This window comes from Triticum aestivum, chromosome 3A (genome assembly GCF_018294505.1).
Source record: "Triticum aestivum cultivar Chinese Spring chromosome 3A, IWGSC CS RefSeq v2.1, whole genome shotgun sequence".
Classification (NCBI taxonomy): Eukaryota; Viridiplantae; Streptophyta; class Magnoliopsida; order Poales; family Poaceae; genus Triticum; species Triticum aestivum.
Window position 1 is genome coordinate 136,738,117 of NC_057800.1, and position 72,089 is coordinate 136,810,205.

General features: G+C 46.9%; 1 protein-coding gene and 1 pseudogene across 3 annotated transcripts; one reads left to right on the forward strand and one right to left on the reverse strand.

Annotated features, from left to right (window-relative positions):
* Nucleotides 1–21,036: 21,036 nt before the first annotated feature.
* On the reverse strand, nt 21,037–38,377 carry LOC123060696 (uncharacterized). 3 transcript variants are annotated; one of them, XR_006428106.1, is made up of 5 exons: nt 37,874–38,377; nt 37,672–37,743; nt 37,455–37,591; nt 36,152–36,401; nt 21,037–21,465 (listed from the first exon to the last, which is right to left on the reverse strand). XR_006428106.1 is itself a non-coding variant. In XM_044483516.1 (4 exons), the coding sequence occupies exons 1-4, from the start codon at nt 37,877–37,879 to the stop codon at nt 36,236–36,238; spliced, it is 381 nt and encodes a 126-aa protein (XP_044339451.1). In that variant the 5' UTR covers nt 37,880–38,377; the 3' UTR covers nt 35,726–36,235. The 3 variants fall into 3 exon arrangements, 1 of the variants encoding a protein (XP_044339451.1); XR_006428107.1 differs by lacking the exon at nt 21,037–21,465 and adding an exon at nt 35,726–36,041; XM_044483516.1 differs by lacking the exon at nt 21,037–21,465 and having other exon boundaries at nt 35,726–36,401.
* Nucleotides 38,378–58,516: 20,139 nt separating this feature from the next.
* Nucleotides 58,517–59,506, forward strand: LOC123060698 (non-structural maintenance of chromosomes element 4 homolog A-like; annotated as a pseudogene).
* The last annotated feature ends 12,583 nt before the right edge of the window (nt 59,507–72,089 follow it).

Below are 72,089 nucleotides of genomic sequence, written 5' to 3' on the forward strand. Positions count from 1 at the left end.
CTGCCTCCCCGAGGGCAGGCCGTTCCCACCCCTGAACCCAACGAGAACGTCGTGTTCGTCTCCCACTTCCTCCGAGGTCTAGGTCTTGCTCTGGATCCTTTCGTCTGGGGTCTGATGTTTTATTACGGGCTAGACTTCCATGATCTAGCTCCGGACTCTTTTCGTCATATCACGACATTTATTGTCGTGTGCGAGGCCTTCCTCCGGGTTACCCCTCACTTTGGCCTTTGGCTCAAGACCTTTGAAGTGAAGCCGAAGATGATCGAAGGGAAACATGCAGCGTATGGAGGTGCCTCAATACGCAAGATGACGGGAGCTCCGTGGCCCAAAGGTTCCATCCAGAGGTGTCTGAATTGTGGCAACAGGAGTGGTTCTACATCATGGCTCCTAGAAGTGCCAAGTGGGCGGCCGCCCCTGTTTTCCGCTCGGGCCCTCCACCACAACTGATGTCATGGATCAACAGCGGTCTGAGCCGGGGGCCAGCCAAGGACGTGCCTATACTGCAAAGCCGCATTCGAGATCTCTTCAATGGAGATTTTAGTTTGGTTGCGGTAATACAAGTTATGCTGGTTCGTCAAGTCCAGCCTTGCAAACGCCGGCCTCTTCGCCTATGGGAGTTCAATCCCGAGGGACCGCGTGTCATTCAAAATTTTCTCGGCTTGACGCACGAGGAGATTTACAAGTCATTCTTCGGACCTCAGGTGGAGTGTCCGGAAATCTCCGAGGATGTGGGCCTGAGTAGTAATCATGCCGCCGAACAGGTAAGGCATCTTCCGGTCGAACATACTATCTCTCCTTTGTTATGAAGTTATTTCTAAGAGTTCGCTCTTTGACCAGGACTGGCTAACAAAGGCGAAGTTGATTCGGTGTTCGGCCCCCCTCCCTGAGGGTTTGGAAAATCCGATATTGGAAAAGATGCTCCAGATCACACCTTGCCCGGAGCCCTTGAAGGAAGATATTGTGGAGGATAATGCGAGCGGACGCGGGCCCCCAACGCTGCCCATTCTAGCTGAGGGAGCAAGCGTCTTCATGAAGGAAGACGAACAGAAGAGGAAAAGGACTGCGCCCGGGGATTTGGAAGCCGAAGCTTCCAAACGGGAGAAGAAGTCTCCCACAGAGGGTCCTACCTTGGGAGGCGTCGTTGCCGCACAAAGTCCGCGGGGGGGTCAATTCTCCTGCGAGTCGTAAGTGACCCGAAATAATTTAATAGTACAGATATGCCATCTTTTTCTTCTGAGAAGATAACCACCGCATATATTTTTGCAGTTCGGGCTTTAGCCCCTCTCAAATGAGCTCATCTTCGGGGGATCTTCTTCCAGAGATGATGGAGAGCGAAACGCCTCCTCCGAACTCCTCCGCTCCGGAAGCGGGCCACCCTGAAGTGTCGTCGCGGAGGGCCTCTCTGAGTCCGGTGAGGCCAGAAGATAATCCCATTGACCCCCGAAGCTCCCAGTGTCCGGCTCCCGAAGAGAGCAGATAAAAGAGTCCGGCACCATCTAGTGTGCGATCGGATGTTCTGAGGGAGTTGGTGGGGCGAGCGGCCACCTCAGATGAACACCGTGTGCTGATGAATACGGTGATGGAGAGAATATCGTCCGCCGAAAGCGGATTGCATGAAGCTTTTATGAGTCTACTGACAGGCTTTGAGGTACGTAAAAGAATGTATGATAGTCCTGCACATGCTAGGTGTGCCCTGTGTAGATAGTAGCCCCTGCGACTCTGGTTGTTGTCGGAAACAACGACGAACAGAGGATCATATTCCCAGGTAATAACCATATTGCCTCTATGTGCAGGTGATGGAAGCTCCGGTGGCTAGCCGGACTAGCGAGTTTGCCCATTTAGAACGGCAGTTGGATGCGGCAGACACCGACATCGAGCTTGTTAACAAAAGGCTTGACAAGGCACAGGGTAAGTGTCATTATCTGGTAAACACCACAATAGGAAGAGCAGCATGATGCCAGTATCTTTAATATGTTGTGACTGTAGATGGAGCTGCCACTGTTGAAGCCTTGCGGGGAGAACTTGCCCGAGCCAAGGAACAAGCGAGGTTGGGTAATGCGGCTGCTGTGAAGGCGGCCGAAGAGTTGCAAGCCGAGAAGGCCGCGCATGGCGAGACCCGAGACAAGATGGCCAAGATGGCTATAGAACTAAAAGCCGCCGCCGACCATTGCCGGGTTCTTGAAAAAGAAAACCAAGCGAAGGCATCGGACCTTGAAAAGGCTGATGCGACAAAAAAGGATCTCCGCTCTACTATGAGGGCAAAGAAGGAGGAGCTGCGGGAAGCCAAGGATATTGTAGCTGGGAAATCCTTTATGTTGCAGAGGAAATTCGGAGTTCCACGGTATGCCCCTCTGGATCGGCTGTGGAGTTCGGAGGATGTGTATATGGATTTGGCGGCGAGCGCTGCCGATGCGGCCAAGTACTTCCAGGTTCAGATAGACCGTGGAGTAGACCAGCTGTTTTGGAGACAATTCCATTCTCCCGAGCGTCCACTTTCATTGACTAACCAATTAGCCGAATGGGCCGAACTAAACAGGTTGTCTGGACTCTCCATGAGGTCTGTTGTGGATCAGCTATGGCCGGAAAGGTCAAAACCAAACAACTATTTCAGCTTGGTGCAGCAGTTTCTTGACGTGGTGCCGCGCATTAATGCGATGAAGAGGTCGGCGTGCATAGAGGGCGCACGGATGGCCTTTGCCCGTGTTAAGGCATGTTGGGCGGAGATGGATGCTACCAATGTCGCGGCGCGTGATTCGGCTATAGGTCGAAAGGCTGCCGAGCACTACTTTGAAGAAGTTCTTGAGGGTGCCCGTTTGATAGAGACCCAGTGCTCAAAAAATATTATGTTTGAGTGATATGTAATCTCACTGTAAGCGAAATGCTTTTATAAATTTTTATAAGGCTATTTTTATACTTTTGCCTGAAAGTAATATGGTGCCTCCTGGGCGGCCGTTTATGTATACATGTGTATAACCTGAAAGATTGCAGCCGTCGGCTTCAACCCTCACACATATAATGCGGAGGTGCTCGCAAAAACACGCATTCACACGTAACCCAACGTCTTGGTCCTATTAAGGAGGTGATAGCGGAGCGAGCGAGGCAACCGGACTATAATGCTTTAGCACTTTCACTTAGCCATAGGAGTTTGACAGTGGGGCTACTAGATAGCCCCTGGTGGCTCCGCACTCTCCCGATCTCGGGGTGCATACATGCCTGGTCGGGAAACGGCCCTTCGTTAAGGCAGAGGAATTCTAACATTCCCACAGGTCATCGAGTGGTTGACCAGTCTCACGCTATATCATGACAGTCAGTTTTCGGCTTTCTCTACTGAGGTGCTCGTCCGGATGAACCAGGGCACAATCGCAGTAGTTCTCCTGGTGCTACCTTAGCCTGCAAGGCGGAACGTAAGGCACCAAAACACAGGAGCTGGGCAAACCCAACATTTGACCAAAGACAATGATTCAGAGCTGATGCATATAGGGCCAAACTTGCGACCCCGAACACTCCCTAAGGTATTCGGTCTTTGTGGTATAAACCGGGCCTAAATAGTGGCCTTTGTAAGAAGCCCCGTGTGTCCAGGTACGTGCATTGTTTTGGCATGGCCACATGCCAAGACGTCAGCATCCTTCTCAACGGTGGATATGTATCAACAAGAGACAGTAAAAAAGGTTTACGCAGGGTCTTAATCTAAAAAAAATCCTTGGAGCGGGTCCCTACTGCACGTCTGCGCCGGTGTCTCCGTTGTGCCGTATCCTGGACGGGTGTAGCACGATGATCGTCTGTAAAAGAGAGGAAGTTAAGTGAAAAAGTTGTCATGCAAAAGGATAGTTTTTAAAGAAACCATGTATAATTCAAGATGATAAGAAATTGCCACTTGTCTGCGCGCGCTGAGCCCCTTGTATTGACAAATAGGGGTGTGACCACTTATTTCCGTATAAATAGCGGCGCCGGACTTGATTAGTAGTATCTGAGGTCTTGACGACCTATTGGATGCTTTTTTTTGTCCGGGCGCCTTTTAGTGTGTGGCGGCCAAGGCAGCCTCACTCTCTTCGGCGCGCAGAGATCGCTTGATATTTCCGTGCACTGTAATGATGCCACGTGGACTGGGCATCTTGAGTGTGAGGGAGGCTTAGTGTGGTATTGCATTAAAGCGAGCGAAAGCTTCACGTCCGAGCAGTGCTTGATAGCCACTTTGAAACGGAGCGATGTGGAAAGTTAAATGCTCGCGACGGAAGTTATCGGGGGAGCCGAATGTAACTTGTAGTAGAAGGGAGCCCGTACAACGAGCCCCTGGGCCTGGCGTTACTCCTTTAAAGGTAGTATTGCTATGGCGAATTTGTGTTGAGTCTAGCCCCATCCCGTGGATTGTATCCTGATATATTAGGTTTAGGCTACTGCCGCCGTCCATCAAGACCCTTGTGAAGTGATATCCGCCAATTACTGGGTCTAATACCAGGGCAGCCCATCCTGCGCGTCGGATACTTGCTGAGTAATCGCGATGGTCGAAAGTGATCGGTTGAGATGACCAGTGGCAGGACTTCGTAGTGATAGGCACTTGGGTATACTTTCCTGGGAGTGCCACATTGTTTTTCCCTTGATTACGTGTAACACGTTTACTGTTTTGACTTCTGGTGGAAATTGCTTTTGTTCCCCCGTGTCTTGCTTGGGGGGCTCGTCCTCGTCTTCACTTGGTGTATCCTCCCCCTTGTGTACGGCGTTCAGCTTGCCGGAATGCTTGAAGACCCAACATTCTCTGTGGGTATGATTAGCAGGTTTACCAGGGGTAATATGGATCTGACATACTTGGTCCATAATTTTGTTGAGGCTGGACAGTTCACCCCTGGTGCCTTTAGGGGGGCGGCTTTTAACCTGGCCGAGAGCTTTTGAATCCGGCATTTACTACCGTGCCCTTCATGTTGTCTTCTTTATTCCGGCGTTTGTTATTGCTGTTGCGCCGTGATTTCCTGTTTCCATCTCTAACTTCATATGTACTGGGGTCGCTGGTGCTGCATCTGGCTAGCCAGCTGTCCTCACCCGCGCAAAAGCGGGTCATGAGGTTCGTTAATGCGGCCATCGTTCTCGGCTTATTTGGCCCGAGGTGTCTGGCGAGCCATTCGTCACGGATGCTATGCTTGAAAGCTGCCAAGGCTTCGGCGTCCGGACAGTCGACAATCAGGTTCTTTTTAGTAAGAAACATGTTCCAAAGCTTTCGGGCTGACTCTCCGGGCTGTTGAGTTATATGACTCAAATCATCCGCATCCGGAGGTCGGATATAAGTCCCTTGAAAATTTGCCTGAAAGGCGTCTTCGAGCTCTTCCCAACTTCCAATGGAGCTTTCGGGGAGGCCTTTGAGCCAGTGACGAGCTGGCCCTTTGAGCTTGAGGGGTAGGTACTTGATGGCGTGGAGATCATCTCCTCGAGCCATATGGATGTGAAGGATGTAGTCCTCAATCCAGACCCCAGGGTCTATTGTTCCGTCGTATGCCTCTATGTTTACGGGCTTGAATCCCTCTGTAAATTCGTGGTCCAGCACCTCATCGGTGAAACATAGGGGGTGTGCGGCACCCCTGTAGTTGGGTGTACCGCGTTGTTCGGATGTTTGTTGTGTTGCATTGTATGCTGGGGCGCGCTTGTGTGGTCCATAGATGGATCTTGTTGCACCGTCCTTTGGGTGCGAGCCCTGGTATGGGTCGCGTATTGTATTGTGAGCGGCGTTGTATGCCGCTCTGTGTGGGTAGAGGGGTCGTCTATCCGACCAGGTGGCTGCTTTGGTATTTGGTTGTGGGGGTTCTGAGGCCTCCTCATCGAATTCGGGTAGCAGCTTCCGCTTTGGGTAGCTCTTGGAGGGGCGATTGTCGCCGTACCTTGCTGCAGTGCTAAGAATTTTACTCCATCTGAATTGGAGTGTGTCTTGCGCGGCCTTGAGCCTTTGTTTCTGCTTTTTCAGGCTCCTCATGGTGGCAACAAGCCTTTTACGGGCAGTCTGCTGCTCCGGGTGTTTGTCCAGCGTTATGTCATCCGGACCATTATCCTTGATAGGATTTGTTTGTTCGGTTTGATTATCCGGATTGCCGTTGTCCGGCAGCGGTTCGCCCTGCTCCAGCACTGGGTCCGTGTGATCGCTATTTCTGTCGAGGTGGGATTTGGGGCGGCACTTGCGTCGCCGCTTTGACTGCTTTTCGAGGGAACAAGCCTTCGGTGCGTCCTTCCGCTCTTCGTCGTCATCTTTTGGTGCGTCCACCATGTATACGTCATATGACGAGGTGGCGTTCTAGGGCCCAATAGGCGTTGGTTCTTCATCGTCTCCTTCATCGGCGTCCATACCGTCGATGTCTTCGGAGTCGAAGTCGAGCATGTCGGTTAAATCGTCGACAGTGGCTACAAAGAGGGTGGTGGGTGGGCTTTGAATTTCTTCATCGTCTGCATGCCAATCTCGCTGACCGTAGTCCGGCCAGGGCTCTCCTGATAAAGAGAGAGACTTTAGTGATTTTATAATATCGCCAAAGGGCGAGTGCTGAAAGATGTCCGCGGCAGTAAACTCCATGATCGGCGCCCAATCGGATTCGATTGGCAGAGGTGCGAATGGTTCAGAGTCCGGAGAGGAGCCCAACTCCTTGGAATCATGAGTCTTGCGGGGTGCGGGGCTAGTGTTCGGCTCGATCGCCGTTAGGATTGCAGCTTCCGAGGCGGCGTCCAACCACCCATCCTCGATCGGCGCGGTTGGCTCCGAAGTAAGGGTCGAAGCCGATGCGGGTGCGGCCTTCAGGGCACTGTTAGGCGACAGAGCTAGATCATGCTCGTCGTGGCAGTGCGGCGCGCTCGGCAGTGGCTCGAATCCGTCGAAGATCAAGTCCCCGCGGATGTCAGTCGTGTAGTTTAAACTTCCAAATCTGACCTGACGGCCAGGGGCATAGCTTTCGATCTGCTCCAGATGGCCAAGCGAATTGGCCCGCAGTGCAAAGCCGCCACAGACAGAGATCTATCCAGGGAAACAAGTTTCACGCTGGACCGCATCACTATCGATGATTGTGGGAGCCATCAAGCCTGACGGCGACGACACAGAGGAACTCTCAATGAAAGCACCAATGTCGGTGTCAAAACCGGCGGATCTCGGGTAGGGGGTCTCGAACTGTGCGTCTAGGCCGGATGGTAACAGGAGACAAGGGACACGAAGTTTTACCCAGGTTCGGGCCCTCTCGATGGAGGTAAAACCCTACGTCCTGCTTGATTAATATTGATGATATGGGTAGTACAAGAGTAGATCTACCACGAGATCGAGGAGGCTAAACCCTAGAAGCTAGCCTTGATGTGTACGTTGTCCTACGGACTAAAACCCTCTGGTTTATATAGACACTGGATAGGGTTAGGGTTACACAAAGTCGGTTACAATGGTAGGAGATGTTCATATCTGTATCGCCAAGCTTGCCTTCCACGCCAAGGGAAGTCCCTTCCGGACACGGGACGGAGTCTTCAATCTTGTATCTTCATAGTCCAGGAGTCCGGCTGAAGGTATAGTCCGGCTATCCGAACACCCCCTAATCCAGGACTCCCTCAGTTAGGGTTACACAAGGTCGGTTACAAAGGAGGAGATATCCATATACGTATTTCCTACCTTCCACGCCAAGTAGAGTCCCATCCAGACACGAGACGAAGTCTTCAATCTTGTATCTTCATAGTCTAACAGTCCGGCCAATGGAGATAGTCCGGCTGTCCGGAGACCCTCTAATCCAGGACTCCCTCAGTATCTTCGATGGAATTCTCGCCCTCAAGATTATGTTCATTATGCTCTTCAACAACTTCTTTACTTGAAAGCTTGATCCCATCACCTGTAGTTTTTACCTTCTGTTTAAATGGATCGGCTTGAAGCAGCCGATGCAAAAACCTTTTACCATCGGGACCAATTGGAATAGACTCGTCATCTTTTGGTGTCTCAACAAATTTCAATCATCCTTTATCAATGGCCGATTTAACTATTTGACGAAACATGTTGCAATCCTCAATACTATGCTTGAACGAATCATGCAACTTACAGTAAATTTGTCCTTGGATAGATGGCTTGACATGGTGATCAAGAATTCTAATGTAATTATTTTTCAACAATAAATCAAAGATTTGATCACACATGTTTGAATTGAAGGTATACGGTTTTTTTTCTAGCCGATCTTGGTGTGCGAACGGCTTTGGAGGTAAGCAAACGAATGGTTCAGATTTGGCATCTTCCCATTCGGCTATGAATTCTCTTTTGCATTCTTTTTCCGGTGTCCTTAAATAAGAAACTATACTAGCATCAGTTTTCCCAAAAGATTTTAACCTTGGCTTTAAATTTCTGAAATCAAAGTGGTTAGAACATACATGTCTCAATTGAGACCAAGAGTAAGCCAAGTATGAAACAAGCAAAGCTACCCATGTAGATACGAACTTTAAATAAAGCAACATGGAAAGCTTTGGCTGCAACAATAAGTCATTATCGGTCTTTATAAATGGCGCAATGGGTTGACCGATATATTCTATAATGGTTTTATTGCTAACAAGTAAATTACCCTTCTTCATTGGTCTTTCAACATTACTTAAGAGGATTTTTCTAATAGATGCATCAACAATAAAGTTTTGACCAAATCTGAAAATAGGTAAATTACTTGCTAAACATACCTCTTCAAATATGTTGGGAGAGCATGATGGTGGTGTGACTTGAACAATATCTTGATCCGCCTTAGGATGGCTCCCCAATGCCTCTTCATCATCTTTTTCTTGATTCCGTGCATCATTAGTTTGAAGATCTTTTTCAACCGAACTTTGTTCGGCTACTTGTTCTTGTCCTTGAAGCTCGTCAATTTCTATGGCACAAAACTAATAGGGCAGGAAGTAGGTTCCATTAATTTCAAAAAAATCAAGCATGGTTGTTTTGCTAGGCTTTCCATGCCCTTTCTCAATAATCCTTGCCTCTTTAGATTTGATGGACTCAGAATATATACTACTTGATTCGGCTTTTCCAATAACCGAATTTTCTTTGTTACCTGAATCAATAACTTTATCTTTTTTAATTTCCAAGGCTTCTCGCTCTTGTCTAATTTTAACCCACATCTCAGCTTGGCGAGCTTTAAACTTTTTCATCTCAATTTCCATCCACTCCTCATGAGATTGCCCCCCAATACTTTCAGAATTTTCCGGCAATGAGGTGCCAAAACTTTGCAATTGTTTAGGAGGTGCACTGGATGGTACAACACTGGGCGACTGCATCATTTGCACAACTCTAGCTTTTACTGCAGCAAAATCATGAGGCTTCCTGCCTTCTATTAGTTCCTTTCGAATGGAGTTGCACAAATCCCAAGAGAATGTAAGCTTGTTCTCAACTACCCAGTCTAGATATGATTGCCCCCCGATGCTCTTAGACTCTTTCGGCAATGAGATGTTGCCGAAATTCTGTAATTGTGTAGGGGGAACATGATATGTTACAGTAGTAGGTGAACACACATGTGATCCTATAGAATTTTCACTTATTCGTTCATTAGCAAGAAGGTGCGAAGCCGAATTATGAATACCTTCAGTTGCATATGGTGCCCAAAAATTAGAAGCATGAGGTGTAGCATATGATTGTTGATGGCAATTGGCTGAATAACTAGTAGTACCATGGCCAATTCCCCTATCCACCAGCATGTTCAGATTAACATGTTGCAAATTAGTTGCCGATGAATAAAAAGGTGAAACACTTTGTTGCATGCTATTGAAAGTTCCTACATGAGGTGTTTCAACTTGATTAACCGAACTCATCATGTTGTTCATCGGCATATAAATTTCTGGGGTTGCCGATGCATGGGAGTTGGAATACATATGTTGCATGTTGCTAAAATTATATGAAGTTGAAGCATGAAGATTATTCTGAATCGGCTGTTGCGCATAACTAGATGCTTGATTGATAAAACTAGGGCTAGCCAACACATTATGTTGATTAAACGATCTAGCAACAACATATGCATTATTTGCATCTACATAAGTGAATTGGGTATTCATATTACCTTTGTAGATTGCAAACCCTAGATGACGCTCTCTTCGTAGCAAGAACGGGCTGGAGACCGTTCAAAGCTTCGTCCCCAGCGGAGTCGCCTAAAAGTGTGTTCGCACACGAACATGTCACCGTGTACCTCCAACGCCGAGGGTGATGCACCGCAGCTCACGTCGAAGGAGACCCGTCCGGAAGCGCGGTACGCAAGACAATCCAGCGGGTGCTTTTGAGGACCCGAAACCCCACACGCCCGGGAGGGACCCCGTCAGGGCGCGTGGCGGCTATGGGCTGCCCTAGGTCGACCTGATCGCCCCTAGGGCCTTGAGGTTCGCCGCCCTGCAACAAGAAGAACAGACGAATAACGAGGAACAAGAAGAACTAGGGTTAGGGAGAAAAGATAAAAGATAAAAAGTGGTAGATGATTTGATCGATTGTGTGTTCTTCAATCGGCCATGACCCCTTGAGTATATAAGAGGCGGCTGGATTTCCCGTGCAAGGAAAAGGCTTTAATTCACGTCCAAACCCCTAGTCCAATTCGGATTTGTTTGGTCCGAACTTTCCAAAACTGTTCGGTAAAATCTGGCTGCACATTGTGGGCCATGTTCGGAAGAGTAAACGATCTCGGATGGAAATGAGCCCAAAAGCAATCTTGACCGTTTCGATGAGACGAACAACTTTCATGCTGAATGTTTTTTGATCTGAGGCCATCTTGAGGGGGTTTTCAGCTGTTTTCCGAAGTCTGCAGCAGCCAAATTCAAAACCCGGACTAACATACCCGGAGTGTCCGGTCATCCAGAGAGAAAATCAAAACCTGGATGGTTGTCCCCGGAGTGTCCGGCCATCCAGTGCAACAGCGCCTTGTACTGACTGTAACTTTTGCATACAACCTCGGATTAAGACGATTTTTATATCAAAATCATCCGTTTCGACGAGACGCACAACTTTCATGTTGAAACTTTTTCCATTTGGAGTCATCTTAATTGGGTTTCAAGCCCTTCTTTAATCTGATGTCACCATGAGCATCTCTGAACTTGTCATAACTTTTGCATCCGGACTCCGTTTTAGACCACTTTCATACCCATCTTGATCTTCTCAAAAAAAGCCATATCATGATGACTTCCAATCATAAGTTTGAATTAATCTTGACATAGATTAAAGCAACTTTTATGATTGTGCCACTTTTAAGTGTCAACAGCTTTCTACTACATCTTGGCTTTCTACTGGCTTCTCTCCATATGGGGTGCCTCTCCTTATATAGAGGCTTGTAGGTCTGTGCTACGGTAACAGACCTTGCTAACAGCTCATGCCTAGCTAGTAGTACAACTCATTTATCAGCTATCCTTTACAGCTCACAGCCCTTTCACCGGCCAACACTTAGCTAAACACAATTTGCTTCTACTCTGGCTAGCCCCACTACACAATTTTGACTTTCCTAGAAGCTGCTGCTCTTGCTGTCATGCATGGAAGTGCTGTCATGCACTTGCTGCATCTTCTCACATGCTTCCATGCATGCACTCTTTGGTACGTACTAGAGGTTGGGGCGCGCCTCCTGGCCGTACCTGTGCGTGCAAGTCTAGCTTTCATAGTTCCGAACGTGCTTATTTGATCCAGAGAAGCAGAACCGACGTAGATAAGCTACAGATGTTGAAGAGAAAAGTGTAAATCTGTGCGTTTCCAGATAGGTAACCACAGTTTCCACTGATTTTTAGCTCTTATTGTACAACACATGCATGTACAGTGGACACATATTTGAATTAATGATAGTAATACAGGCAAAATCCATTAGAGGTGGAAGTATATTAATCTTAGGGGGTGGCACCAGGTTATATACCTGGTTAGAAGATGCATTACATGCGATGGTTGTCCAAAAGTGAATCAAACTCAGCAAATAAACAAGCAATCTAAAGACGATGTATCTACCAGATGCTCCACTCTATGTCATTGTATTTCAGCCACGAGACTTGCCGTTGCAGCTTCATCTGCACGCTCCGCCAACCCCATCGTGCTGATGCTCGCCTTCATCATCGCCTGCTCGAGCAGCTCCTCATCTGCTTCATCATTAGTTCGCCATCGCAGTAGAGCCCTCGACGCAGCCCACAACCTCTCACGGTAGCCGCGGAAGATGTACCGGTCATCACCATTCCCGCTTGTCGTAGTGCAGCCACCCGTTGGGACTGCCTTCGGCCACACGACTTTGCCAGTGTCTTGAGCAGGCAGAGGAAGCATCGGCGTTCAAGCTCAGTTCTACATCAAATGACATCGTTGCCCACCAAATCCAGCAAGAAGTTAAAGTGCGGATGCCGCAAACCCCGTGAATCCAAACTTGCCATTCGTGTGCTATAGATCCATGTGTTTGATAAAGGAAAATAACAGACTGAGCACAAACATGATATAAACTTCGTCACTGCAAATTGGAGTCCATGGCCCTGTAATTTCAAACGACAGATTCACCATAGTTATAGCAGAATTTTTTGAAGCCCATCACAGTAAAGATATAACAGAAAGATATCACGGTTTCAAAGTGTGCATTACCAGACTGAGCACAAACATGATATAAACTATGATATCTTTCTGTTATTTTTAGAATTTTTTGAAGCCCATCACCTCGACCACAGTTTCTAAGAGGTAGTGAAACTAAAATCTCAGCTTGGTAATGCACACTTGTTGACAATCTTGGCTGAGAATGACAAATTTGCTTTAATACAATCGCAAGTAATAACAAACAACATAGAAGACATCACAAGGAGATGATCGAGCTATTTTAGATCTTACGGGCATGAATACTACAAAATGGGTGAATCTTGTAACAGATAACTTCAACAGTTTGTTGAATATTTGAGAATGCAGTTTCTAGTCGCACCAGGCAAGATTCATACGCAAAAGGGACTTCAAACACCTAACTTGGCCAAAAAGGCAGGAAAGGCAAGTAAGTAAAATGAACAAGGGACCAAACAGTTCGAGATAACTGCTTTCCACTCATAGACCTAGTAAAAAATAACACCAGCGCGTGATCATCCAACAGAGCAGCACAATCACCAAATAACTCCAAGGTGCTTCAAATGAGGATAGAAGATTATGCCAAATAAACATATCCATAAGATTGCACATATCAGCAAAAAAATAAACTTGACATCTGTTTAACAGCCTTGCATGTAAAGAGGGAAAACAGTTATTAGACTGATTAAAGAAGAGAAGTAGGTCATTTCTAGGGGGGAGAAAGAGAGAGAGAGAGCACCAACTGGTTTCATCGTTGAAAAATATTTCCTAATATGTTCGTTGGCTTCATCACAAACTGAGCTATGTCAGACAATATGAATCTCATCCAGATCCCAGAACACCTGGAGAAATTAAATATTTGTTGCATCAAATTTTTACGGTTTTGAGAATGTGACAATTCATGGGTTCATCGGAAAGAACATAAATAATACTTAGATGTATGCACGGTGCATTAGTACTAATATAAAAGAATTAGGCTTTGATTCCCATTTCTCTTATCCTACATTAGCAAATTTTGGGTTAGGATAAAATCATGGGGTTTCCCAAAATAAAATAAACAAGCCCAGCAAGAAAGAAAGCATTAGAATTCAAGCTTATCAAACAATTAGGCACTTCCATTGGCATGTCAACAATCAGACTGAACAAACCTACAGTCCCCAATTTTCCGTTTAAAAATGTGTAATGTTAGGAAAGGGAGTAAAATAAAATGTTGTGCAAATCAGCATCCAGAAAATTCATAGAAGCAATGCAATGCAGCAAAGAGGAACAATAAACTTATTGTGTAAAATTCATCTTGAGACCGCTATACTTTCCCCAGGAGCCAGAAAAGCTAGTCATATCACACACACACACATTTAGGCAAGCAAATTACTTTGACCGAATCAATTTCTTTGCATATATGGCATAAAGGCATCTAGAGAAAAAAACTTGATGGTGTTAGTTTACCTTGCCAAGCTCATGAAATCCATCTAACTGATTAAGAAGCTCCAGCACCGTGCGCTGGATCTCACGGTCGTTACTGGTTCCTCACTAAATCATGTCCTACCAATTTCATCGATTTAATCCATGAAGATAATGCATGGCTAGAAGTAATAATTTGAAGAAGATGAAACAAAATTTGTGGGCAGCATAAATAAACTAAATGGTGATATAAGTTTAAAGATCTAAGAAATGCACTTGTACTTATATTCAGATCAGTTTGATTTCTTCTTGTTGGGCAAAACTGATACTGAGATCTGAAGTTTAAAATTTGATAGTGTTGGACCGGAGTATATTTAGATGGCACAACATCTCAGTCAAGGGAACTATCAAGTCACAGCTTGCATCTCAGCAACAGTAGATGCATAACCATCTGCCACCATGTGTGTCTTACAGATAATAAGGGAATTAAGCTTAAGACCAATTAGCTTTGCAAAAAGAAAGCCGGAGCAAAACTTATGTGGTGATCGTGTGCATAGCTGAACATTTATCTGATTAAACAAGCACTTTCTCCAATATATTTGTCAATTATAGCACTTGACAGAATCTGATTTTAGACAATACGTCAGTGTAATGTAATACCCGCATAATGAAAATACCAAGTACCATCAATCAAGTGAAAACAACACCTCCAAAAGTTAGCATCGATGTTACTGGCGAGAGCCCTTGCTAATACAGTCTTCCCGGTTCCTGGTGGGCCATAGAGTAGAACACCTTGGAAAAGGTTAAACAAACATACACTGGCAACCAAAATCACAGCATGCATATCTTTACCTCTTCAACTTGCAGAAATAAAGTGGATCTGTCAGGAGCCTCTCCTAACTGGGTTGTGGGTTTGCCCCTGGACCGGTACGTGGGCCTGGCCCATCAGGAAACCACTAAAGCTACAGAGTACAAGTACGAGGGAGTAGGCATTGTTCTGGTCATCCAGTGGATCACGGCTTTGGCACGGCGGCTCTCTTCCCCTACCTCTCGTCCTCCTCCTTCTGTTCTTCCTAATCCCCAAACTTTGTATCTCCATTGGTGTTGCTTGTAATCAAAGCTTGTATCCAATAGATATTGAGAGAGACATCTGGTTTCTTACATCTGGTATTCAGAGCTAGGCCACCACCCTTCCACCCCTCAATTGTTTCTCAATTTTTTTTCTTCCACACTTGATTCCTCTGTTCCACCGGCGACGACGCCATGGCCGCCGACTTACCACCGGAGTGGGATGCCATGTCCGCCAAGGAGCAGACGATATGGTATCTCGCATCCTTCATCTCCAGGATTGAGGGCATGACTGCTGAGCTCGTTGCTGCTAACGCACGACTTGACTCGGCTGCTTCCTCGTCTAAAAAACCATCGGCCCTGGTCGTGCCCAGCACCGACCTCACAATCCCCACCAGTGTCTCCTCCTCCACCGCCAAGGCCCCGGAGGTCCTCGAGCTCGTCCATGATTCGTCCCCGGTGTGCAGCGCGATGGTGCCCGTCACCTGTTCGACGGAGTGCTCGACCCAGGTCGACACCATCGACGGCATCGATGAGGTCGATGATGCCGCCACCGCCGTCCACCTCGAGCCCACGGTCGACAGCATCGACAAGGTCCATGACGCCGCCACCGCCATCCACCTCGATCCCACGGTCGACCCCATCCACCAAGCAGTCGAGCTTGCAGTCGACCGCACCATCGACGCCACGGTCACTGCAGTCTCCTCTAATGTCTCCTTCTCCACCTTCAAGGCCCCGGAGGTCCTCCAGATCGTCCATGATGCGTCCCCTGATTGCATGGAGATGGTGTACATCACATGTTCGACGGAATGCTCGCACCAGGTCGCCACCATTGACATCGTCAACGAGGTCCGTGACGCCACTGCTGCCACCTTCCTTGAGCCTATGGTCGACATCAACGACACCACGGCCACCCCTCCAATGGTCGAACCAATTGACCAGGAGGAGTACCAGGTTGTGGCAACGACGCCCTGGCAGTCAGACATCACCATTGATGTCAAACTTGCCACTCATGTATCTCGTGTGCTCTCGAGGCACGGCCCTGACATCACAAACCACTGCACTGATGTTGCCGATACCTCCCAGATTTCGTTGGTCACGCGCGCGCAGAATCGGTGCATTCGGTTGCCCTCTTGACCTCCTCGCTGCTGCCTGCTGTTGCTCATCAGTCAAATGCACTGAAGCATGTAAGGCGTTCGACAGAATACCACATCCACGAAGTCGATCAGGGCATCAAGCAGCAACCATGGCAGCCTCCAATTCGAGTGCATATCACAACTGACTATGATATGCAGGTCCTTGGCAAGGCTGCAGATGATGATATTGGCTCTGTGTGGTGGCCACCTGACCACCAGCCAAGGATGAAAATCAAGTTGCTAGAATGGCATCTTCCTATTCAGTTACAGACTTTGTTTGTCACTTATGTGGAGTTGCAACCATGGCTTTTTGGGCAGCTCACTTTCTTGGTTTCCACTTGTTGTAGTGAGATGATTCATGCTTCTGCTTATGCTGGAACAAATAGCAGGGAGTGCACCATCCAATCTGCTCTACACAACACTTTTGAGCAATTTCAAAGGAGAGTTGCATGGACTCTCAGTTTTGTGAAGAAAACATCCGATCGTAGGCCCAGCCTTATGCACAGGTTTCAGTTTCTGTTACCATCCAACACTCCTCAAGGAGTACACCTTTGGTCTGAACTACAAATTGTGGAATTTAGTGAGCATCAGTTTATTATTCATATGCACATCAGTAAGTTAGCTAGTCGCTTTTGTCTTGAAAAATTGTGGAGCACTAGAGATTGGTCGCATCTCGTACTGGTTTGTGCTGCTGTTTGGGGGATTCCTATTCCTGGAAAAAGGCTGGGAACAGTACGGATTATGAGTATCTTGGTGCTTTGGCAATTTTGTCATCAAGAGGAATTTAAGGGGAGTGGACGATGCAGGCCTGAACATTTATTTGGTTTGCCAAGAGCTGGAATTCAACTTGCTGTACTAATCAGTTTGGAGTACTACTGCTTCAAGTTTCGACCAGATTGGAAACTATTGGTCAGGCAATCTGTGCGAGAGAAAACATCAGAAGGAACTATTATGCCTATGTCAGTGCACTGGAAATTTTTGAGCCAAGAAGAATTTAAAGGCAGTGGTCGTGCTTCAATCAACTTTCACACTAACAATGCATGGGAACGGTATTCCAATCTCGTTGAAAATTGCATAAGGATACTACCAGTGCGGCTCTCATGCTTTTGGTTTTTGAAACGGGGCAAAACTGATTCAGATTTCAGTTATCATGACAAGATCCTTCATAGCAAGCAGCAATTGGGTGCTCTGAGTACATCACTTCCGAGTAGTGTCTGTCTTCAGTTCGTGCAGTTTTGGCCATTACTGTCTTTCGGTCCAGCTAGTATCATAGTGCAAAGGCAGTGGAACAAGGATCCCTTCCAGGAAATAAATTCAGAACATATTTTCATGTTGACTTGTTTCCTTTCTAAACAAATATCATTTGAGGTTAATCATGGCTGGTCTTTGGGAAGTTTTAGACTGTTTGTGGTTCAGACTGTACAATTGGCAACAAAGCTCCATTATTCAGATGCCAGTTTATTTGCTATGGCTGCTCTCCTTTTTGTGCAAGTCCCATTTCCAGAAGGAAGCATGACATGCATGCACTCAGAACTGCTTCCACCAAAGAAGACTGCCATTGGTATAGAATATGATGGAGATGACATTGGTGTGGAACAATTCCAAGGAGAGAGCGACATCATAGCTATCGCCGCCGCCTTCGAGCAAGGTCCCGTCGACCACAAGCACTACCTCATCCATGCCAGCGACATTTCACTTCATCGGCCGCTAGGACTCCAATCAACTCGAGTGTCCAATACCTGCTACAACCAAGGGCACTTTCAAGAAGGGAGGGGTGTCATCATCGTTGCCGTCACCTCCGCACAAGGCTCCGTCGACCATGAGTACTACCTCGACTTCGATCATGGCTGTGTTGAAAAAGGCTACTTCCTCGACGCCTTCTTCGGTGGGGCTCCAATTGACCACAACAACTCCTCCTACATCGTTGAAGTCCACCCCGGCTTCGGTGACCATCATGACTATGATCAAATCAAGCAACATCGACTGCAATGGGATCCGGGGTGGGCCTGGGTGGAGTCGGCTTGGGGTCACACTACAAGAAATATGTCAACTTGTGACCACCACTATTGGTCACTGAATGGTCACAAATTTCCACTTGTGACCTTTTTGTGACCAAAAACATAAGGTCAAAAGCTGGCCGTCATAAACTGACTATAGCGACCTTTCTTCTGGAATGGTCGTAGACGTTTATGACCAAAATACGTCTACTGTGGCGTTTTGGTCACTAGCAACCTCCCCATGCCACGTAGGCATCCAGCGTGGCAATCTGATGTGGCACAAGATTCAGCCCGGTCCAATTCAGTGTTTATATGGGCCGAGCCCATTAATTCGGCCTTTTTAATATTTACTTTTCCTATTAATTTTTGCTAGCTACATGGGCTGGCCCAGCAATTCGGCCTTTTTATTTCTAGATGTAGCCTTTTACAGCGTATGATATTTTATTGTTTGCCATTTTATTTTCCACTATTTTACATTTGTCCCAAGAGTTTTAGTTTTTTTTTTCTCAGAAGATTGGTCCCAATTGTCAGTTTCTAGTAATAGGACCCGGTTGTCAGGGCCAAGGTCTTTAGATTTCATTTCATAGTAAATAAGTAATAAATATCTAAATCAGCACTGGAAAAATACACTGCTTGAAACAGTAGCCAGAATGGCAATCACAGTATTACAACGTGAATACATTTTTTGTGGGTAAACGCGGATATATCATACAACACAAATACAATGGCAATGACAGTATTACAAGCTCTACTGCTTCTGTCGACCTTCCTCAACATGGACCTCCTTCAGTCCTTCTCCTCCTTTCAACCTTCTTTTGCATGGAGCTACTGTGAGAGGAAATCTACAGTTAAGAACAAAATACGTATATAAGCAGTTGGGTACATATCACTTTGGAAAGCACAAGATATCATTTGGCTGGACATGAATATCACTTGTGCATGGGACAGTAAAAGGAATTACAACTAAACAACAATTCAGCATGAATTGGTAAAATGAACTGGCAAAGAATGCATTGTCCAACTGATTCAGCATGAGAGTCCGACGGCGACAGCACCAAGCAAAATTCAGTAAAGCGTATAAATAGATTCAGACCAATTGGTAAAATGAAATCTACTCCATGAGATTTAGTCAACTTTAGGGAGCATCGCAGATTCAGACCAATATTTGCAAGCATGTAAATACTGATTCAACACTAGGGAGTACTGACTTTTTCTGGCAGCGAGAAAGCAACTCAATTTGGCAAGCAGTGCAATACCAAGTGAATTTAGTCAAACATGCAAGTGAATTTAGAGCAGTAGCACTAGGGACTAGTAGCACTAGGGACTAGGGACTGACAGCAGTAGCACTAGATTCAGTCAAGTGAAAGTGAATTTAGAGCAGCAGCAAAATCAGGGAACGTGAGAGAGGTAGAGGGAGGCTCAACCATGAATTGCTGCTGCCCCATGGTTGGGTATGTAATTGTCGCCGCTCCTCCTTGTGGATGCCAAGGTCGGAGACGCCGGATCCTGTGCGGGCATCCGCCTCCTATCCGCACGAGCTGAAGCAAACCGTAGCAGGTAGTCCACCAGAACCTTCTTCCTCTTTGGTTGCACCAGCAGCGTCTGCAGATCCGCCATGGCCGGAGGCTGACTTCTGAAATGAAAAAGAGCACAATGAGATGTTAGCTTTGCCATGATGATATAGTAGTAACAGGGAAGCATACCAGGGATAAACTGTACACAGGGAAGGCGATAAATAACAAAAGCAGCAGTAACATATTCTCATGACAACCAGAACATAACCATCCCAATTCCATTTTACCATGTACTGTACAGTTTAAAACTGAAGCATATCAAGAAGAAATTGTACACAGGCAAGGCTGAAAAGAAGAACATAACATTGTATCTTGCGGGCATGCAACAAGCTGTGCGGGCATATATAGTAAATCAACATTGTATCTTGCAAGTCAACAGTTATCACAGAGAACAAGATACCATAAGATGAATGATGGCACTCAAATTCTAATCTCACATAGATAAAATTCACTGCCATAGTAACAGTACATCTTCACTTGGATATATCTGAAGTCCAGTTGGTTCTCATAAGCAAGTGTTCTCAGGTTCTCATAGATAGATTTATAGCTGAATCTAGGAATTAACACCACCATGCACCCACACCACATGGCCTACAGAAGGCCCAATTTGGCCTTGAGGGGCTCTCGGCCATTAGTTTTGGACAGTACTCACCCGTGCAAGAGCACGCTTGTACTAAAATCGCCACTCATTACAAGTCCAAACCTACATATTTCCTCAAGCACATGTCTCACAGGACAGTGATGGTTAACTTAGATTCTCTAACCAAATATCTCAATAATCTGGTTGACTACTCACGGATTAACAAAGCCCCTCGTGATTAAACTATCCATCGCTCACAGATTAACAGACTAGTAGACGGTACTCCGCCCAGGAAAAAACCTCTGAAACAAGACAGGAAGGTTACCATGACGGCGATGGAGGCGGCGGTGAGCGCGGCCTGGCCGAGCCGCAGCCAGAGCCCGCCCCATGTCCCGGGCCTCCCTGCCAGCTCCCTTCTCTTGAGGCCAACACCGCCGCCGCCCATGCGCATGCTCTGCTCCAGGTACGTAGGCACGAAGGGATGCCCCAGCTTCTCCGTTGTGGTACAACAACAAAAGGGATCAGAAATAGCGGTCAAACAGCAAGGTAGTGTAAAGAAATTAAGTAAGCTATTGTGCTGGATCAAATTCCTACTGAACACAGAACGACATTCCTACTGAACACAGAACGACAAGAAACATAGTGTAAAATACATATCTAATGCTAGTATATTTGTATAAAAAGATGAACAGACCATACTATTAATTAGTATATATGCTCAGCAGCTTTGCGTTCCAGTTTGGTTATTCATTTCAAACCAAATTGACATCATTCACTTGCAATAGAAAACAAGTAGTATATTTAGTTATTTATAGTGATGCTAATATGCTACCACCAATAGATACAAATCATACAACTATCATATTGGCTTGACAAAGATAATAAAGAAAGAAAAGGCCTAGTCAACACAGGATCTGTAAATATTATTTCACTATGCAGAAGTAAATGGCTATTTGACCTGCACTGGTCCCAATACATTAGACCTATTTAATACATACTACGATATGCCATCATTTGGGTACTACTGTCCACCGAGGTGGTAGACACTGGCTCAGAGACGCACACGCATGTGTAGGAAGGACTACAGATGTGCTTGGCAAACAAACACATGCACAAAAGGAAGGAAGCAAGGAAGAAACACGTGGAAGCTAGCTGGTTTTTGAGTTCTGCATGATGAGATCCCTCACCAAATCCTTGTGCACTCACTCAACTCCTGCAAAAATCACCACAGTACCGAGGTTAAGATGCTAGAACTCAAACATGAAACTTGGTACAGAAAGTAAACAACTGGTTGCAAATTAGCTTGAGATAACTACAGTGAAAGATCATCAAAAATCATAGTGTGAAATAATTAGCTTCAAAGTGGTGATATGTCATTCATCTTTATGTCCACATTAAAATTGTGCAGCCTCACACGCCCTATAGCCTCAGGCAGAGGCAACAGTGCACCAAAGTTGCACTGCACACAAGGACTAGGGCTGGCCCAATCCAAGGAGTCGTCAGGTTGAAGGAATCTAGCAAACAGCAGCCAACCTGCTCCCACTACAAAACCTAAAATGTTGCAGACATGGCAAACCACCCTTGATTCATGCAGCCAGCACATATGTATAGAGTAAGTGGTGCAATGTGCAGAATGAAAGAGGGGAATCAGGGAGCATGGGCGGGATCTTACCCTCAGCCTTAGGGAGCCTCGGCGGGATCCATCGGCGACACCGCTGCGGCAGGGGAGGAATGCTAGGGTTTGATTAGGAGAAGGCGGCCTCCATGGCGTCGGAGCAGGGGGAAATGGCCATCCCGTCCATGGCATCCCGGTGCTCGAGCAACGACGGATCTGAGAGGGAGAGGGAACATGGTGAGGCAGATAGGGAGATATGCGATGTGGAGGAGTGGAGGGACTCACCTGAGTCACCGGATCACCGGAACAACGCCGGAGCCACGCCGGCGACGCGGTGGCTCAAACCCTAGAGGACGGGTAGGTTCGCGAGTGGCCGCAGGAGGACGCTCCTGTCGGATCCCGTCGACGCCATCGCCGTCCTGGTTACCGGAGTGCCGTGGCCAGCATGGGGCAAAGCCACCACTAACCCTAGATCTGCTGCAGGACAGGAGCGGGTGGCGTACGGGAGGGTGGCAGGGGCTAGGGAGGGGGAGGGGGCGACGGCAGGGGCTAGTGGAGGAGGGGGTCGACGAGGTGTGAGAGGCGGCGGCGTCGTTCTTGGGAGGGAAGGGGATCAAGGGGAGCCGACGGCGTTCTCGGGAGGGAAGGGGATCGAGGGAGGAGACAGGGTGTACGGGAGGGAAGGGGATCGAGGGAGGTAGGATAGCTGGAGAGGTGAGGAGAGGTTGGATCAGGACGGTGTGGACGGCTCAGATCGCCTACAGGAGGGTGATCCGGGAGAGACGTCCTGATTGGTTGGAGACATGTATAGTTTAAAATAGTCTCTAAGTGCTAAAAACAAAGGGGTTTATGAAGCAATTACCAATAATATTTTGCAAAGTCGCACCACAAAAATTTTCACTCAAGTTATACCACATTTTATGGATGATAACCAACTTGTATGCATTTTCGACCTTTCTAGCTTTTTTAGCCATTTAAACCAACTTGTACCAAATTAGGACGAATCGGGTCAAATTCGAACTACATCTACTTCATAATTTGCTAATTATTTTTTCCAAAAATAATTTTTAGGTACACATGTATATATTTCATTAGAGAAATACTATGAGTTTAGTAAGATTCCACCCGTAGGTACGAACGATGATGCCCGCGGTTTTGACCGTGTTTTGAAATTGGCATAAAGAATTCAAAAAAATCAAAAAAATGGAAAGCCTTTGCATTGTGTCACTATATGTGACCTAGTGTCCAAGAAAAATAACTAACTCGCAATACTGTAAATACCTTAAAAAGTCTTTTAGAAATAAGATACCATATGTGAAGTTGCATGGCTTTCAAGCCAAATGACCAATAAATTGGCCACATTCATGGCATAGTTTGTTCAAATGATCTCATATTGTGCACAATGGTGCATCTTGGAATTCCAAACAATGTTGCCTAAGGGAGTTTTCACTTTCATTACACAAAAGAGCTATTTTCCAAAAAAAATCAAGTGCCCAAAATGAGTTTTTTTTTGAAGGACCTACCAAATAATTATTGCAAAATTGGAACAAATCATTTTTATAAAATACTAGGCCATATTTAATGCACAATTGACCAAATACTTGGGTGTAAAAAGTTTTTATCCACCTCTGATGAAAAAGACAAATTTCCGCTGATTCAGTTGGAAGCGGGTCAAATTTGAACTACAACTGCCTCATAGTTTGCTCTTTATTTTTTCCAAAAATCATTTCTAGCTACATAAGTATCTATTTAATCAGAGAAACATCAAAAGTTTTCCAAGATTCAACCACTAGCTAGGAACGGTCAAGCCCACCGTTTTGACCGCATTTTGAAACGGGCATAAAAAATTCAAAAAAATTCAAAAAATTGGAAAACCTTCGCATTGTGTCATTATATGTGACCAAGTTTCCAGGAAAAATAATAAACTTGTAATAAGACAATTCTTTTAAAAAAGTGTTCTCAGAAATGAGCTATCATGCGTGAAGAATCAAGGCTATCAAGCCAAATGATCAATCTTATGGCCACATTCATGGCATAGTTTGTGTAAATGACCCCATATCATGCACAATGGTGCATCTTGGAATTCCAAACAATGTTGCCTAAGGAAGTTTTCATTTTCTTTGAATGAAAAATTCATTTTCCATTTTTTCGAGTGCCCAAAATGAGTTTTTTTTGTGAAGGACCTCCCAAATAATTATTGCAAAATTGGACCAAATCATTTTTATAAAATACTAGGCCATATTTAATGCACAATTGACAAAATGGTTGGGGTGTAAAAAGTTTTGATCCACCTCTCGTGAAAAAGATAAATTTCCGCCGATTCAGTTGGAAGCGGGTCAAATTTGAACTGCAGCTGCCTCATAGTTTGCTATTTATTTTTTCCAAAAAACATTTCTAGGTACATAAGTATCTATTTAATCATAGAAACACCAAAAAAATTCCAAGATTCAACCACTAGCTAGGAACGGTCATTCCCGCCGTTTTGACCGCATTTTGAAACGGGCATAAAAAATTCAAAAAATTCAAAAAATTGGAAAACCTTCGCATTGTGTCATTATATATGACCAAGTTTCCGGGAAAAATAATAAACTTGTAATACGATAATTATTTTAAAAAAGTGTTCTCAGAAATGAGCTATCATGTGTGAAGATTCATGACTTTCAAGCCAAATGATCAATCTTATGGCCACTTTCATGGCATAGTTTGTTCAAATGATCTCATATTGTGCACAAGGGTGCATATTAGAATGGCAAACAATGTTGCCTAAGGAAGTTTTCATTTTCGTTGGACGAAAAAACCATTTTCCATTTTTCGAGTGTCCGGAAGGAGGTTTTTTTGTGAAGGAACTACCAAATAATTGTTGCAAAATTGGACCAAATCATTTTTATAAAATACTAGGCCATATTTAATGAACAATTGACAAAATGGTTGGGGTGTAAAAAGTTTTGATCCACCTCTCGTGAAAAAGACAAATTTCCGCGGATTTAGTTGGAAGCGGGTCAAATTTGAACTGCTGCTGCCTCATAGTTTGCTATTTATTTTTTCCAAAAAACATTTCTAGGTACATAAGTATCTATTTAATCATAGAAACACCAAAAAATTTCCAAGATTCAACCACTAGCTAGGAACGGTCATTCCCGCCGTTTTGACCGCATTTTGAAACGGGCATAAGAAATTCAAAAAAATTCAAAAAATTGGAAAACCTTCGCATTGTGTCATTATATATGACCAAGTTTCCGTAAAAAATAATAAACTTGTAATACGATAATTATTTTAAAAAAATGTTCTCAGAAATGAGCTATCATGTGTGAAGATTCATGGCTTTCAAGCCAAATGATCAATCTTATGGCCACTTTCATGGCATAGTTTGTTCAAATGATCTCATATTGTGCACAAGGGTGCATATTGGAATGGCAAACAATGTTGCCTAAGGAAGTTTTCATTTTCGTTGGACGAAAAAACCATTTTCCATTTTTCGAGTGCCCGAAAGGAGGTTTTTTTGTGAAGGAACTACCAAATAATTGTTGCAAAATTGGACCAAATCATTTTTATAAAATACTAGGCCATATTTAATGAACAATTGACAAAATGGTTGGGTGTAAAAAAATTTAATCCACCTCTCATGAAAAAGACAAATTTCTGCGGATTTAGTTGGAAGCGGGTCAAATTTGAACTGCAGCTGCCTCATAGTTTGCTATTTATTTTTTCCAAAAATCATTTATAGTTACATAAGGACCTATTTAATCATAAATACATGGTTTGGTGGCGATACGTCGAGGTTTGGGCGGTGGCCGAGGGCCCCAACTCTAGAGCGCGTAAACTCGCATGCCCGTCGCGTGGTCACCGCGTGACCGTAATGTTGCCATGTGTTCTGGGCGGCCTGGGCATGTCTAGTGGATTGGGCACTCCCCAGGTTGGTGCTAGGAAGAAAATTACAACATAAGATTCTCACGAGGAGACCGATCGATGCTCAAACATGAATTAGCAGCCAAGTGTTTGATTAGCGGTACGGGAAATGCACATGGCCAATGGGCGTGAGTTTTGGCTGAGGATGATCATCTACTAAGGAGAATGTCTTCACAAATTTTTAGCTCAAAAGGAGGATCCTAGGTGGTACTTGTTTTGCAAAGTACCACGCTGGACAAAAATATGAATGTTGAAGCTGGGCTCAAAATAATGAATGGATTGAGCTGAAATTTTGTGGAGGATGGTTATTTGGGCATAGGAAAGCATTGTAGAAAATTGATACCATTTGGACATTTGGGTAAGCCTAGCTAGTACTTACTTCACAAAGCTTCTCTCGAGGTAGAAACTTTGAAAATTTCCCGAGAAAGATTTACTAGGAAAATTGAGCTGAATATTATCATGTGGCAATGATTTGGGTATGGAAGAGTGCCCGAAAAGTTTGAGGGTAATAGGAGGGGTCTATATAACACTTGCTTTGCAACGTGCCAATTTGGCCATAAAATATAAATTGAACCTAGGCTCACATAGATGATTTGACTGACCTGCAATTTGGAGGAGGGTGATAATTTTGGCATATGAAGGAACTGTATAAATTTCATGTCATTTAGAGATAGAAAAAAGGTACTTCCTTCACAATGCTTCTAGGTGGATAAAAACTTTGGAAATTTGCCGAGGAAGATTTGCTAGGCAAATGGAGCTGAATTTTGTCATGCGGTAATGATTTGGATAGGAAAGAGTGCCCAAAAATTCCTAGGGAAATCAAGAATATATAAATAGCACTTCCTTCATAAAGTGTTGTTGTGAACATAATAGGAAAATGAATATTGTTGAATTAGTTTTGAAGTAGGCAAGGAAGGATTTTTACATATTTGATGAAGATATGACCCAAAGAATTTATGAGATTTTTGGGGAATTTTGGGAATGATAGAAATATAGGTTGCTTCACAACCTAGGGCAAAAACTGCCACATGGACATGACACATAGGCAAAACTGATGAGATGGCGCCTAGTCATCACAACCCACCACAATCTACAAGCCTATGACCATCTATATTGGTCATGATCAGCTAGAAATAAGGCAGCGGACTAGTACTGTTTGCTTTGTGACCATTTCGTGTAACGAAATTACGACCTTTCTGACCAAAATGGTCGCAATGGTTTAGGGTTTGGAGCCCCCTGAACAGCTTTTGACCAATTGGTCTAAAATGACCATAGATTTATGACCAATTCTTCGAGGGTCACTGACAGAAGGTCATAAGTTGACATATTTCTTATAGTGTCAAGCCGCATTTCAAGAAGGGAGGGATGTCAGGAGCCTCTCCTGACTGGGTTGTGATGAAAGGAAATATTCCCTAGAGGCAATAATAAAGTTATTATATATTTCCTTATATCATGATAAATGTTTATTATTCATGCTAGAATTGTATTAACCGAAAACATAATACATGTGTGAACACATAGACAAACAGAGTGTCACTAGTATGCCTCTACTTGACTAGCTCGTTGATTAAAGATGGTTATGTTTCCTAACCATAGACATGAGTTGTCATTTGATTAACGGGATCACATCATTAGGAGAATGATGTGATTGACTTGACCCATTCCGTTAGCATAGCATTTGATCGTTTAATTTGTTGCTATTGCTTTCTTCATGACTTATACATGTTCCTATGACTATGAGATTATGCAACTTCCGTTTACCAGAGGAACACTGTGTGTGCCACCAAACGTCACAATGTAACTGGGTGATTATAAAGGTTCTCTACAGGTGTCTCCGAAGGTACTTGTTGGGTTGGCGTATTTCGAGATTAGGATTTGTCACTCCGATTGTCGGAGAGGTATCTCTGGGCCCTCTCGGTAATGCACATCACCTAAAGCCTTGCAAGCATTGCAACTAATGAGTTAGTTGTGAGATGATGTATTACGGAACGAGTAAAGAGACTTGCCGGTAACAAGATTGAACTAGGTATTGAGATACCGACGATCGAATCTCGGGCAAGTAACATACCGATGACAAAGGGAACAACGTATGTTGTTATGCGGTCTGGCCGATAAAGATCTTCGTAGAATATGTGGGAGCCAATATGAGCATCCAGGTTCCGCTATTGGTTATTGACCGGATACGTGTCTCGGTCATGTCTACATTGTTCTCGAACCCATAGAGTCCGCACGCTTAAAGTTTCGATGACAGTTATATTATGAGTTTATGAGTTTTGATGTACCGAAGGAGTTCGGAGTCCCGGATAAGATTGGGGACATGACGAGAAGTCTCGAAATGGTCGAGACATAAAGATCGATATATTGAATGACTATATTCGGACATCGGAAAGGTTCCGAGTGATTCGGGTATTTTTCGGAGTACCGAAGAGTTACGGGAATACGTATTGGGCCTTATTGGGCCATACGGGAAAGGAGGAAAAGGGCCTCAAGGTTGGCCGCACCCCTCCCCTTGGTCTGGTCCGAATTGGACTAGGGAAGGGGGGCGCCCCCTTCCTTCCTTATCCTTTTTCCCTTCCCTTTCCTTCCCTCCTACTCCTACTACTTGGAAGGGCTCCTAGTTCTACTAGGAAAGGGAGAATCCTACTCCCGATGGGAGTAGGACTCCTCTAGGGCGCGCCATAGAGAGGGCCGGCCCTCCCCTCCTCCACTCCTTTATATACGCGGCCAGGGGGCACCCCATAGAGACACAAGTTGATCTTCGTGATCGTTCTCTTAGCCGTGTGCGGTGCCCCCCTCCACCATAATCCTCGATAATATTGTAGCGGTGCTTAGACGAAACCCTGCGACGGTAGAACATCAAGATCGTCACCACGCCGTCATGCTGACGGAACTCTTCCCCGACACTTTGCTGGATCGAAGTCCGGGGATCGTCATCGAGCTGAAGGTGTGCTAGAACTCGGAGGTGTCGTAGTTTCGGTGCTTGATCGGTCGGGCCGTGAAGACGTACGACTACATCAAACGCGTTGTGCTAACGCTTCCGCTTCCAGTCTACGAGGGTACGTAGACAACACTCTCCCCTCTCGTTGCTATGCATCACCATGATCTTGCGTGTGCGTAGGAAATTTTTTGTAATCACTACGTTACCCAACAGTGGCATCCGAGCCTAGGTTTTATGCGTTGATGTAATATGCACGAGTAGAACACAAGTGAGTTGTGGGCGATATAAGTCATACTGCTTACCAGCATGTCACACTTTGGTTCGGCGGTATTGTTGGATGAAGCGGCCCGGACCGACATTACGCGTACGCTTATGCGAGACTGGTTTTACCGCCGTGCTATGCACACAGGTGACTAGCGGGTGTCAGTTTCTCCAACTTTAGTTGAACCGAGTGTGGCTACGCCCGGTCCTTGCGAAGGTTAAAACAACACCAACTTGACAAACTATCGTTGTGGTTTTGATGCGTAGGTAAGAACGGTTCTTGCTAAGCTCGTAGCAGCCACGTAAAACTTGCAACAACAAAGTAGAGGACGTCTAACTTGTTTTTGCAGGGCATGTTGTGATGTGATATGGTCAAGACATGATGAGATTAAAGTTGTTGTATAAGATGATCATGTTTTGTTGAAGTTATCGGCAACTGACAGAAGCCTTATGGTTGTCTCTTTATTGCATAAGATGCAAGCGCCAAATAATTGCTTTACTTTATCGCTATGCGATAGCAATAGTTGCAAGAGCAATAGTTGGCGAGACGACCATGTGACGATACATTGATATAGATCAAGATGATGGAGATCATGGTGTCATGCTGGTGACGATGGAAATCATGACGATGTTTTGGAGATGGAGATCAAAGGCACAAGATGATGATGGCCATATCATGTCACATATTTTGATTGCATGTGATGTTTATCTTTTATGCATCTTATTTTGCTTAGTTCGGCGGTAGCTTTATAAGATGATCTCTCATTAAATTTCAAGATAAAAATCGTTCTCCCTGAGTATGCACCGTTGCCAAAGTTCGTCGTGCCCAGACACCACGTGATGATCGGGTGTGATAAGCTTTACGTCCATCTACAACGGGCGCAAGCCAGTTTTGCACACGCAGAATACTCAGGTTAAACTTGACAAGCCTAGCATATGCAGATATGGCCTCGGAACACTGAGACCGAAAGGTCGAGCGTGAATCATATAGTAGATATGATCAACATAATAATGTTCACCATTGAAAGCTACTCCATTTCACGTGATGATCGGTTATGGTTTAGTTGATTTGGATCACATGATCACTTAGATGATTAGAGGGATGTCTATCTAAGTGGGAGTTCTTAAGTAATATGATTAATTGAACTTTAATTTATCATGAACTTAGTCCTGGTAGTATTAGCATATCTATGTTGTAGATCAATAGCTCATGTTTAGATCCCCTGTTTTATTTTTGATATGTTCCTAGAGAAAAGTAAGTTGAAAGATGTTAGTAGCAATGATGCGGATTGGATCCGTGATCTGAGGTTTATCCTCATTGCTGCACAGAAGAATTATGTCCTTGATGCACCGCTAGATGACTGACCTATTGAGGAGCAGATGCACACGTTATGAACGTTTGGCTAGCTCAATATGATGACTACTTGATAGTTTAGTGCACCATGCTTAACAGCTTAGAATCGGGATTTCAAAGATGTTTTGAACGTCATGGACCATAGGAGATGTTCCAGGAGTTGAAGTTAATATTTCAAGTAAATACCCGAGTTGAGAGATATGAAGTCTCCAACAAGTTCTATAGCTAAAAAATGGAGAAGAATATTTCAAGCAGTGAGCATGTGCTCAGATTGTCTGGGTACTACAATCGCTTGAATCAAGTGGGAGTTAATCTTCCAGATAAAATAGTGATTGATAGAATTCTCTAGTCACCATCACCAAGTTAGTAGAACTTCGTGATGAACTATGATATGCAAGGGATAACGGAAACGATTCACAAGCTCTTCGTAATGCTGAAATCGACGAAGGTAGAAATCAAGAAAAATATCAAGTTTTGATGGTAGACAAGGCCACTAGTTTCAAGAAAAGGGCAAAGGGAAGAAGGGGAACTTCAAGAAGAACGGCAAGTAAGTTGCTGCTCAAGTGAAGAAGCCCAAGTCTGATCCTAAGCCTGAGACTAAGTGCTTCTACTGCAAAGGGACTAGTCACTGGAAGCAGAACTGCCCCAAGTATTTGGCGGATAAGAAGGATGGCAAAGTGAACAAGGTATATTTGATATACAGATTATTGATGTGTATTTTACTAGTGTTCGTAGCAACCCCTTAGTATTTGATACTGGTTCAGTTGCTAAGAGCAGTAACTCGAAACGGGAGTTGCAGAATGAATGGAGACTAGTTAAGGGTGAAGTGACAATGTGTGTTGAAAGTGGTTCCAAAATTGATATGATCATCATCGCACACTCCCTATACTTTCGGGATTAGTGTTAAACCTAAATAAGTGTTATTTGGTGTTTGCATTGAGCATGAATATGATTTGATCATGTTTATTGCAATAGATTATTCATTTAAGTAAGAGAATAAATTGTTGTTATGTTTACATATATGGTTACACACCCAATGAAAATGGTTCGTTGGATCTCGATCGTAGTGATACACATATTCATAATATTGAAACCAAAAGATGCAAAGTTAATAATGATAGTGCAACTTATTTGTGGCACTGCCCTTTAGATCATATTGGTGTAAAGCGCATGAAGAAACTCCATGCCGGTGGACTTTTGGAATCACTTGATTATGAATCAGTTGATGCTTGCGAACCATGCCTCATGGGCAAGATGACTAAGACTCCGTTCTCCGAAACAATGCAGCAAGCAACAAATTTGTTGGAAATCATGCGTACTGATGTATGTGGTCCGGTGAATATTGAAGCTCGCGGCAGGTATCATTATTTTCTGATCTTCACAGATGATTTGAGCAGATGTGAGTATATCTACTTGATGAAACACAAGTCTGAAACATTTAAAAAGTTCAAAGAATTTCAGAGTGAAGTGAAGAATCATCCTAACAAAAATAAAAGTTTCTACGATATGATCGCAGAAGTAAAATATTTGAGTTACGAGTTTGGCCTTCAGTTAAAAACAATGTGAAATAGTTTCACTACTCACGCCACCTGGAACACCACAGCATAATGGTGTGTCCGAACGTCATAACCGTACTTTATTAGATATGGTGCGATCTATGATGTCTCTTACCAATCTACCACTATCGTTTTGGGGTTATGCATTAGAGACAGTTGCATTCACGTTAAATAGGGCACCATCTAAATCCGTTGAGACAGCACCATATGAACTATGGTTTGGCAAGAAACCTAAGGTGCTGTTTCTTAAAGTTTGAGGTTGCAATGCTTATGTGAAAAGTTTCAACCTGATAAGCTCTAACCCAAATTGGAGAAGTGCGTCTTCATAGGATACCCAAAAGAAAATGTTGGGTATACCTTCTATCACAGATCCAAAGGCAATATATTCGTTGCTTTGAATGGATCCTTTCTAAAAAAGGAGTTTCTCTCGAAAGAAGTGAGTGGGAGGAAAGTAGAACTTGATGAGGTAACTGTACCTGCTCCCTTATTGGAAAGTAGTTCATCACAGAAATCTGTTCCTATGATTACTACACCAATTAGTGAGGAAGCTAATGATGATGATCATGTAACTTCAGATCAAGTTACTACCGAACCTCGTAGGTAAACCAGAGTGAGATCCGCACCAGAGTGATACGGTAATCCTGTTCTGGGGGTCATGTTACTTGACCATGATGAGCCTACGAACTATGAGTAAGCGATGATGAGCCCAGATTCCGCGAAATGGCTTGAGGCCATGAAATCTGAGATGAGATCCATGTATGAGAATAAAATATGGACTTTGATTGACTTGCCCAATGATCGGTGAGCCATTGAGATTAAATGAATCTTCAAGAGGAAGACGGACGCTGATACTAGTGTTACTATCTACAAAGCTAGAATTGTCGCAAAAAGGTTTTCAACAAGTTCAAGGTGTTGACTACGATTAGAGTTTCTCACTCGTATCTATGCTTAAGTCTGTCCGAATCATGTTAGCAATTGCCGCATTTTATGAAATCTGGCAAATGAATAAACAAAACTGCATTACTTAATGGATTTACTAAAGAAGAGTTGTATATGATGCAACCAGAAGGTTTTGACAATCCTAAAGGTACTAACAAAATATGCAAGCTCCAGCGATCCATCTATGGACTGGTGCAAGCATCTCAGAGTTGGAATATACGCTTTGATAAGTTGATCAAGCATATAGTTTTATACAGAATTGCGGTGAAGCCTGTATTTACAAGAAAGTGAGTGGGAGCACTACAGCATTTCTGATAAGTATATGTGAAAGACATATTGTTGATCGGAGATAATGTAGAATTATTCTGCAAAGCATAAAGGAATATTTGAAAGGAGTTTTTCAAAGAAAGACCTCGGTGAAGCTGCTTACATATTGAGCATCAAGATCTATAGAGATAGATCAAGATGCCTGGTAAGTTTTTTCAATGAGTACATACCTTGACAAGATTTTGAAGTAGTTCAAAATAGAACAGTCAAAGAAGAAGTTCATGCCTGTGTTACAAGGTGTGAAGTTGAGTAAGACTCAAAACCCAACCACGGCAGAAGATAGAGAGAGAATGGAAGTCATTCCCTATGTCTCAGCCGTAGGTTCTATAAAGTATGACATGCTGTGTACCAGACCTATTGTATACCCTGTCCTGAGTTTGGGAAAGGAGTACAATAGTGATCTAGGAGTAGATCACTGGACATTGGTCAAAATTATCCTTAGTGGAATAAGGATATGTTTCTCGATTATGGAAGTGACAAAAGGTTCGTCGTAAAGGGTTACGTCGATGCAAATTTTACACTGATCTAGATGATTCTAAATCTCAATCTAGATACATATTGGAAGTGGGAGAATTAGCTAGAGTAGCTCTGTGCAGAGCATTGTTGACATAGAAATTTGCAAAATACTTACGGATCTGAATGTGGCAGACCCGTTGACTAAAATTCTCTCACAATCAAAACATGATCACACCTCAGTACTCTTTGGGTGTTAATCACATGGCGATGTGAATTAGATTATTGGCTCTAGTAAACCCTTTGAGTGTTGGTCACATGTCGATGTGAACTATGGGTGTTAATCACATGGCGATGTAAACTATTGATGTTAAATCACATGGCGATGTGAACTAGATTATTGACTCTAGTGCAAGTGGGAGACTGAAAGGAAATATGCCCTAGAAGCAATAATAAAGTTATTATATATTTCCTTATATCATGATAAATATTTATTATTCATGCTAGAATTGTATTAACCAGAAACATAATACATGTGTGAATACATAGACAAACAGAGTGTCACTAGTATGCCTCTACTTGACTAGCTCATTGATTAAAGATAGTTATGTTTCCTAACCATAAACATGAGTTGTCATTTGGTTAACGAGATCACATCATTAGGAGAATGATGTGATTGACTTGACCCATTCCGTTAGCATAGCACTTGATCGTTTAATTTGTTGCTATTGCTTTCTTCATGACTTATACATGTTCCTATGACTATGAGATTATGCAACTCCCGTTTACCAGAGGAACACTTTGTGTGCCACCAAACGTCACAATGTAACTGGGTGATTATAAAGGTTCTCTACAGGTGTCTCCGAAGGTACTTGTTGGGTTGGCGTATTTCGAGATTAGGATTTGTCACTCCGATTGTCGGAGAGGTATCTCTGGGCCCTCTCGGTAATGCACATCACCTAAAGCCTTGCAAGCATTGCAACTAATGAGTTAGTTGCGAGATGATGTATTACGGAACGAGTAAAGAGACTTGCCGGTAACGAGATTGAACTAGGTATTGAGATACCGACGATCGAATCTCGGGCAAGTAACATACCGATGACAAAGGGAACAACGTATGTTGTTATGCGGTCTGACCGATAAAGATCTTCGTAGAATATGTGGGAGCCAATATGAGCATGCAGGTTCCGCTATTGGTTATTGACCAGAGACGTGTCTCGGTCATGTCTACATTGTTCTCGAACCCGTAGAGTCCGCACGCTTAAAGTTTCGATGACAGTTATATTATGAGTTTATGAGTTTTGATGTACCGAAGGAGTTCGGAGTCCCGGATAAGATTGGGGACATGACGAGGAGTCTCGAAATGGTCGAGACATAAAGATCGATATATTGGACGACTATATTCGGACATCGGAAAGGTTTCGAGTGATTCGGGTATTTTTCAAAGTACCGGAGAGTTACGGGAATACGTATTGGGCCTTATTGGGCCATACGGGAAAGGAGGAAAAGGGCCTCAAGGTTGGCCGCACCCCTCCCCTTGGTCTGGTCCGAATTGGACTAGGGAAGGGGGGCGCCCCCTTCCTTCCTTCTCCTTTTTCCCTTCCCTTTCCTTCCCTCCTACTCCTACTACTTGGAAGGGCTCCTAGTTCTACTAGGAAAGGGAGAATCCTACTCCCGGTGGGAGTAGGACTCCTCTAGGGCGCGCCATAGAGAGGGCCGGCCCTCCCCTCGTCCACTCCTTTATATACGCGGCCAGGGGGCACCCCATAGAGACACAAGTTGATCTTCGTGATCGTTCTCTTAGCCGTGTGCGGTGCCCCCCTCCACCATAATCCTCGATAATATTCTAGCGGTGCTTAGGCGAAACCCTGCGACGGTAGAACATCAAGATCGTCACCACGCCGTCATGCTGACGGAACTCTTCCCCGACACTTTGCTGGATCGGAGTCCGGGGATCGTCATCGAGCTGAACATGTGCTAGAACTCGGAGGTGTCGTAGTTTCGGTGCTTGATCGGTCGGGCTGTGAAGACGTACGACTACATCAACCGCGTTGTGCTAACGCTTCCGCTTCCAGTCTACGAGGGTACGTAGAAAACACTCTCCCCTCTCGTTGCTATGCATCACCATGATCTTGCGTGTGCGTAGGATTTTTTTTGAAATTACTACGTTACCCAACATGTGGGTTTGCCCCTGGACCGGTACGTGGGCCTAGCCCATCAGGAAACCACTAAAGCTACAGAGTACAAGTACGAGGGAGTAGGCATTGTTCTGGTCATCCAGTGGATCACGGCTTTGGCACGGCGGCTCTCTTCCCCTACCTCTCATCCTCCTCCTTATGTTCTTCCTGATCCCCAAACTTTGTATCTCCATTGGTGTTGCTTGTAATCAAAGCTTGTATTCAATAGATATTGAGAGAGGCATCTGGTTCCTTACAGGATCCTAAACACATTTGTTGTTGAATTTACCTTTGGGAGTCAGGCAATAAATATCACGTTGCAGGCCCTGTCAGGCGTGCAATTAAGAGACGAGCATGTGAAGCAACGGTTTACCTGCTTAAATTGGTTGAGGGGCTCGTCGCTACGACCGTGTAGAGCAGACTAAATCCGCTCAGCATCGAGAAAATTCAAGGACCATTAGTGCATGTAGACTACGAATGCTGCATCGTGGGCGGCGGCGGCGACTGTGCCAGCGGCCATGAGTGCCCAGTCGAGGCCATCGACGAAGTTGAATAGCCTCCAAAAGGAGATCGCGCCGGGAAGGGGCTCGACCTCGTCCTCATCCACATCCTCGTCGGCGGACCTGTACAGTTTGAGCCTACTGATAAGTGATAAATCTTTTCGCCAACACATTTTAAATCTTACTATCTTACACCTGTCAGCGTATTCGTAAAATGCATAGTTCAAATAGAGTAACGCAGTCTTGGCTTGCATGCTGACTCTTTCATTCATGTCCTAAACCATTGGACTGGAACAGAGGGTCAATTCGACAGACACAGCTCTGAGACTTGTTCGCCACACAAGATTGGACCATCGAGAGAAATGCCAGGCGTGCCGAGCCTAACTCTGGCCAGCATGGCGTGCACCGGTGGTGCAGAGCAGAAAGCCAGCGCATCCTGGGCCTGGAGAGATCACATCGACTGTCGACTTGCTGCTAGCAAACGTCTGCTCATCCGGTCTGCAAAACTACAAGGAGGCCTTCCCCCTGAGGACGTGAGAGTCTCTGCTCGGCACCCTGACCACGAGAAGCTTCCATCAACAACATTACAACAACAGCAGACCCAAGGCCGGGGCTGCTGGCTCTTTTTTTGCACTGGAAATAGCCAAGTCTGGTTGCATGGTTTGGTACTCTGGTTGAAGTGGTGTCCGTGTCGGATGCAGCTTGGACAGAAGAGGCATTTTTTGTTGGTAGCATTGGTGCTGCTGGGCCTTGCCCATGCCTCGGGCGGACGATTCGGCTGGTCGCGAACTCGCCATGACAGGAGTGTGCAGCCCCAGGAGATGCAAAGCCAAAATGGCCAATTGGAGCGAGGAACGAGGCCCCGGGTGATGCAGGGTGGCGCAGTGACAGGCGGCCTTGGTTCTATTCATGCTGCCAGACTGCCATTTCTTGCACTATCCTAAAGCATTATCCTAGAGACGGGGCGAATGGCTGTTACTACATAGAATTAATAGTGTTTTGCTATAGTAAACTGACTATTAATTGCGCTGCTAACCAAAAGGGGCATCCATGCTCCGTACTGACTTTATTAAGCATCACACCTATACATATGCAATGCTCCTCTGTATCCAGATATATTGTAGAGGCGAATTTCCAAAAGAATCGAGTAGAAGAAGAAAACAGAAAACGACTCGCCTGTTAATTCGACATGGAACAATCTGGTGCCTCGGTCTTGATAACTCTGGTGTTGTACGAGCCACAGGCGGCGCATTTGTGATACAGCCAGTGGAACCGAGAAATCCCTTTTTTCCGCAGTCGTTACAGAGTATATCCTGGAGCAATCAGGCACAGCGGCAGCGTAAATCCTTCAGTCAATGGAAAGAACGAAATCAGAATGAGAGAAATAGTGTACCTGGCATCGGTTCCGGTATTCCTCAGGAAGCTCTTCTGCAGCCAGCAAGCCGTCGAGCATTCCAAAATACACCTACAGAGAAACAGAGGATATGGACTTCACATTAAATAGCTTCTGAAATTTCTAAATTTCATGAGATAGAAGAACACAATCATCAGAGGGAAATGCAGAAACAGTTTTGGCATCAAGTGGCACAACTTACCGTCATATCTCCCAAGGATTTGCTGCAGATTGGACCCTCCCGAATCCCAACACCAGCATCTCCCCGCCGACTCGTCTTCGTATGGCGACGGCGACTCTGGCAACTCCGAGACGTCGGACTCGGACAGCGGTGGGAACGGCCAGTGGCACCAAATCTTCTCTACCTGACGGCCTTGTGGCGGCTCAGGCGCAGCTGCCAGCCCCGTGCTCCTTCAGACGAGGGGAGAGGCGGTCAAGGAGGAGGGGATGGTGGAGGGCTGGAGCTCGGCTATGAGAGAGGGACGGGGACGACAAGGCGAGGAGAAGTGGCGGACGCGGCGGCGCCAGGGCGCGGAAGAGTGATGCGGACGCGGACGCGGCGAAGGTAGGAGACTCGCACTCTCTTTCTCCCCAGATCCGACGAGGCGACGACGACGATGGAAGAGAAGAGGCGGCGGCTGCGTTGGCGTGCGGTGCAAGAGGTTGCGTGTGCGGAGAGAACGAGAGAGGTGGGTTGCATGCGCTGCGCTCGATACCGGAGGAAGTTGCCTCGAAATTTCCTGCGCTGATTAAATCTTTTTTTCCTTTCACCAGCGACAGTAAATCTTTGGACGTGGCATAGGTGAGAAGTCGCCCTTACCGCCACTGTTAAAGGGTTTTATATGAAAAGATTAAGAGCCTGTTCTGATTCTCTCCAGCTTCACAGAACTCCACATATTCAACTTCTTCTCCTCGCTTCTAACTTCACATAGGGTGTGTTTGGTTGCGTTCTTATCTCAGCATAGTTGTTCCCTCTTCATGCATGCTCACCTCAACACCCCTCCTCATGCATGCTCTCCTCATGCATGCTCCTAGTGTATTTGTGCTAAACTAGTGTGGACTCATGCACCCTTCATACACTCTACCAAACACCCAAAAGTGGGTCGAGAAGGGAACTTTTGCTCTCATGCACCCTTCATACACCCTACCAAACACACCCATAGCGATCCCAGGAGTGTTCGGCTCCATCCACAGCTTCTCCCACAGCTGCAGCCCGGTTGGGAGGGCTCTGGCCTGTTAGGCATAGGTTGGGCCGGGTGGATCTAGCCCAATTAGGAGGGGTACTCGTTCGAGCGAGGCTGAGCGTAACGATTCGAGCTGCTCGTTTTCTTTTCGAGTGGAGAGGCAGTGAAGCGGTATCTTTGGCGGTGGCAGTTGGGTGTAAATTGATCGAACTCCACGCTTCGCATTTTGGTGGAGCTGGGCCGACCTTGCTTCTCCTTTTTACACTAGGGGATGGTTTAGCTTCTCAGATCTAGCTTCTCACAGCTTATGCGTTCGGGTCAGCTTCTCGTGTGAAGTTTGCAGAGTTGAGAGCTGGAGAGAATCAGAACATGCCCTAACTCTAACAAGTTTGTGGTTTTCTTTTTTTAGAAAAAGAGAACGACCCCTCGCCTCTGCATCTGGACGATGCATACGGCCACTTTATTAATTATTGACACAAGACTGTATAGAGTCATACACCAATAAGTCTAAAGCCACCAAACTAAGCAACAATTGTCGCTATCCCTATCCAGTTGATGTAGGGGCGCTGAAAGTCTGGGCCTAATACCAAACAGACCACGCAGCCAAACCTAAACATCTAAAGACTTGAGGTCCCACCCAAAACGCCTGTCGGGTATGGGCACCCACCAGTCCGGCGTGTTTCTCAACCAGGACCCCTGCCGGGTATGAGGCCGCCGCAGCCACCTGCCACGAATTCATCTTCAGAGTTGTACTGCTGCATTAACCTTGGCCGGTCCAACTGCCACCGACGCCACCATGACGCCAGTCAGCGTCACCCTCCTGCGCGAGTTCATCTCCACTCATCAGGCGCCGAGTCTCCACTGCGCCACGCCGCCGAGATCCGCCGTCATCAATGGAGCAGACGAAACACCGCTCCTCCTCTTGTCCCCTCCAACCAGCACTCGCTCCAAAACGATGCCCCCATGAGAGAGGACGATACCGATAGCACCGTCATCGTCCGATCCGGTAGACCCAGATTTAGGGTTTCCCCCGGAACTTTCCGATCAGGTTGATGAGACCTGCAACGTTTATGGTTAGTAACTTCTCATAAATAACATATAAGGGGTGATCTGGGCATCGTTGCCTTCCTGCCTGTTCACTAGGCTCTCCGGTCACACTGACATTTATTTCTTCTCTAATGATAGCTATTGCCATAATTTTCACAGTATTTTCTTTATGATTTTCATTTTTCCCCATACTTCCAGTTCGAAAAAAGGTTCGCTCCCCTGCAAACTCAGTTTGAGATCTCACGCTATGAGAAGTTTATCTTAGAAGCCTGGTTATGGTTTGCAGATATTTCTAACTATCGAAGTCTTTGAATCCATCTAGTAAGTAAATAAAATGTTATAAAAGATTGAACACATGGCTAATATATGTTGTTAATGATATTTCCACCTCCACCGTACTAGTTGAACAGAAGGTACCTGTTGCCTATAATGGCGCCCTTGCATCTCTCCAAAATCTGGATACACTTCACGTAGTATCTGCTAAAAAAACGGTGAGAAAGCACCAAAACATTTATACCTTGATGCATCAGATCTAGATAAAAACAGATTTGCACAAAACTAATAGAAGAAATGGCAAGGACGTGCTGACCTTCATAAATCTGTTAGGACGTATAGGTCTACCATTATTACCAAGTCGTACTATAGTTTGATGTAGAGCATCAATTAGACCATGCCCTGATTGACTGGCGATTCGAGTTCTTGGACCTTTTAGGTATCTGGAAAAGAAAAATAATAGACAATGGTTAGCCTATATAATCTGAGGTATAATCATAGAGGAAATTTGAGGGGGTAGTGATACCTTTCCAACTCCAATTGCAGCTCTGGGACAGTTTGACAATACTGTAATGTGCAACTTGCGTAGCAACTATTGCCCAGATTGATAATAGCCGCTGGCCCTTTTGTTGTTTCAGCTTTATCCTCTGAAATGATCAAAGCTTCAACTAGTGCCCTAACAGAATGGTGTAACTGTTCAGATGCTTCTCCCGGGAGCTTATCACTAACAAGATTTTTGGTTTTTGAAGCTTCTTTTGATGCACGCCCACAGTCAGTTTCCACATTATTGACACTTTCTGCTACCTCTTTCTTATTGCCATTGGCACCATGTGGTCTCGGCCCTTTGTTGCGTTTAAAATGCAAGACAGGTTGTATTAAGAACTTTGAACCCTCGTGCTCATCATCCCCTGTCAACTCATCATCCCCTGTCAACTCATCGTCCAGATCATCACCAATGGGCCCCTCTTTGCCAAGTTGCACAGGCAAATTTACTAACTCGAACCTTCTGCGAACTGTGCCTTCCCTATAGAACAATCTAAGGTCTTCTAAGATTTCTAGATGAGGCCACAGCTCTGCTTCGAAGGGTGTATCATTAAGGTCTACAGGCCTTGTTGCTGCCTCCTCTCTCTTTCCCTCCCATTTATCTGCTGTAACATCTTCGGTTATCTTCAAGGCCATGATGGTTCGCTTGGACCAACGTCTTGCTTCTGTCAGTAGTGTAGTACCAAACAGGATACCACACATAAAATTAGTCTTTGCAATCATGAATACTCGATCTGACCTTCCCGCCTCTGACAGGTGCACAATAAAAACTTCTCCAGATTTTATTACATCAGTTTCTGAAGGCTGAGGAGCTATGCTGTTGACATTTCTATACATGATATTAAAAGATTCACTTCCGCTTCGGTAGACCCCCTTGAACACAAGGACGGCTAAGATTGTCCCATACCCCTTCATAACGGAGGGCATGATGGGCATAAATCGAAAAAAGGCCGCCCCCGCAAGTAATGTATACGTATATGTATACGCTTTTGCTTTTTTTTCGGCCGGGTCGCCCCGGCAGCGCGCCCACCCCCGCACGCCCACGTCCCTTACGCTAATTACGCGCTTACAGGCATCCATCCATGCATGGATGGCGCGGTTACGGGCCCCGCTGCCGATTGCTGCGCTGCGGCCTGCCCCCGCTTCCGCCTCGGCCTGCGGCGCCCGCTTCCGCCTCGCGTCGGCCGCCCCCGCTTCCGCCTCGGCCTGCGGCGCCCGCTTCCGCCTCGCGTCGGCCGCCCCCGCTTCCGCCTCGGCCTGCGGCGCTCGCTTCCGCCTCGGCCTGCGCCGCGTTGCCGCCTCGCCTCGCGTTGGCCGGCCCCGCTGAGGCGCTGCCGCCTGCCCCCCGCCCCCGCTGCCGCCTCGCCTGCCCCCGACCCGCGCTCTCCCTCCCATAAATCCGCCCCCGACCCGCGCGCTAGCCTCACATAAACCGCCCCCGACTCCGCCTCTCCTCTTTCTTCGATCCCCGACCCCGCGTTCTCCGATCGATCTTCGGGGTGGCGGCTCTCTCCGGCGCGATGCCTCGTGGACGCGGATGCTTCGGCCGGCGTTGGTTCGGCTGTGGAGGCGACAGTGGAGGCGCAGGGAGCAGTCGCCGGGCGGTTGGCGGCGGCGGAGGCGGCGGCAGCGGTGGTGGACGAGGTGGTGGACGCGGCGCCGCGCCGGGCGGTCTGTGGCCGTCTAGCCTCAGCGGGCCGCAGACCGTCGATATCTACCGGCACGGCATCCCCGTGCCGCCGTCGTGTCGCCTAGCACACGGCTGGCACGTGACGAGCGACGGCTATGCCACGCCTGGGCCGGCACAACCCGGTCCGTGGAACCCCGAAGGTCGCCTCAACTTTTGGGTAGGCCGCGACTTCGACACCGTCGTCAGCTTCTACAAGTCTCGGGGCATCCGCGCGGACGGTCCAAACGTGCCCCTCGCGCCCCCCACCGCCCCGGTTGTGCAGGCCCGTGCCGGTCGGCGCGCTCGCGCAGGCGCGCCGGCCGCTCCCGCCGCTCCAGCGGCCGCCCCTGAGTTTCACATCCCGCCGGAACTAGCGGCGATGCAAGAGGAGGGCGACCCGTTGGAGTCGCCGGGTTTGATCCGCGCGATCCGGAACTCCACGTCAGAGACCGGTTGGATGCCGCCGGAGGATGTTGTTGACCCGAGGGACCCGGCAGACGAGCCGGGATACTGGCAGGCGATCAGGGAGTCGACCGATACACTAGCGCAACAGTCGTCTACCTTGGAAGAATTTTTCGGAGACTTGGGCAGTTCCGATGACTCAGACGGCGGCGAAGACGGCGGTGAAGACGGCGGGCAGACGGTAGTGGTTGATCTTGTGAGTAGCGAGGAGGAGTAGTTAGATTTGTTTTAGTGTTAATCTTTCCACTGCCGTAATCTTTCATGTAAAATTTCGTTTGAATGTAAAATATCCTAAATATGAACGAAATTATGTTGCTTCAACGAGTAATGGAATGGTTGTAGAATGTATCACTTATTGATATGGTTTTTGTTATTAATGGAATATTTCCATTGATATTGTAAAAAGGAGAAGTAAACACATAAAAAAATATGAACGAAATTATGTTGCTTTAACGAGTAATGGAATGGTTGTATAATGTATCACTTATTGATATAGTTTTTGTTATTAATGGGATATTTCCATTGATGCTGTAAAAAGGTGAAGTAAACACATAAAATACCGGCAAAAAATTTAAGCAACATAAAAGAAAGAACCCAACCACCGATGCTGAGCCCATAGAGGAGAAGTTACCCCAAATCAAGCCCGTAGGCGACTCGCGCGGCTGATTGAGCCCACTAACGGGCCCAGAAACGGGGTCCAACGGAGCACTGAGGAGTTAGATTAAAGGAGTTCGAGGTGTGGGGCGAAAGCAGCTATTTAAGTCGCTCCAAGCGCGCCCCCCCCCCGCTTCCGAGGTGGGACTAAATATGGCATTGCAACTCGCCCCTCAGTGCACGCGGCCGACGCAAGGCTCAGGAGGCCGTTTTCTGTGCTGTCACCGGCCGGCCCAGTTCAGCCCATGGTGGCAAGGCGCCACTCGCCCACTCCCACGGCCCACGCCACCCTCCCCTCGCCCGCGCGGGGAAAAATTTTGTGTGGGCGTGTTGGAGGCGTGCATTGGGCGGGGAGATCGAGGAGGATGCGGCGGGGCGGGTCAAAGTCGTTGTGTGCGGGGAGCGAGGCTGATCCGGTCGTGGTGGTGGGATCCTAGGGAGGCGCTGGTTGGCCAGTTGGGGTCCGGGGTAGGTGGGATTCGGTGGGTCCGTGGCGGCGGGATTCGAGGGAGGCGCTGGCCGTTGGCTGGGATGCGAGGTAATCTGCGGCGTGTATATGAAAAACATGCATGAGACAGTAACACGGGAAAAACATGGCATGCGACAATAACACGAACGGGTGCGTTTTTTCACCACGTCGGTCAACCCAGGTAGTATAACACATGCAATGGCATCATCATCATGAAACGACAGCAAACAAAATAAACAGAATTTTGAAACTGCAGACAATTGCACCAAAGTTCGTTGCTCGTTGCACTAGGGGTACGTGGGTACAATCGAGGGTGATGCCAACGAGCGGAAAAAGTTTCGTGACATTTGGCAGAGTCAAACAAAAAGTAGTCGGGAACCCCCCTCCGGTAGACCGTAAAAGAGCCTGGCTGCACTGTGGGCACGTGATCGCATGCATGCAATTGCACCAAAGTGGTCGGACATGCGGGCACGGCCTACGTAGGGCCCCACGCAAGGTTGGAACGAAAACGGACACAAAACGAACGTTGCATCACGTCCGGCCATTGTTTTACGGCATTTTCACGGGGAAAATCCTAGGAAACGCGTCGAGCGTCGGAAAAATATGCAAACTGGCGTGGGTGCTGTCAAGAGTGATGCCATCATGCGGAAAAAGTTTCGTGCCGTTTGGCGGAGTGAAAAAAAAAGTAGTCGGGAACCCCCCTCCGGTAGACCGTAAAAGAGCCTGGTTGCACTGGGTGTACGTGATCGCATGCATGCAATTGCACCAAATTTGTCGGACGTGCGGGCACAGCCTACATAGCGCCCCACGCAAGGTTGGAACAAAAACGGACACAAAACAAACGTTACGTCACGTCCGGCCATTGTTTTACGGCATTTTCACGGGGAAAATCCTAGAAAACGCGTCGAGCGTCGGAAAAATATGCAAACTGGCGTGGGTGCTGTCGAGGGTGATGCCATCATGCGGAAAAAGTTTCGTGCCGTTTGGCGGAGTGAAAAAAAAAGTAGTCGGGAACCCTCCTTCGGTAGACCGTAAAAGAGCCTGGCTGCACTGTGGGCACGTGATCGCATGCATGCAATTGCACCAAAGTGGTCGGACATGCGGGCACGGCCTACGTAGGGCCCCACGCAAGGTTGGAACGAAAACGGACACAAAACAAACGTTGCGTCACGTCTGGCCATTGTTTTACGGCATTTTCACGGGGAAAATCCCAAGAAACGCGTCGAACGTCGGAAAAATATGCAAACTGGCGTGGGTGCTGTCGAGGGTGATGCCATCATGCGGAAAAAGTTTCGTGCCGTTCGGCGGAGTGAAAAAAAAAGTAGTCGGGAACCCCCCTCCGGTAGACCGTAAAAGAGCCTGGCTGCACTGTGGGCACGTGATCGCATGCATGCAATTGCACCAAAGTGGTCGGACATGCGGGCACGGCCTACGTAGGGCCCCACGCAAGGTTGGAATGAAAACGGACACAAAACAAACGTTGCGTCACGTCCGGCCATTGTTTTACGGCATTTTCACGGGGAAAATCCCAGGAAACGCGTCGAGCGTCGAAAAAATATGCAAACTGGCGTGGGTGCTGTCGAGGGTGATACCATCATGCGGAAAAAGTTTCGTGCCGTTTGGCGGAGTGAAAAAAAAAGTAGTCGGGAACCCCCCTCCGGTAGACCGTAAAAGAGCCTGGTTGCACTGGGTGTACGTGATCGCATGCATGCAATTGCACCAAATTTGTCGGACGTGCGGGCACAGCCTACATAGGGCCCCACGCAAGGTTGGAACGAAAACGGACACAAAACGAACGTTGCGTCACGTCCGGCCATTGTTTTACGGCATTTTCACGGGGAAAATCCTAGGAAACGCGTCGAGCGTCGGAAAAATATGCAAACTGGTGTGGGTGCTGTCGAGGGTGATGCCATCATGCGGAAAAAGTTTCGTGCCGTTTGGCGGAGTGAAAAAAAAAGTAGTCGGGAACCCCCCTCCGGTAGACCGTAAAAGAGCCTGGTTGCACTGGGTGTACGTGATCGCATGCATGCAATTGCACCAAATTTGTCGGACGTGCGGGCACAGCCTACATAGGGCCCCACGCAAGGTTGGAACGAAAACGGACACAAAACGAACGTTGCGTCACGTCCGGCCATTGTTTTACGGCATTTTCACGGGGAAAATCCTAGGAAACGCGTCGAGCGTCGGAAAAATATGCAAACTGGCGTGGGTGCTGTCGAGGGTGATGCCATCATGCGGAAAAAGTTTCGTGCCGTTTGGCGGAGTGAAAAAAAAAGTAGTCGGGAACCCCCCTCCGGTAGACCGTAAAAGAGCCTGGTTGCACTGGGTGTACGTGATCGCATGCATGCAATTGCACCAAATTTGTCGGACGTGCGGGCACAGCCTACATAGGGCCCCATGCAAGGTTGGAACGAAAACGGACACAAAACGAACGTTGCGTCACGTCCGGCCATTGTTTTACGGCATTTTCACGGGGAAAATCCTAGGAAACGCGTCGAGCGTCGGAAAAATATGCAAACTGGCGTGGGTGCTGTCGAGGGTGATGCCATCATGCGGAAAAAGTTTCGTGCCGTTTGGCGGAGTGAAAAAAAAAGTAGTCTGGAACCCCCCTCCGGTAGACCGTAAAAGAGCCTGGTTGCACTGGGTGTACGTGATCGCATGCATGCAATTGCACCAAATTTGTCGGACGTGCGGGCACAGCCTACATAGGGCCCCACGCAAGGTTGGAACGAAAACGGACACAAAACAAACGTTGCGTCACGTCCGGCCATTGTTTTACGGCATTTTCACGGGGAAAATCCTAGAAAATGCGTCGAGCGTCGGAAAAATATGCAAACTGGCGTGGGTGCTGTCGAGGGTGATGCCATCATGCGGAAAAAGTTTCGTGCCGTTTGGCGGAGTGAAAAAAAAGTAGTCTGGAACCCCCCTCCGGTAGACCGTAAAAGAGTCTGGTTGCACTGGGTGTACGTGATCGCATGCATGCAATTGCACCAAATTTGTCGGACGTGCGGGCACAGCCTATATAGGGCCCCACGCAAGGTTGGAACGAAAACGGACACAAAACAAACGTTGCGTCACGTCCGGCCATTGTTTTATGGCATTTTCACGGGGAAAATTCTAGAAAACGCGTCGAGCGTCGGAAAAATATGCAAACTGGCGTGGGTGCTGTCGAGGGTGATGCCATCATGCGGAAAAAGTTTCTTGCCGTTTGGCAAATGATTTTTGTTTTCATGTAAGTTTGCATGACGAAAATACTTTATTACACGAATTTACAAAATTATAGGAAAAATGCATGGGGCGCGCGGCCCCACCCTAACCCACCCGCATAGTTAATAGCCGGATCTAACCTCCTACTGCCCCCACCTATTGCTGACGTGGCGGGGAGGGAGTGACCCTCGAAGGTGTCCCGGCTATAGCCGACTCCAGCCGATCCGAGGAGGTCAAAGCCCTAGTGGACCTCGCCTCGATCGGGGGTCAAAGCCACGCCGCGTCCACGATCGCGAGTCCACGCCGCCTCCAGATCGCCACTAGTCGCCGCCTAACCCTAGCTGCCTGCGCCCGCCGCCCCCGACGCCATCTGCGGCTGACGCCGCCACCGACGCCCCCTACGCCCCCTACGCCCCCGACGCCGACGCCCCCTACGCCCCCTACGCCCCCGACACCGACGCCCCCTACGCCCCCGACGCCACCTTCTAGCCGACGCCCTCGACGCCGACGCCCCCTACGCCACCGACGCCATCTGCCGCCGACGCGACCTCACGCCGACGCCCCCGACGCCACCTTCACGCCGACGCCCGACGCCCCATACGACCTCGACGCCACCTTCGAGGTAACTCCCGAAACCTGCCCCTCGTCGCCGCCGTAGACGCGTTCTGACGCCGACGCCAACTTCCTAGAGTAATTAGAAAATATTTTTAGAGTAGGCCTAATATTTTTAGAGTACTTAAAAAATAATTTGTTATGAAACAGGGCATTAAAATATAAGCATAACCTTGATCGTTGAATATTTTGTCCCAAGGTCAGTACACTATGTACTTAGAGAATAATGTGAGAATGTCTAATTTGATTATGTCTAATGTGAATGAGGTTATATATCTAATTTGGCTATAGTTTTGGTAATAATTATGCATGCATGATAGCTTATATATGTATGAATTTTGTTTGTAGTTAGCAACGCCAGCGCGCCATCGTCCCCAAGGGCCGGCACCGATCTCATGGCACGAGGTACTATGCATTCATCATGTTTATCATGTACGCATACATAGTAGCTAACATTATTTTTGCTCCTATTCCTAGCGATGGAGGAGTACGGAGAGATTTTTTGTTCGGTTGAGAAGTGGTGTCTCTTGGTCAGCAAACTAAACTCTAGGCAGAAAACGCGGTTTGCGAGCACTAGTCTTGAAAAAATGTTGATGATTCCTAGTGTGCTGATGCGAAAATGTTTGCTCAAGTTTATTATTAAATCTATGCAATGGACAGAAAAAGGTTCATCATGCCATCAAAAAACGGTGCGATTTCATTGCGCACCGAAGATGTGTATGACATTTTTGGGCTACAGAACAAGGGCAAAGATGCCATTAAAGCCCTAGGTAAAGGGGGGTTAAAGGCGAAGGTGAAGGTGCCTAGTCGTTTTGTAGATTCGAAAATGGGGCAAATGATGATAGACGATCTGATTGACAACATCGTTGCCAGTGGCACGTACGATGATGATTTCCTCCGTAGAATTGTTCTGGTTCTTCTGGGCACGGTTCTTGCACCGCAGTCCACCAGAGAAGTTCCTAATGCTTACTACAAGTTAGTGCACGATGTGGAGGCCATCAAATCATATAATTGGAACGCATTTACTTTACGCGTTTGCGTGGAAGGCATCACAAAGACCTTGTCAGATCTTGAAAAATTTACTTGGCCGATCGGAAACCTTGCCCTCATACAGGTAAACCTTATGTTATATTTGTTTATTTGAAACTAAAGTTTGTGAAAAGAATTTGCTGATATACTTCATGTTTGTGCAGTACATGTTTTGGGAGAAAGTGCAGCCACTGGATGAAGAGACATTTGATCCACTAGCTCATGAGTATCCGTTGATGGTCAATTGGTCAGAAGATGAGGCTATGAAGCGTGACGCGTACGACACGGCATACGGCCGTGGTAATGGGACGGTAAGTTTTAATGGTTCCAACTGCATGCAATTATGTTGCTATTTATGTGTTGAGAAATTTATATTGATTTAATATGTAACAGATTGATGAAATGCATCAAAGATATGCAAAAAGAAATTAGACTGCTCCCTGAAAAATGTGCTGAGGTAAATACTGATGTGTATTTCAGTTTGCATGGGATTATTGATAATTTATGCATGTAATAAATAATTTCGATGTGTCATTGCAGATTGTAGTGCAGAAGCTAGAGAAGGAAGGTCTTGCCTTCAGGGGGTTTCGTGATGACATTGAGTTTGTGGAGCATAGTGAAGCGTGGATGGGGAAGTATGGTCCATCAAAATATAAATCAAAATATTGGACAGATGTAAAATCAACTCCCGCAAAAGAAGACATGGACAACAGGGTGGATGCATCCTTCACCACCGGGAACGGGAAGAAATTGGCGCGTGATAAAGGTGTGCATCACAACACACCTGGTACAGGAGATGAAGACGACCCCTTCGTTATTTATGACAACGGTAATTCACCCGACCCATCTCTTGAGACGGTAGCCACGAATGAATTTCCACCTTTTACTTCAACCCCCAAGAATATGAATGAAGTGTCAGACGGGTCTAGCGCCGATAAATCTGAGGAGTTTAGTATGGATAGTCTGAACACCCGTATTAAAAATGCGAAAGAAAATGGCACTCAGGAGAGTGATGGGAAGGAGAATGATGGGAAGGAGAATGATGAGAAGGAGAATGATGGGAAACGCAAGAGGAAACAGTCAAAATATTGCCTTTCACCTTACCAGCAGAACGGTGGACGTAAACGTGCAAAGAAAAGTAAGTGCTAAGTAGATTATTGTAGCAACATACTTCTGTCCTTGCATGCACACTTTATTAACTCATTGTTTCTTACTATTTTAGGTCTGTTTGGTATAAGAGCTGCTATGATTAATACTGATTACATTAATGAGGATCACATAGAGGCCGCAAAGATTTATATCCGGACACTGGCAGACTCGGAGAAGCTTCGCAGGAAAACTGTCGTGCACATGACGGGAATTGGTGGGGAAACATGTACACCTCATATGCTTGAAGCCATCATTTCGAAAAAATGGTTGCATGGCGGTGTAAGTATTAGCAATAAGTTATTAAGTTGGACATGTCATTTGCATATAAATTATCTAATAGGCGTATTGGTGTTATGTTATTTTGTAGGTCATCAATTGTTATTGCAACCATATGCAGACCCATAATCCTCGTGCTGACCGTCACATATTATCATCTTGGGTGTCCCACTGGCTTATTCTTCGTGCTGATGGAAAGGTTGTCAACTCTAAGAGGCATTTTATGGATCATTTCACAAACCAAACTAAAATGGTGTCTAGAGTTACTGAAGAGTATTTCATCAAAGATAAGGTACTTCAGTTTAGTATGATCATTCGTAGTATATCTGTGTGTACACCAACATGAATAAACTTTGTTGTAGGCATACTTTCCTTTTCATGTGGAAGAAAATCATTGGATAACAGTTCTTATGCACAACAAGAAAAAAGAGTTTCAAGTATTAAACTCTACTGGTAAATGCAGCAAAAGAGTTCTTGCAAAGATTGCTAAGCTGGTAAGCTTACAACGTTACATAAAACAATATATATTTCTTCGAAAAGTACTTCATATGGATTTGTCAATTTTATTTCAGAGGGCAGAGATAGCTATTGATACAAAGGAGGTGAATGCTCTTATTGAAACGGATCATCATGATGTATCTTCCTGGCCAATAAGGGAGTACAATATGCCGTCACAGAAAGACGGGTATGTTGCAAATGTTGAATTAGTATGTACTTGTATGATCCATCAATAACTGACTTGTGGTTTCTTGCAGAGTCTCTTGTGGTCTTTTCGTGGTGAAATGCGTTCAACACTGGGACGGAGATGGTTGGGCATTTGAGTTCGATCAAGATGAGGTTAATGCTTCAAGGGGACGCATTCTAGCTGAAATACTTTTTTCAGAGTGCAACACGAAGGAAGTAGTGAAAGAGAAGATCCTCAAGATCATGGAGACCAAATGAGTAGGAGGATGGGGTGTTGGCTATTATCTCCACTAAATAAATGTGCTGTTGTCGGTATCTTGATACAATTTACATATTAAGACATCTATATATTTGCAGTGGTTGGTATTTGCTACAATAGTACTCTTATCTGCGGCATGGTTTAGCATGTTTCGCAACTAAATAAATGTGATGTGGTCTGCTACAATATCACTCTTACTTGCAACATCGTGGGTGATGATTTTTGAACATGTTATGTACGCACTTTGTATTATGCACTGTTTGCCATTTGTCGCAACTAAATAAATGTGATGTGGTCAGTGCGGGCTGTTGTTTGCAGCCGCTATTTTCTGCCAAAATAAAGTGAAGTTTTTTTTAAAAAAAAATGCCCGACCACCGCTGCTGGGCCCATAGTAGCTTACGGAAGCTACCCAAATCAAGCCCAGAGGCGACTCGGGCGGCCGATCGAGCGCACTAGCGGGCCCAGCAACGGGGTCCAACGGGGCGCACGGGGATAATACGAGAGGAGTTCGAAAGGGGGGGCGGAGGCAGCTATTTAAGCCGCTCCTGGCGCCCCCCCGCTTCCGAGGTGGGACTAAAACTTGGGACTAAAACTCCTACAAAGGGGACGAACGGCATACCGTATCTGTTCATCTTATACGTGCTATCAAACACGACCACATCTCCGTAGTCCTGATAGTCCCTCCGCGACTGTGCATCGCACCAGAACATACTCTTCAGTCGCCCTTCCTTGTCACGCACATACTCAAAAAAAAAACTCAGGGTCCTTCTCCTTCCTACTCCTCATAATGCCAACTGCCGTCTCTGCATCAACCTTTGCAATGAGCCTCATTTTTTCTCTGCAACAAAGATTGTAAATGTCCCTCCTGATAAGCCCGCACTTATCGTACGAACCGTATCTGCTGATGAAGTTGTCCATTATAATAAGCTTTCTTATCCCGGCCGCTTCCATGGCCAATATCTCGGCCCTCTGCCCATCTCCAATCCGTCTGTGTGACCATAAAAAACAAACCTCGTCGGGCCGAGCCATCGTGTGGTTGTGATCATCCACGAATGATGCGACGAACCAAACGCCACGTTCTCTGTCCAGCTTCACCACCATATGTGCACCGCAGTCACAACGAGTCTCCGGTCTAAGCCTGCGCTTGCGGCCCTCCATGGTTATGAACTTGCTCTGCCTTCTCCCAGCCCTGGAGCAAAGAAACCGCCGGTACCGGATCATTCCCGAAGCACCTCGTTTCACTTTCTGTTTCCTTATGCTAAACCCGTGTTCTCTGGCGTGATTGTTGTAGAATATGTATGCATCCCCTTGCGACCGAAAGGTCATAGCCATGACCTTCCAATGTGTCTCAAGCATCTTCTGCTGCCTTTGAGCCTCCTCAATATCGATCTCTCCCTCATCGTGATCAATGCTCGGACCATCTGACTCCTCCTACAACATTCATTTCAAAATATATATGTCAATTATTATCATTTAAATCATACTATTGATCCATGTACAACATCTATCAACTAACCTGGCTCAAGTTATCTGCAAATGATTCCTGCCAACTATGTTGCACATTGTCAACATCCACATCTTCCTGGAAATTTGTACACAAAGATATACAGTTAGCCATGCCGTACTTTGCAATTTCGAAAATAAAAAAAATATACGGCACTTACGTTTTCGCTATTTGCGCCATGTTCATTATTATCAAAATCCTCCGGAGGTAAGATATCATATGACGAGACGGAATCGTTGTCGCTGTTGTCATCATCTTCGTTCAAGTTATCGTTATTGGTCTTAGTCACCTTATCAGTACCATTCTCGTCCCTCCCGAATGCAGATTCTTCGTCCATGTCAACACGCCTAACTCACAGAACTGCAAAACATCGTGTGTTAGGTTTAGTACAATGCATCATGCCCAAAGCAACGCTAGTTCTGTAAATCATGCCCTAGTCCGTAGAGGAGGCGCTGCGGCGGGAGGTTTTGATGAACCCTAAACCCTAAATCCGTACATGCATGAACTAGCCCTCACTTCTATCCAGCGGCGAGTCTACTAGACAGGCTTAAACAGGCTCAAGCCTACCCTCCAGAAAAACAATTTTTTTAGTACTGCTATTACTACTTTCATCCCAGCTCATTACTACATCTATTATCCAGTAGAAAACACACAACACCACGCATGCGCAGTTACGGGCAGCACAAACGAATGACCAGCCTGCATCAACTGTGTAATTACTCGTTCATGTACTGTAAACGAATTTAGTGCCCAACGCAACTTATTTGCAAAAAAAGAAAAAGAAAAAAATGAGTTTGCATGCATGTATTCCTCACGCGAAACATGTATCTATCCCGCTAGGTTTAGATGACGGGCATGACAAACCTTGGCCTGCGGTGTAGACGTCGACGACGTTCGACGACAGTGCTGCGGAGGCGGCGTCAGACGTCGGGCCCTTCACGTCCCCGGCGTACAACGACGACGGTTAGATGTGGCGACGGACGACGTTGCGACGGCGAGGGCGGTGTCGGACGGGGTTCGGGCGGCGAGGGCAGCGTCAGACGTCGGGCCCTTCACGTCCGCGTCGTCGGACGACGGTGAGATGCGGCGACGGGCGACGTTAGGACGGTGAGATGCGGCGACGGGTGAAGTTGGGACGGTGAGATGCGGCGACGGGGGCGGCGACGGGCGACGTCCAGACGCCGAGGGCGGCGACGGGCGACGTTGGGACGGCGAGGGTGGCCTCGCACGGGGTTCGGACGGCGGCGATCCGCTGCGGCGGCGATCGCCAACTCTGGAAATACCGTGATTAGCGGGCGGGCGACTAGATGGGCGGGCGAGAAGATGGGGGCGGGCCCAGATCATGGGTACTTTTTTTTTCATGCGCGTGGTATACGTATGCCCGGCAGAGCTGTACAATACGAGGTGGGCATACGTTTCTTTCGTATGCCAATTCTGCCCTTCTACGTTTTGTTGGGGGGGGGGGGGGGGGCTACCGAAGCAAGGCCCTAAAAGATTTGGGTAAGCTTCTATAGCCAAGTGACACTGTAGCAGCAAAATGGTACGCCCCTGACCAAGGAAGCTGCTGAGCACCCTCGATAAAAATTGGCAACTTCTTTCGTAACTCATCCAACTCCTTCCCACTCATACTACTGCTCGTCGGAATTCTGTTTTCCTAGATCTTCTTTTGATTTCCTTCGCTCTGCGCAACATAACCATCGAGATACCCTGTGGGGCCATCAATAATGGCGGCCATCCATCTTCCATCAAAAACAATAAAATGTGCATCAAAGCGGTTATCTCGGGTGATCCACGTGGCGAACCGCGAAGGACAATTGCGCTAGAGGTGAGAGCGGCGCACGATTGGCTTCGTCGCTGCCCAACCACTGCTCGTTTCCTTCGTCCAGAAGGAATAGGTCGCCAGGTATGCCCGCCAGGCCGCCCCGCTCCAACCAACGCACGTCACCTCCTTTTTCCCTTCTCTCTTTCTCCCCACTGAGGCAGGCAGAAAGGATGCTCTCTCTTTTCGTCGCCGTCGGGTCCGCGGCCCTGCCGCCAACGCGTGCGCGCGGATGCTGGTGACGAGGATAAATGGGAGGACGCCGCCGCCACCGATGTCAGAGGAGGAGGAAGGGGAGGCGCTTCTCTGGCCAGATCCGTGACCCCCACATCGCCATCGATGTCCACCCTCCTTGACAGATCGATGGAGCGGACGTCGCCGAGCTCCATGCCTTCTCGTCTCCCTCTTGGCAGAGGGTGTCCGCCGGAGATGGGTTCTTGCAGGTCAAGGGCGTCGGGCTGCCCAAGAAGTTGCGCCTCGCCTTGTCGCCGCCGTCCAAGGACAAGAATGCTGTCGACGGCTTTCTGGTTGGTGTCGACCTCAAGATCGAGTTGTTGTCCCAAGTGGCGGCGGGCGTCCTCGTCGAGGTCGTTCTTGTGGTCAACTTCATCTCCAACCCCATCCACATGTGTACCAGCTCCTGGAGTGCCCAATTTGCTTCCTGGTCAGCCCCCTTTCCCAAATTTTCTTCACTATTTTCTTTCTCTTAGATGCGCAGTCCGCCCTCCTTGTCATATGCATATCCTATATGCATTAGTACACAATCATTCATTATACACCTACATCATCAGACATTAGCTCAGCGCTGATATTGTTGCAACTGACTTTGTTTACTTCATCTTGTTTTACATTGTTGGTCTTGTGTTGTACGAGCAGGAATTGGTTTTCGCTAGGAACATAACCTTCAACGGTTTGTAGCTGAAGGAGAGCAGAGTAAGGATGCAACAGAAGCTTTTATGGCATTCCAAGTGCGTCTCTGCATTCCTTAAGAAATTGTTGATGATGTTCATACTGACATCTGCGGCCAATTGTTTGAAAGGTGATGCATTTTATACTTTTATTGTGCCTTTCATTAACACACTACATAATGTTAGGTTCGATTCCAGATATGCTTAGTTCAGCAAAGTTGTTGCCTGTTGTGTGTCAGTATTCTTCTTACCATTTTAGGATGTGGCAGGTTGTCAAGGAAGCAATTTTGTCAGTTGATGGCACAACGTTGATAAACGAGAGGCAGTTAGGAAAGCATCACAGGGTCTAAGGGCATCTCCAGCCGTTGGCCCCCCAGGGGGCGCCTAAAATCGCCGCCTGGGGGTGAGCCGGCGCAAAAATTGGGCCTGGGGGCGAGTTGGTCCCCAGCCGCCGGCCAGAGGGCCGCCCCAGGCATGTTTTAAAAAAAAATAAGTTCGGCGAAGTTCGGCTTAAACACGATAAATTTCGGCCAAACACGATAAATTTCGGCACATTTCGGCGAAATTCGCGGATTTTCATTACATAGCACATATACATAAACTAATCTAAAGGAAAAACTGGCTGAAGTCGCCGCCATCGTCGTCGGCGGCCTTCTCCTCCTTGACGCGGGCGCCCCTGCTGGACCCCTGCCCGGCGTCGCCATGGCGGACTGGTGGCGGCGCATCGTCGTCGTCGTCACTGACGTAGATGACGACGACTTCGCCTTCGTCGCGGCCGTGTCGACGCTCCGCGAAGCGAAGCAGGGCGGCGCACTGGCGCTCCTTCGCCTTCTCCAGGCGCTCCTTCTCCATCGCTATGGAGTCCCTGCGCGCCCATTCCAGGGCCGCGTCGTCGTCGTCGAGCTCCGTCGTCACCGGCGCGGCCGGCTCCTTCACCGGCGCGAGCCCCGGCTCCGTCTTTGGCTTGACGAAGCGCGGAGGAGGGGCCGACGAGTAGGCGCGCCGGCCGCCCTCGTTGATGACGATGCCGGCGCTGCGAGTGCGCCGGCCGAGCGGCGTCTCCGCCGCGGGCTCGGCCTTGACGCCGAGCAGGGCCGGAGTGCCGGAGGAGTGCGATGAAGATCGGGAGGAAGAAGAAGAGGAGGAGGACCCGAACCTCCTTGGCGCCCATGGCCCGGCGCGTCGGTGCTGCGCCGGGGCGGCCGCCCTCGCCGGGTACGCCAACGGCGGGTCGTTGCCGCCCTCGAGGTACGTCAGCACGCCCTCGAGTGTGCGCCCGGGGACGCCCACCACAGGTGGCGCCCCTCGCTGTTCTGCCGGCCGCCGACCACCGGCGCGCCGTTGGTGGACGCCAAGCGCTGCTGCTGGCGGCACTCGAAATACGCCGCCCAAGCCGCGTGGTTGTCGGCAGCGTACTGGGGAAGGGAGAGTTGGGCGTCGGTGAGGGAGGCGCGCACGACCTCGACTTCCTCGGCGAAGTACTTCGGCTTCGCCACGGCGTCGGGCAACGGGGGAATGGACACTCCCCCGGCGCTGAGTCTCCACCACGTCGGCCCGGCGCGCATGTCCGGCGGCGCTGGGATGTTCGCCTGGAACAGGAGCAAGGACTCCTGTTCGCGGAGCGAACGGCGGCCGAACCCGTTGGCCGCGGCCTCGTCTCCGGGGAAGCGTTCCGCCATGGCGACGGACTCGGGAGAGGTAGAGAGATAGAGGGAGGGGCTGGGCGGCGGCGCTCCGGAGAGGTAGGGAGAGGGAGGGGCTGGGCGGCGGGGCTCGGGAGAGGTAGGGAGAGGGAGGGGCTGGGCGGCGGCGAGGGGCGGGGCTGGTGTGGGCACAGGCGAGTGCAGGCCACCGGCTATATAGCCGCGCCGCACCCGTTTGTGCGCGTGCGAGGGAGGGGAGGCGTCGGCGCGCCGTCCCGTGACGCGCCGCCCGTGAGGAATCAATGGCAAGGCTGACCGGCGGCAGCCTTGGCATTGATTCCCAGCGGGAACCGAGGCCGTTGGGGGAAGACGAGGCGCCGTGTCGCTGACGCGGCTGGCCCGCGGCTTTTTCGCGCCAAAACAGCTCGCCCCGGCGCCCCCGGGCGCCCCCCAGCGCGCCGGGTTCGGCTTGGGTCCGCCGGCGCTGTTTTCGGCCCAGGCCGGCGAAAATCGGGCTCCTGGGGGTGCGACTGGGCCGTTTTTTTGGCGCCGGCACGAAAAAATCGCCTGGGAAGGCCTTCCTAGGGGCGCGGCTGGAGATGCCCTAAACTTGAAAAAGGAGGCTGCTATGACCATCTTTAGTAAAGAAAGTATGCCTCTTCTTCAAAAAATATGTTACATAGATTGGCGTATATTCTTCTGTAAAAACTACTATATCTTTTGGTATATTAAACTGCAAATCCAATTTATTTTTTGTATTGCCAAATTCAATGACAGGTACGAAAATTATTCTGAACTACATTCAGAAAGCAAAAGCAGCTGGGAACTGCATTGAACAGGCAAAAGAATTGAAGAAGTTAATTTCCTCCTGTAAGTGAGCTTCTACCTGACATTAAAGGAGAGCTTTACCTTTTTCCTGCATATTCAGTTACAGGTGTCCAGGGGACATCACTAGAAGTAAACCATCAAGCAAATGATATGAACCTCTGTTTATGTAGCATTGGCGCATCTTGTAGAGTGTGCAGCATGATCATACGTTTACTTTCACGTCATGTTTGTAATTCTACCATGTTTTATTTTAGATCTCTCTGTAGTATGCATCATAAATAGACTGCAGATTGTTCTTGCATGTTCATGTGGAACACGTTTCCATCTTGGCACTCGTTGAATGGACATTTGTCTGCAAGATTGCATTTCCAGACAAACGTGGGCGAGTATTGGCATGCCTTGAGCTCACTGTGCCATGTCAAAATATTTGCTGAAGGTGTGTTGATGAGGGTTTTTGGATTTTTTAAAGATTACACAGAATCTGAAGGATTTCTATCCAACTAAATTCCAAATCCCCCTCTCCTACTGGAACACGCCCTTACCGTATAATAAAATGTCTATCATCTTCTATATTTTACTGGTTATAGCTTTGAAACATTGATGCTATATATAAAACACAAAATGAGATGGTCTTCCACATTGCAGTGCAGAGACCCAGGGAGCAAATAGCGGATGCAGAGGCTCTACTGGACATTACAACCACCTTGGTAAAATCTGTGAGGTCCCAGTCAGGTGAAGGAATCACACCTTCTGATTTCGTAACAGCATTGCTGAAGAAATTTGGGCAGCAAGCAACCCTTGATTCTGAGCCTGGCTCATTGCGCTAGGTTGATATTGGGCTTTCTAATTCACATGCCTTCAGGGCTGTACCTGGATGCCGCACCATGTAATTAAGCTCCTTTCTCCTTATTAGTTCTCAACATTTTTTTGCAGTGCCTACTTGGTATATGACTTAAACCATGCACCCTCTTAAACCTTGCAGGCTTGGACCCATGGATATGGAAGTAAAACAGCGTAAGCTTTCAGTTTTTAATTGAAAAAGAAGTAGGCCAACTGAAAAAACTTGTCCTGAAGAGGTATTCACATGCTTTCGTCTATGATAATTAATAAAGCACTAGAGATTGATATCATCCATTTGTACATTTCTCCCATGATTTGTTTTCCCATCTGTTTGCCTTCTGTTGTTGACGGGCGACGTAATGTGTACAATCTTTGGTTACTATTGCTTAAATCTTAGTTAATTATATGCTTAAAGTTATCGAGCACCTTTTGTTTTTTCGAAAGACACATCTTAGGCAGTATCATTCATATGCTTGCTATACTCTGTAGTTGCTATTAAGTTTCTGGGTTGCTAGCTAGACTTCTTTCCCTACCATACATTGTTATTTTCTAAAAAATGTATGATCACTTCCAACAGTGGATTCATATAATCTCCTTAATGTGCAGCTTGCTGATTCTTCGGAGGGAGCAAAGCCAGACACTAGCCGAAATGTGACTGTTGTATTTTTTTTGAAAGATCCAGCCAAATGCTGGCTTGATTCGATTTAGCAGGAAGCAACGAAAGAACAACAATATGAAGATCCGAAGATCAAAGAAAAAGAAAAACAACAGCCCTATTAGCTGCCGAGCTACCCACCACAGTCAACACCACTACAAAGCAAAAAGGGCATGTCCTAGGCTAAGCGTGACCACCGCGTCACTTGACCAACGCCGGTATCCTCCGGAGACAACAGCAGCTCCAACTAAGACTTTCTTTGTCAACGCACCATCCACCCTTGAAGCAGAATGCAGGCAGATGGCAGAACTCGGTCGGTCCCAGAAAAAGCTTCGTCTTGGACTTATCAGCGATGGCGTACATTGCGTCTGGAGCTTCACCAAAATCAGCGGCGAGCACCGGAGGAGCGCCATATAGAACCTCCAAGTAGTGTCTCAAAAACATGATGCTCCCAACAGAGAAACGACGTCGGAGACGCCGTCATCACGCCAATCCAACCGGACCTAGGCTTTCGCCCGGAGACACTACCAACCAAGCCTGGGGAAGATGCCGACACACCTCGGTGGCGCCTCCAAGGAGGAAAATGACACCCTCAGGCGCCATCGGCACCGGCTCTTGTTGTGCAGGACTTTCGTCCGTATCGTCGCACACCTCCGCTCAAGCCCTACAGAGCTCGTCCATGTCGTCTCACGCCGCCGCCGCCGCAACACCTTGTTGTTGAAGCCGTGAAGGCATGGTCCACCTCCCCACGGCGAGTATGCAGAGGCCAGATCGGGCCCCGCATCCCGCATCTACCACGTTTGGAGCCTCCCTGCTCCAGCAAGTGCAGCCCTCCCAGATCTAGCGCGGCCCATCAGTGCCCTCGACGCCCTCCACTCGCCGCCCGGTGCAGTGCCGATGCCGCCCTCCGCGGCGCCCACCTCCGCGCCAGGCCAGGAGCAGCACGGGGCGGAACTCGGGCCCTCGTGGTGGCAGCGCGCCAGATCCGCGCCACTGCCACCGCCGGACCGCTGCCCAGCCCTACGCCGGCCAGATCCGCACCGGCCCTCCTCCCCGCGCCCTCCTCCTCCTTTACCGCGACCCCCCTCGGCGCCCTCCTCCTCCACCTCGCCATCTCCCGGGCGCCGCACCAGATCCGCTCACATGGATGCGCCGCTCGATGCCGCAAGCCGCGGAACAGCCGCCCATCGCCCGATGAAGCCTCCCCCGGCAGCCAACCGTAGATCGCCTCCGACCCGAGGAGATCCGCCGTCGGGCCATGCCCCGCTGCGAAGCCGGCCGTCCCGCGCCGTCCTGGCGCTTCGCGGGGAGGGGAAGGGCCCCGCCGCCGCCGACGTACGCGCGGGCTTTGCCCGGCGCCGTGCCCTGGCGGCGGCGAGGGAGGGGGGCTGCGGTGGCGGGCTGGGGTTTTCGCCCGGCCGCTCGCGGGAGCGGACGAGCGAGCCTGTGGGTCGACTGTTGTATTTGATATCCTGAGGGAAAAGAAATGTGCGAGAATGGAGAACCTTCTTTTGAACAGACATTCATTTGCCCAAACGGCTGAGAATGTTTTTGCATGGCAGAATGGCAATAAACATCAGCATTGTTATTTAAATTAGCTCTCTTGCACTGACCCCTCAATTAGTCGGGTTAGTCGGTAACTTAGTAGTATGATAAGTTTCAGCAAGCCCACAATTTTCCTTCAAAAAAATCTGTTTGGCTTATGTAAGAATAATTATTGACATTTGAGATTAAATCTACTTCAATTATTTCTTTGTATACTTTTGAATTGCCTTTTGGCTTAAAGGAAACAGTATTTTGCTGGATGACTAATTTATGAATTACTGTTGACTAGAATTTTGTTGGCCTTTCTGTTTCTGATGGGTACATTTCTACTAGGTCAGAAACAAATGAGATATGCATTCTAAGTTCGCACCAACTTTTTCTTTCTGAATTCCTCCCAGTAATGATTTGGGTCCTGGGAAACAAAATATAAAGAAGACAGCAACACACAACACAATCAGATCAACCAAACACCAATGTTCAGTGAAGACCAAGCCACTGTATCGTCTCTAGACGCAACGTCCTCAGCAGCACCCACCACCTATATATATGATCCATCTATCATATTTAGGCTGTACAAACACGACAATAAATCCAACAGCAAGAAAAGTGCGCACAGCCACGCCTCAAGAGGCGCGCCCTGGGCGCGCCCCAGCCACTAGTGATAATGAATGTACACAATGAAGTGTCCTCCTTCTGGTAGTCGGCAGCTTTGTCTTTTATCACCAAAACAGAAACGGTCAGGAGAAGTGTTATAGCACCACAGCCGGAACCCACGAATAGTGGAGCGATAGCTGACTAGCGCAGCAGTTGCTGGCTCATTTAGATTCAGTACCGTGTAGTTCTGCACGTTACGACAAACCATGGTTAGACATACATTCATGTTAAGCATACAGTAGATGCAGGTGCAGAAGTTGGCAAATAAAATCAAGCAGTCTAACACCCTGACTTCCAAATCTCTATTTTCTGCAGGTGCAGAAGTATCTTTGCAGGAGAATGTCACAAGGACACAAGCCCTATTTATCTTCACTCTGTGTATGAGATGCTGAGTATAAATAAAATGCCCTGTTTTAGAGGGCAAGTTTGCCAAAGAGGAAAAGTAGGTGGCATAAGTTCATATTTGTTGCAAAGCCGACATGATGTTATCTAGCATGACAAATAATGTCAGATGTGGCCGGGTGAATTCCACAGTGATGATCAGATGAAATCTAAGGTGGAAATAAATTTGCAGAAGTTTTTTGCAGCAAGCAAGTTTTCAGACTGTACCAGGATCTGTACTTCCAACTCACAGAATGCAAAAAAATCTTCGACACTTTACCTTCGCTTCGACAGGCACAGGAGGAGGCCTGATGAACTTGACATGGCTTGAGCCATCAGCACCGTCTCCCTGAACAGCACCACCGCCTCCTCCTCTGCTATTTTTCTGGCCTCTTCTCGGTCCTCTACCTTCTTCCATTTCGCCCGCGGCGTCCAATACGGGTAGGGTTTTAGGCTTGGGTGGAGTGGCGCACGGTGGGATAGGTCGTCGTCCCCTGCTTCAGCGCCAGCAGCGAGAGCGTGAGAATCAGGGGAAAGTGGCCACAGGTGGGGTTTGCATCGCGGTGGGGTTGGCGGCGTAGCAGGACGGGAGCGAGGTTTGCGGGCCGCTGCCGCCGGCGACCTGCAGCTGTGGCGAGACCGTACAGAATGCGGGATGGTGGCGTGAGGTGTGGGTTGGGCTGGAATTGGAGCTTGTGTAGGCACGAACGTAGCGGGGCTTGCGGAGATGTCGCCGGCGAGCTGCAGCGGCGGCGAGACCAAGGCGGGATGCTGTTCGGACTTCTGGCTCGACGCACTCCGGTCGGGCTCGCACGGTCCTCCTCCTGTGGGTCGGGGTGGGTTTGGGTTCGTTGTCTTGCCCCACACGACCGGGGCCTCTCTGTTTAATTGAATTATGTTCTTATATATAAAAAATTGTTTGATTGAATTTCGTAGGAACTTTGTAGGATTGATCTAGAATTTCTTTTTATACAATCGCAAAAAGGAAAAAAAATCATAAATTAAAATGACCAACCCTTACAAGTTCATCTTTACACAAATTAAAAATTATGTGTAGGTCCTTGTAGAAAATTGATGTAGTCTTTCTACTGCACTCGCCTGTGGTGCACCGTGAGCGAAGCTCGATGTCGTCTGGGGACCTTCGAAACACCACTGGAGCCAGGGAAACATTGTTGACACAACAGTAAAAAATTCGTTGGTCAAGAGACAGAAGACGTCGGTGACATTGATTTGAAACACATGTCGTCTCGGTGAAGAAGGCAAGAAAGAGGGTTGAATGACCACCCTAGATCTAGCCAAAGAGATCCAGGGAGACGAGACCTTACTAGCTCCCCAACAAGACCGAAGTTGGTCGAACATCGCCCGCAAGAAAGTAGCCATAGGACCATCACACAAAGCGACATTGCCCCCTCCTTGAGAATACGCATTCGAAAACCACCGCCATAACATGAAGGCATGTCCGGATCCACCACTCCAGAAGAGAAGCGACCAAACGATCCCTCGTCCTCATCTACATCGTCGATGAGACTACCAGCGACGAGATGGGCTAGGAGTCGAGAAAACATTATTCTTCATCTGAAAGGCGCCACCATCACCACCACAACTCTGCAATTGGGGATCCAAACTCTATGTGTAAGAGACCCAAATATCGTGGCGCAGACCAGGGGTCCCTAAAATATGCAAGCGTGGGAAATCGTTGTACTTTAGAAAGTAGGTGTCGAAGTATATGAGTGACGATACCTCATAGGAGCTACAGGTAAGTTTAATATTCTCACATATGTATGCCACTTACACAACGATCTATGCACTTTAGTGTTTGATTTACCTAGAATCTTTATAACTAAGATAGGTTGCAAGTGTAATAACTAAGATACTTAGCAACATAGGTTTTCAGGAGCTAATTAAGGTACCTAGCAAGATTAAAATAAAAATAGGCGTTGTTAATAAAAGATTGCAATAAACGAGAGAGCTTGAATGTGTTCTGGTTTGTGATAGATATGCTGGTATCAAAAGGGAGAAGGTGTTCTTGACAATTTGCTATTTTGTAAAAAGTGTTGATATTGTTATCTTGAAAAATAGGTCTAATGGCAATACAAATGATGCATCTCAGTAATCTACCTAGATGATCACCCTTCATTGCCACATAGTACAAGTTATCTCACGAGCGCTGAAAATGCATCACACTATAAGATAAACTTTGCGCAATTCTCTAAAAAAAGAAAAGACTTTGCAGGAAAACACCTTTTGGTTATTGGGGATGAATGCTCCAGTAGATCACCAATAAATCTTTCCCAATAGCTAACCTAACCTACATGCCCAGTTGGCGGTGGCATGATGGACGACGGTGATGGTGTGGCAGGTGGTGCTAGTAGTCGCTAGTGATCGGTGGTGGTGGTGGAAGCGGTTGCAATCTGACGGACATCTGATGGCGGCGGTTGTGGCAGCGGCGGTGACAGCAACATCGACGGCGGTGGCGGTAACATTCTGATGGTGGTGACGGTGACCTTGGTGGCGGTCCGGTTGCGGTGCTTCGGTGGTTCATGGCGGCGTGCTGACATGGCGTGTATTGCTAATTTGATGAGGACACCACAACCATCGACAAGTCTCCAACTATTATAGGTCCAATCATAGAAAATCGCGACAAACTATGTAGCGACCAGACCTCAAACAGTCTGATCTCTGTGCTCCGGTGTCATCCCTGGATCAATAATGCTGACACCACACAGTACTCGGAGGATTTATAGCAGAGTAGCAATCACACACTTATTACATCGAGTGTCTCAGAAGAGAACTTATTACAATAAATATGGCTTAAGGCCATCTAATAACGATAACAGCGGAAGGCTTGGAAGATAAGTGAGTCCATCAACTCCAACGGCATCACTGAGTATAGAACCATGACCTAAAACTCCTTAATCGTCGTTTGAAAAGTCTGCAACATTAACGTTGCAGCCCGAAACGGGTCAGCACATGGAATATGCTGGCAAGGTAACACATAGAGAGTAATGGAATGAAACAGCTATACTATATGCATATTTGGCTGGTGGAAAGCTCTATGGTTACAGTTTTGCGTAAAGCCAAATTTTCCCTATTTCAAAGAAATAAAATTTATTTAACTATCATGGTAGTTGTTAAACATTGAGAATGGTTGACAGCATTCTCAATCCCAATTAAGCATCATCATTAAACATAACCCAACAAAATTTATTTAGAGTAACATGTTGAGATTCACATGATAATCCAAGTACTAGATACTCAAGATGTCCATAACCGGGGACACGGCTAACCATGATTAGTTTATTATACTCTGTAGAGGTTTGCGCACTTTTCCCCAGAAGAGTCGATCGCCTCCGTTTGGTATCTCGCACTACATGGTGTTTGAGAAGACGGATGACCGAGACATAGTCTTTCAGAAGTGCTAGCACCTTACGATCGGGTAGACCGTACCACCTACATCCCCTACATCTGCTAGTCTACCACTTTAAGAGTTCGCACGACTTAGTCAACTATGCTAGAGCCCATAATAGCTTGTGGCTGCACACGGAAGTTTCTAATATGAATAGTCTCATGATCCCTTTGAGTCTGGGTGCCGGTCCAAAAGAAAACAGGCAAGTCCTGGAATACCCAGGTGCCTCAATCCACCCAGATGTGTGTTTAAGTTACCACCTTAGATAAACCATTAATTAACAAAACTCACATCTGTCATGGATATCACTCACCCAATCCACGTCTACTAGCATAGCATGGCATAATAAGCAAACGTAGAAGTAACTCCCAAAGGTTTGAAAATAAACAGGTAATAGGTACTACCTCAACTACTTCCCATTCCACAATTTGATTAAATCCTAATCATGCAATGTGTGAGGATTGATCTAATGCAATAAAACTGGGTAGTAGAAAAGGTATGATCAAAGCGTTACTTGCCTTGCTGATGATCCGGGAAACCTAACGATTTGAAGTAACAAGCGGTGCACTCCGGGTATTCTATCGCAGACAAACAAGCATACAATAAGTACTCCTCTAATGCACAGGTAAAACTCAAATAAAAGATCTAACCAGAAGGTTCAACTTAAGAACTCCGGTTGGCAAAAGAATCAAATCGAACGAAGCAACGAAAGTCAAACGGCGAAAGAAAACAACTTCGTTCTAGTAATCTGGATCTAGGGCAAATTTTACAGTAGCAAAAACTGGTTTAAGTTGGATAAACGGATAGAGGGTTTCGAGACGAAACTCTAGGCGCTTGAATCGCCTGATTCCGATAAACGAGCGAAAAATTATACTAGATCGAAAATCGGATCAGGAATCGCGATCAGAAAAATCGCGGATTTAATCCGAGAAAAAGAAAAACGACGAACGTTCGCTAGAACGAACGAACGGACGAACGCTCCTATTTAAATAAACCGAAAAACCGATCATTAAAAAACCGACTAGAAAAAAAATAAACGCGAAAACCGATCGGGCGGCGGGAAAACCGATGGCACGGAAGCGGGGCCGGCGAACCGCGGGCGAGGCGATCGGGGCGGCGGCGGCGGGGTGGCGGCGGGGCCGGCGTGGGCGCTGGGCTAGGTCGCTGGGCGGCGCCCCGGCTTATGCCCTGGCGGGCGGAAGTCCTAGTCGGACACGGCCCGTAGGTCGGTTGTTTTTTTTATTTCGCTCAGAAAGAAAATAAAAAAGGATACTAAACGGACTCCAAAAATTCCGAAATAATTTTCACGGGCTTCTAAATCAAGCCGCACAAGGTGAACATTTATTTGGGACCTAAATGCAATTTTGAAAAACACATATTTTTCCTAAATTCAAATAAAACACCGAAAAACTCCGAAATAAAATCTTATTTGATTTTATTATTAAATCCTCAATATTTCTCTATTTTGGGAAAGTCATTTTATTCCCTATCTCATATTTTTATAATAGAAATAATTGATGATAAAATAAGTAAAATCAAATGATCATATTCTCAAAATTTGAGGAAACTCAATTATGAAAATAACGAAATCCCCAACTCTCTCCGTGGGTCCTTGAGTTGCGTAGAATTTCTAGGATCAACCAAAATGCAAAAATAAAATATGATATGCATAGATGATCTAATGTATAACATTCCAAATTGGAAATTTGGGATGTTACAAACCTACCCCCCTTAAGATGAATCTCGCCCTCGAGATTCGGGTTGGCTAGAAAATAGGTGAGGGTGGTCCTTGAGCAAATCTTCCTCTCGTTCCCAGGTGGCTTCATCCTCCATGTGGTGGCTCCACTGAATTTTGCAAAACTTGATAACCTTGCTGCGGGTAACTCGGCTGGCAAACTCGAGGATCTTAATTGGTTTCTCCTTGTAGGTCAAATCGTTATCCAACTGAATAGTTTCCAAAGGCACTGTATCTCTCAACGGTATGTCAGCCATCTCCGCGTGACATTTCTTCAACTGGGAAACGTGGAACACATTATGAACTCCTGAAAATCCTTCAGGCAATTCCAACTTGTAGGCCACTTCTCCCATACGCTCCAAAACTTGATATGGTCCTACAAATCGTGGCGCTAACTTCCCTTTAACTCCAAAACGCTTTGTTCCCCGAAGTGGAGATACTCGAAGATAAGCTCTATCTCTGACTTTGTAAACTGTCTCCTTCCGTTTAGAATCTGCATAACTCTTCTGTCTGGACTGAGCTACCTTGAGCCTATCGCGAATCAACTTCACCTTCTATTCAGACTCATTGATCAAGTCAGGTCCAAACAACTGGCGGTCTCCAACTTCGTCCCACAACAACGGTGTCCTGCACCTCCTTCCGTACAAGGCTTCGAAAGGGGCCATCTTTAAACTGGTTTGGTAACTGTTGTTGTAAGAGAACTCTGCATATGGCAAATTGTCGTCCCAACTAGATCCGTAATCTAGCGCACAAGCTCTCAGCATATCCTCCAAAATCTGATTGACTCTCTCGGTCTGTCCATCTATCTGTGGATGAAAAGCTGTACTGAATTCTAGCCTGGTTCCCAAAGTTTCGTGCAATTGCTTCCAGAACTTTGAGGTAAACTGGGTTCCTCTATCTGATACGATACTCCTTGGAACTCCATGCAGACATACGATCCTGGTCATGTATATCTTTGCCAACTTAGCACTGGTGTAAGTGGTCTTTACTGGGATGAAATGAGCTACTTTCGTCAATCGATCAACTACAACCCAAATCGAGTCATAGCCTGAACGAGTCCTGGGCAATCCCGTGATAAAATCCATGCCTAGCTTATCCCACTTCCATTCGGGTATCGGCAATGGTTGTAACAATCCTGCTGGCTTCTGATGCTCTGCCTTTACTCTCTGACATACATCACAAACTGCTACATACTCCGCAATATCCTTCTTCATTCCGGTCCACCAGAAAATACCCTTCAAATCCAAATACATCTTGGTATTTCCTGGGTGAATCGAATATGGTGAATCGTGTGCCTCTTGCAGAATCAACTTCCTAATCTCTGGGTCATTGGGCACATAAACACGGTCTTCAAACCATAGGGTGTCGTGTTCATCCTCACGAAATCCTTTCGCTTTTCCTTTGCTAAGTTTCTCCTTTATAGCGGCAATCTCTTTGTCGGTCTTCTGAGCTTCCCTGATTCTATCCATCAAAGTTGACTGATTCTCCAATGCTGCTACATAGCCTTTCGGAACTATTTCCACACATAGTTCACGAAGATTATCTGCTAACTCCTTGGGTATTTCTCCCGTCATTAACGTATTGACATGGCTCTTACGGCTTAATGCGTCAGCTACTACATTAGCCTTTCCAGGGTGGTAATGCAATTTCATATCATAATCCTTGATAAGCTCCAACCATCTCCTTTGTCTGAGATTCAACTCCTTCTGGGTGAAAATGTACTTCAAACTCTTATGATCCGTGTACACCTCACAATGATTTCCAATGAGGAAATGCCTCCATGTTTTCAAAGCATGCACTACGGATGCTAACTCCAAATCGTGCGTGGCATAATTCAACTCATGAGGCTTCAGTTTTCTTGAGGCATATGAAACAACTCTCCCTTCCCGCATAAGCACTGCTCCAAGTCCTCGACGTGAAGCGTCGCAATACACCTCATAATCTTTGGTCTGGTCTGGCAAAATCAACACTGGTGAGGTAACCAAACGTTTCTTCAACTCCTGGAAACTAGCCTCACATTCCTCTGTCCATATGAACTTGGTATCTTTCTTCAACAACTCAGTCATAGGCTTCGCAATCTTTGAGAAATTCTCAATAAATCTCCGGTAGTATCCTGCGAGTCCAAGAAAACTCCGGATCTCTCCAACTATTGTTGGGGCTTCCCACTTGGTCACGGTATCAACTTTAGTGGGATCAACTGCTATACCTTCTCCAGATATAACGTGTCCGAGGAATCCTACTTCCTTCAACCAAAACTCAGATTTGCTGAACTTGGCATATAATTGATGTTCTCTGAGCTTTCCAAGTACCAAATGCAAATGCTCCTCGTGTTCCTCTTCATTCTTCGAATAAACCAGGATATCATCAATGAACACTACGACGAACTTATCCAAGAACTCCATAAACACTTTGTTCATCATGTTCATAAAATAGGCAGGTGCATTAGTCAGACCAAATGACATAACGGTATACTCATACAGCCCATACCTGGTGGTAAAACCTGTCTTAGGAATATCCTGTTCTCGAATCTTCAACTGGTGGTATCCTGATCGCAGATCAATCTTGGAAAATACCTTAGCTCCTTGCAATCGATCAAACAGATGGTTGATCATTGGTAGTGGGTACTTGTTCTTGATCGTTACTTCATTCAATCCTCGATAATCAACAACCATCCTTAACGATCCATCCTTCTTCTCCACTAGTAGTACTGGCGATCCCCAAGGCGAAGAACTTGGGCGAATATATCCTTTATCCAGTAACTCCTTAATCTGCTTCTTAATTTCCACCAAATCCTTTGCAGGCATCCTATATGGTCTCTTTGATATTGGCCCTATGCCTGGCAATAGCTCAATCAAAAACTCAATATCTCTATCCGGTGGCATTGCCTGGCATCTCCTCTGGAAATACTTCAGGGAAATCCCTTACCACTGGTACTTCCTCCTGCACAACTCCTGTTAGGCAATTTACTTGAGTCCTCCTTGGCACATGTCGGGATACATACTTGATCCTTCTCCCTTCTGGGGTGGTAAGCAAAATTGACTTACTAGCACATTTAATATTCCCTTCATACTTTGATAACCAATCCATTCCTAATATCACGTCCAATCCTTGAGATTCCAATACTATTAGGTCTGAGGGAAAAACATAGTTACCAATCCTTAATGGTAACCGATCACACCATAGACTAGCCACATGCTCTGCTCCAGGCAAGGTTACTAACATGGGTGACCTAAGGGCTTGGGTTGATAGGTTATACTTATCCACAAATCCCCTTGAGATGTATGAATGCGATGCACCAGTATCAAAAAAATGAGTGCAGTAAATGACTTAACCAAAAACTTACCTATTACTGCATCGGGCTGAGCTTCAACCTCCTCCACGCTAACGTGGTTCACCTGCCCCCTGTTGAAAGGGTTCAGCTTCTTCCCAGAACTACCATTGCCATTTTGGCCTTCAGGACATTCATTGGCATAATGTCCGGTCTTCTGACACTTAAAGCAAGTGACTTGGCTCAGGTCCTTCTTGGCTAGGGTTGATGGGTTGGTGCGATTCTGGCCGTTGCTACCTCCATTGCCATTTCCATTCTTGGTGCCATTGTGATTTTGCGAGCTACCTCCTCCATGGGTATGCTGAAAATGTCCTCCCGGTCTAGGGGTAAAACATGGCTTCTGCTGAGCTCCTGAATTGTACTTTCCTTATCCATACTTCCTCTTGCGATTCTCAATTTGCTGCTGCTTCCCTTCAATCATAAGAGCACGATCTACCAACTCCTGGTAGTTGTTGAAGGTGGCTACCATCAACTGCATGCTCAACTCATCATTCAGTCCTTCCAGAAACTTCTCCTGCTTAGCTGCATCCGTAGCGACGTCATCTGGTGCATAACGTGCTAACTTACTAAATTCCTCCACGTACTGGCCAACTGTCCGTCCTCCTTGGCGCAAGTTGCGAAACTCACGCTTCTTCATGGCCATAGCTCCTGCTGAAACATGTGCAGTACGAAAAGCCTGCTAAAACTGGTCCCATGTGACAGTGTCGACTGGGAAAGTGGCTGTGAAATTCTCCCACCATGATGCTGCGGGTCCTTCTAGCTGATGTGCGGCAAACTTCACCTTCTCCGCATCTGTGCATCCTGCTGTGGTAAACTCCCTAGCTGTCTTGCGGAGCCAATCATCTGCTACTATCGGCTCGGTGCTACTGGAAAACACCGGCGGATTCAGCCTAAGAAAACGGGCTAAGTGGTCAACAGGTGGTGGTGGTGGTGGTGGGTTGTTGTTGTTGTTCCCCTGATTCTGATTCTGGACTAGCAACTGCATCAATGTGTTCTGCTGCTGGATCAACTGGGTGAGCTCCGGTGGAAAGGCAAATCCGGGGTCATGTCTCGGAGGCATCTGAGGGTTTAGAAAAGATGAGATGTAAGAATAGAGGGGGTCTAAAGAGAAAACACTACCCATATGCACATGAGGCAAAAGCAAACAATTCACTTCATTCAATCAAACAAGGGCATACAATCGATCTATCTATCGCAAAATTGCTCGGACTACTATATTTACATGGTGGACTACTACTACTGATGAGGTGGTCTACTAGAAATATTCTTCGGTTGCAGACTCCATGATATCTGCTCCAGCTTCATCAACATAGTCATCATCGCTACTATCTGGATCCGAGTCTGTGTCGTCGATGATGATGTAGTCTTCCGGGCTAATCTCTTTGGGTTCTTCGTCTTCATCTACTGGCGTAGGGCCTCCCATAAATATTCCAATCTTCTTGATTAGGTCGTCATTTTTCTCTGCCAATACTTTAATCTTTTCTTCATAATCTTCACGTGTAGTCTTGAGTTCTTCCTCCAATTCCTTGATTCTAGTCTTAGCCTTCTTCAGATCTATCATGTCGGCGCACATCTGGTTCTCCTGTCGTCGAATGTGCTGGTTTAACTCCTGGATAAAAGCTACGATTGATCTATCCTTCCTGGTGCTGATCATC

What these genes read in the sequence shown, in the direction of transcription:
- LOC123060696 (XM_044483516.1), bottom strand. An exon ending in AATACCGGAACCGATGCCAG is followed by an intron (nt 37,592 to 37,671) that starts GTACACTATTTC and finishes TGATTGCTCCAG; the next exon opens with GATATACTCTGTAACGACTG. An exon ending in GTTCCATGTCGAATTAACAG is followed by an intron (nt 36,402 to 37,454) that starts GCGAGTCGTTTT and finishes CAAACTGTACAG; the next exon opens with GTCCGCCGACGAGGATGTGG.